Source organism: Babylonia areolata, chromosome 27 (genome assembly GCF_041734735.1).
Source record: "Babylonia areolata isolate BAREFJ2019XMU chromosome 27, ASM4173473v1, whole genome shotgun sequence".
NCBI lineage: Eukaryota > Metazoa > Mollusca > Gastropoda > Neogastropoda > Buccinidae > Babylonia > Babylonia areolata.
Window position 1 is genome coordinate 1,641,178 of NC_134902.1, and position 72,089 is coordinate 1,713,266.

A 72,089-nucleotide genomic window follows, 5' to 3' on the forward strand; every position below is an offset into this window, starting at 1 on the left:
GGGAATAAATCAATACATAAATACCCTGTGAACAAAAAAACAAAGTCCTTGTAAGCAAGCGTACAGTAATATCTATCAAAGTTCATTCACTCACTCACCCCAAACATCACTTTACCAAATCTTACACATGAATCTACAATTGTTACAAATGAATGTGTGACAAGACTAAAACATCCCATTAATTGAATTGTGCAACTGCTTTCAACCATCTGGACTCCCAATTCAAAACAGTCTAATTTCTTAAAGATGATCATAAATTCTAGAAACTTCTAAACGAGAGTTGAGGTTACATTTCAGAAAAGATTATTTGAAATAAGCAAAAATCTGTCCAAATGCATTGCATCTAAACACTAACAGAACAGTGCGAATAAGGAAATACACATTGCATTTACATTTAGGATTCCATTTCTCAATGCTAGAAATGTTTACTTTAAAGTACAATATATTTCACTCACACTATCAAGTTGACAGAGGCCCACACAAGATGTTGTTGCCTTTTCCCTTTTCTAGCAAACTGGGAACTGACCAAATTACAGCTACTGGTTCTACAAGGAAAGGTGGAGAACTCACTTTGTAAAAAACATCAAGATGTTTCCCTTTTCTAGCAAACTGGGAACTGACCAAATTACAGCTACTGGTTCTACAAGGAAAGGTGGAGAACTCACTTTGTAAAAAAACATCAAGATGTTTCCCTTTTCTAGCAAACTGGGAACTGACCAAATTACAGCTACTGGTTCTACAAGGAAAGGTGGAGAACTCACTTTGTAAAAAACATCAAGATGTTTCCCTTTTCTAGCAAACTGGGAACTGACCAAATTACAGCTACTGGTTCTACAAGGAAAGGTGGAGAACTCACTTTGTAAAAAACATCAAGATGTTTCCCTTTTCTAGCAAACTGGGAACTGACCAAATTACAGCTACTGGTTCTACAAGGAAAGGTGGAGAACTCACTTTGTAAAAAAACATCAAGATGCAGCAAATTCATTCTACATGAATAATATTTTGCATGTGAAATAATCATGCTAAAGAATGAACTGTTGTGACTGCTAACAGGGACATGAACATGTACACACAATCTCTCTCTCTCTCTCTAAGCTGGGCAAAGATTACAATTTCACGCTGTTACAATGATAACAACTTTGTTGTTTTTACCTTTCTTGTCATGGAAGTTCTGTGAGTGCGGAAGAGGAGACAGATACATGGGTCTTCTAGTGGTGAGGTATTTCCCAGTCAATGGGCCAAACCCTGGTGGGCTTCTTTTATCCAGGGGGGCGCGTTTCAGGGAGTAGGCAGTGTCATTCAGCACCAACAGACTGCCGTCTTTCTGCAATGTCAGCCAAAAAGAAAAAAAGTGATGAAAGTTACCACGATAACCATACCTTTCCCCTGTCGTGACCCAGTGGTGTGCAACACACTGCCATTGTCAGTCCCTCACCAGGATTCCACACTTCACTTCAAATGTCTCTCAAAACACCTCTTCTCTTCTGCCTGCCATCTTGCTGACTGACGTGCTTCTTGGGCTGTTGCTCTGTGTGTGTGTGTGTGTGTGTGTGTGTGTGTGTGTGTGTGTGTGTGTGTGTGTGTGTGTGTGTGTGTGTGTGTGTGTGTGTGTGTGTGTGTGTGTGTGTGTGTGTGTGTGTGTGTGTGTGCTGTGTGTTGTGTGTGCTGTGTGTGTGTGTGTGTGTGTGCTGTGTGTGTGTGTGTGTGTGTGTTGTGTGTATGTGTTGTGTGGTGTGGTGTGTGTGTGTGTGTGTGTGTGTGTGTGTGTGTGTGTGTGTGTGTGTGTTGTGTGTATGTGTTGTGTGTGTATGTGTTGTGTGTATGAGTTGTGTGCGTGTGTGTGTGTGTGTGTGTGTGTGTGTGTGTGTATGTGTGTACGCTTGTTGGTGCATGGTATGTCACACCTTGTGCATGTATATTGACATATCATACGTATAACTTATTGTATTCACTGAATGCCAGTCCATGTTTGGAAGGTATGAGTGTAAATCTGCATTATTATTATCATTATCATCATCATCATTGTCATGATTATAATCATTATTATTATCAACAACAACAAAACAAGCTCTCTCTCTGTCTCTCTCTCTCTCTCTCACCCTGTGACTGTGTGTGTGTGTGAGTGTGTGTGCACGTGCGCGTGTGCGTGCATGCGTGCGTGCTTGTGTGTGTGTGAGAGAGAGTGTGTGTGTGCTGTGTGCATTTTGTGTGGGCATCACCTACATGTGGCACCTCTGCAATCTTCAGAATCAAAATCTATCAAGGAAAAGAAAAAATTCTGATTGTGTTTAACACTTGGCTAATCCGCTGCCTTGCAGTTCCTTTCAATAAAATTCATGACGGTGGAATTTGGGTGTCCTGTTTTTTCCAGCAGGCAATCAATAACATAATTAATTTCACCGTATAATATTCATGGGGATTTGTGAAGCTTTGATTTTTACTGCCTGTGCATCTGTTGTTTCATCACCATGACAGCTAACATCCCACGCTGGGTCTTTTTTCACACCTTCTCTCTGTCTCCCTCTATCATCACAGCTAACATCCCACGCTGGGTCTTTTTTCACACCTTCTCTGTCTCCCTCTATCATCACCATCACAGCTAACATCCCACGCTGGGTCTTTTTTCACACCTTCTCTCTGTCTCCCTCTATCATCACCATCACAGCTAACATCCCACGCTGGGTCTTTTTTCACACCTTCTCTGTCTCCCTCTACCATCACAGCTAACATCCCACGCTGGGTCTTTTTTCACACCTTCTCTGGCTCCCTCTATCATCACAGCTAACATCCCACGCTGGGTCTTTTTTCACACCTTCTCTGTTTCCCTCTATCATCACCATCACAGCTAACATCCCACGCTGGGTCTTTTTTCACACCTTCTCTGTCTCCCTCTATCATCACAGCTAACATCCCACGCTGGGTCTTTTTTCACACCTTCTCTGGCTCCCTCTATCATCACAGCTAACATCCCACGCTGGGTCTTTTTTCACACCTTCTCTGTCTCCCTCTATCATCACCATCACAGCTAACATCCCACGCTGGGTCTTTTTTCACACCTTCTCTGTCTCCCTCTATCATCACCATCACAGCTAACATCCCACGCTGGGTCTTTTTTCACACCTTCTCTGTCTCCCTCTATCATCACAGCTAACATCCCACGCTGGGTCTTTTTTCACACCTTCTCTGTCTCCCTCTATCATCACAGCTAACATCCCACGCTGGGTCTTTTTTCACACCTTCTCTGTCTCCCTCTATCATCACCATGACAGCTAACATCCCACGCTGGGTCTTTTTTCACACCTTCTCTGTCTCCCTCTATCATCACCATCACAGCTAACATCCCACGCTGGGTCTTTTTTCACACCTTCTCTGTCTCCCTCTATCATCACCATCACAGCTAACATCCCACGCTGGGTCTTTTTTCACACCTTCTCTCTGTCTCCCTCTATCATCACCATCACAGCTAACATCCCACGCTGGGTCTTTTTTCACACCTTCTCTGTCTCCCTCTATCATCACCATCACAGCTAACATCCTACGCTGGGTCTTTTTTCACACCTTCTCTGTCTCCCTCTATCATCACCATCACAGCTAACATCCCACGCTGGGTCTTTTTTCACACCTTCTCTGTCTCCCTCTATCATCACCATCCCAACTAACATCCCACGTTGGGTCTTTTTTCACACCTTCTCTGTCTCCCTCTATCATCACCATCCCAGCTAACATCCCACGTTGGGTCTTTTTTCACACCTTCTCTGTCTCCCTCTATCATCACCATCACAGCTAACATCCCACGCTGGGTCTTTTTTCACACCTTCTCTCTGTCTCCCTCTATCATCACCATCCCAACTAACATCCCACGCTGGGTCTCCCTCACTGACAGACTCACCAGACGAACAGACAGGTCAGCGTGTCCCAGCCCTTCCCGCACAATGCAGGCTGCCAGCTGAGGGTCGGTGCTGTGCCCTGTGGTGTACCACGTCAAGTCCTGTCACCCAGACAAGTCTGGCATTTAGCTTTTGTGTTTCGTTTGATCGTTTCTAAATAGTTATCACACCCGCACACACAAACACACAGATACACACATGCACGCGCGCACACACACACGCACACATTTAATATCACATAACTATGTGGAAAAACAAATACATGCCTGACAAATACCAGCAAAGAATCTCACACTGGGCTTAGTAGGTGGTGTCCTAAGTACGTTAAAACAGAACAGGCACCACTGAACACCACCGAAGTGACTCAGCAGCAGTGCAGGGTCTCCTCTGGTGTGTGGCCTCCTGGCAACCTAACATCAATGGTTCTCTGTGGACTGCCGACACTGGAACTGCGACGGACGAACCTGGGTGTGGCCGTGTGTGGGGGAATCTAAATGAGCGGCGTGGGAGTAATGCCACTGAAACGGTGCAGATGAATGGGGCATGGGGCAGCAAAAAAAAAAAAGAAAAAAAAAAAAAAGAATCTCACACTTCAGAAACCACACCAGGAGACATCTCTGTGACTTGGTGTAACATCAGGATCAATCGGCACCAGTTCCAGTCTTCACTCAAGTTACACATACTTGGCATTCATAGACTGCAGTTCTTTCAAGTATTCCTTTCCGTGTTCAGACATCTGACCGTGCGTGAGGACAACTTTTGTTTTCGTTGTTGTCAAGGCATCACACTCGGTTTACTTCAGCAGCCAATGCTGAATATGTCTACATTTTTGTTTAAGTAAACAAATATATACACTGACAAGACTTACAGAATGTTTAATGTGAGTGTTCATTAATATTGAGCTCACTTTATATTGATACATGTACACATATACACAAAGGTTCAGAAAATAGAAATAAAAGTTTTAAGAATAACAAATCTGCTAAAGTTGAAGTTAACATCTGTGGTGGGAATGATTATCATCATGGAAACCCAACACTGTAACCACCCCATACCAACCCTGGCTCTTTACAACAAAGCACAGCAACTTTCGCTGTTTTGGGTGAGGTAAATTAAAACAAGCAACCTCAAACCATCTCTGATAAATGATTCCTGCTGGACTGCAAACACACTGTTCAACAGATTCTACAAAGGAACACAGCCTGGCAGGACATTCCCCTCTGTGTGTGTTCCTCCCCACCTCCTTCCCTTTTTCTCCCTCAGCTCTGTGAAGTCACTGGGGCGTGGACCAGAATCTTTACCAGATTTCCCCAGGTCTGTCCGTTGTGTGTCAAACCTGGGTCTCTGTGTCAAACCTGGGTCTCTGTGTCAAACCTGGGTCTGTTGTGTGTCAAACCTGGGTCTGTTGTGTGTCAAACCTGGGTCTCTGTGTCAAACCTGGGTCTGTTGTGTGTCAAACCTGGGTCTGTTGTGTGTCAAACCTGGGTCTCTGTGTCAAACCTGGGTCTGTTGTGTGTCAAACCTGGGTCTGTTGTGTGTCAAACCTGGGTCTCTGTGTCAAAGCTGGGTCTGTTGTGTGTCAAACCTGGGTCTGTTGTGTGTCAAACCTGGGTCTGTTGTGTGTCAAACCTGGGTCTGTTGTGTGTCAAACCTGGGTCTGTGTGTCAAACCTGGGTCTGTTGTGTGTCAAACCTGGGTCTATTGTGTGTCAAACCTGGGTCTGTTGTGTGTCAAACCTGGGTCTGTTGTGTGTCAAACCTGGGTCTCTGTGTCAAACCTGGGTCTGTTGTGTGTCAAACCTGGGTCTCTGTGTCAAACCTGGGTCTGTTGTGTGTCAAACCTGGGTCTGTTGTGTGTCAAACCTGGGTCTGTTGTGTGTCAAACCTGGGTCTCTGTGTCAAACCTGGGTCTGTTGTGTGTCAAACCTGGGTCTCTGTGTCAAACCTGGGTCTGTTGTGTGTCAAACCTGGGTCTGTTGTGTGTCAAACCTGGGTCTCTGTGTCAAACCTGGGTCTGTTGTGTGTCAAACCTGGGTCTGTTGTGTGTCAAACCTGGGTCTCTGTGTCAAACCTGGGTCTGTTGTGTGTCAAACCTGGGTCTCTGTGTCAAACCTGGGTCTGTTGTGTGTCAAACCTGGGTCTGTTGTGTGTCAAACCTGGGTCTCTGTGTCAAACCTGGGTCTCTGTGTCAAACCTGGGTCTGTTGTGTGTCAAACCTGGGTCTGTTGTGTGTCAAACCTGGGTCTGTTGTGTGTCAAACCTGGGTCTCTGTGTCAAACCTGGGTCTGTTGTGTGTCAAACCTGGGTCTCTGTGTCAAACCTGGGTCTGTTGTGTGTCAAACCTGGGTCTGTTGTGTGTCAAACCTGGGTCTCTGTGTCAAACCTGGGTCTGTTGTGTGTCAAACCTGGGTCTATTGTGTGTCAAACCTGGGTCTGTTGTGTGTCAAACCTGGGTCTGTTGTGTGTCAAACCTGAGTCTCTGTGTCAAACCTGGGTCTGTTGTGTGTCAAACCTGGGTCTGTTGTGTGTCAAACCTGGGTCTCTGTGTCAAACCTGGGTCTCTGTGTCAAACCTGGGTCTGTTGTGTGTCAAACCTGGGTCTGTTGTGTGTCAAACCTGGGTCTCTGTGTCAAACCTGGGTCTGTTGTGTGTCAAACCTGGGTCTGTTGTGTGTCAAACCTGGGTCTGTTGTGTGTCAAACCTGGGTCTCTGTGTCAAACCTGGGTCTGTTGTGTGTCAAACCTGGGTCTGTTGTGTGTCAAACCTGGGTCTGTTGTGTGTCAAACCTGGGTCTCTGTGTCAAACCTGGGTCTCTGTGTCAAACCTGGGTCTGTTGTGTGTCAAACCTGGGTCTGTTGTGTGTCAAACCTGGGTCTCTGTGTCAAACCTGGGTCTGTTGTGTGTCAAACCTGGGTCTGTTGTGTGTCAAACCTGGGTCTGTTGTGTGTCAAACCTGGGTCTCTGTGTCAAACCTGGGTCTCTGTGTCAAACCTGGGTCTGTTGTGTGTCAAACCTGGGTCTGTTGTGTGTCAAACCTGGGTCTCTGTGTCAAACCTGGGTCTGTTGTGTGTCAAACCTGGGTCTGTTGTGTGTCAAACCTGGGTCTCTGTGTCAAACCTGGGTCTCTGTGTCAAACCTGGGTCTGTTGTGTGTCAAACCTGGGTCTGTTGTGTGTCAAACCTGGGTCTGTTGTGTGTCAAACCTGGGTCTCTGTGTCAAACCTGGGTCTGTTGTGTGTCAAACCTGGGTCTCTGTGTCAAACCTGGGTCTGTTGTGTGTCAAACCTGGGTCTGTTGTGTGTCAAACCTGGGTCTGTTGTGTGTCAAACCTGGGTCTCTGTGTCAAACCTGGGTCTGTTGTGTGTCAAACCTGGGTCTATTGTGTGTCAAACCTGGGTCTGTTGTGTGTCAAACCTGGGTCTGTTGTGTGTCAAACCTGGGTCTCTGTGTCAAACCTGGGTCTGTTGTGTGTCAAACCTGGGTCTCTGTGTCAAACCTGGGTCTGTTGTGTGTCAAACCTGGGTCTGTTGTGTGTCAAACCTGGGTCTCTGTGTCAAACCTGGGTCTGTTGTGTGTCAAACCTGGGTCTATTGTGTGTCAAACCTGGGTCTGTTGTGTGTCAAACCTGGGTCTCTGTGTCAAACCTGGGTCTGTTGTGTGTCAAACCTGGGTCTGTTGTGTGTCAAACCTGGGTCTCTGTGTCAAACCTGGGTCTATTGTGTGTCAAACCTGGGTCTGTTGTGTGTCAAACCTGGGTCTCTGTGTCAAACCTGGGTCTCTGTGTCAAACCTGGGTCTGTTGTGTGTCAAACCTGGGTCTGTTGTGTGTCAAACCTGGGTCTCTGTGTCAAACCTGGGTCTGTTGTGTGTCAAACTTGGGTCTGTTGTGTGTCAAACCTGGGTCTCTGTGTCAAACCTGGGTCTGTTGTGTGTCAAACCTGGGTCTCTGTGTCAAACCTGGGTCTCTGTGTCAAACCTGGGTCTGTTGTGTGTCAAACCTGGGTCTATTGTGTGTCAAACCTGGGTCTCTGTGTCAAACCTGGGTCTCTGTGTCAAACCTGGGTCTCTGTGTCAAACCTGGGTCTGTTGTGTGTCAAACCTGGGTCTGTTGTGTGTCAAACCTGGGTCTCTGTGTCAAACCTGGGTCTGTTGTGTGTCAAACCTGGGTCTCTGTGTCAAACCTGGGTCTCTGTGTCAAACCTGGGTCTGTTGTGTGTCAAACCTGGGTCTGTTGTGTGTCAAACCTGGGTCTCTGTGTCAAACCTGGGTCTCTGTGTCAAACCTGGGTCTGTTGTGTGTCAAACCTGGGTCTGTTGTGTGTCAAACCTGGGTCTCTGTGTCAAACCTGGGTCTGTTGTGTGTCAAACCTGGGTCTGTTGTGTGTCAAACCTGGGTCTCTGTGTCAAACCTGGGTCTGTTGTGTGTCAAACCTGGGTCTGTTGTGTGTCAAACCTGGGTCTCTGTGTCAAACCTGGGTCTGTTGTGTGTCAAACCTGGGTCTGTGTGTGTCAAACCTGGGTCTGTTGTGTGTCAAACCTGGGTCTCTGTGTCAAACCTGGGTCTGTTGTGTGTCAAACCTGGGTCTGTTGTGTGTCAAACCTGGGTCTGTTGTGTGTCAAACCTGGGTCTGTGTGTCAAACCTGGGTCTGTTGTGTGTCAAACCTGGGTCTATTGTGTGTCAAACCTGGGTCTGTTGTGTGTCAAACCTGGGTCTGTTGTGTGTCAAACCTGGGTCTCTGTGTCAAACCTGGGTCTGTTGTGTGTCAAACCTGGGTCTCTGTGTCAAACCTGGGTCTGTTGTGTGTCAAACCTGGGTCTGTTGTGTGTCAAACCTGGGTCTGTTGTGTGTCAAACCTGGGTCTCTGTGTCAAACCTGGGTCTCTGTGTCAAACCTGGGTCTGTTGTGTGTCAAACCTGGGTCTGTTGTGTGTCAAACCTGGGTCTGTTGTGTGTCAAACCTGGGTCTCTGTGTCAAACCTGGGTCTGTTGTGTGTCAAACCTGGGTCTATTGTGTGTCAAACCTGGGTCTGTTGTGTGTCAAACCTGGGTCTCTGTGTCAAACCTGGGTCTCTGTGTCAAACCTGGGTCTGTTGTGTGTCAAACCTGGGTCTGTTGTGTGTCAAACCTGGGTCTGTTGTGTGTCAAACCTGGGTCTGTTGTGTGTCAAACCTGGGTCTCTGTGTCAAACCTGGGTCTGTTGTGTGTCAAACCTGGGTCTCTGTGTCAAACCTGGGTCTGTTGTGTGTCAAACCTGGGTCTGTTGTGTGTCAAACCTGGGTTGTTGTGTGTCAAACCTGGGTCTCTGTGTCAAACCTGGGTCTGTTGTGTGTCAAACCTGGGTCTCTGTGTCAAACCTGGGTCTGTTGTGTGTCAAACCTGGGTCTGTTGTGTGTCAAACCTGGGTCTCTGTGTCAAACCTGGGTCTCTGTGTCAAACCTGGGTCTGTTGTGTGTCAAACCTGGGTCTGTTGTGTGTCAAACTGGGTCTGTTGTGTGTCAAACCTGGGTCTCTGTGTCAAACCTGGGTCTGTTGTGTGTCAAACCTGGGTCTCTGTGTCAAACCTGAGGTCTGTTGTGTGTCAAACCTGGGTTCTGTTGTGTGTCAAACCTGGGTCTCTGTGTCAAACCTGGGTCTGTTGTGTGTCAAACTGGGTCTATTGTGTGTCAAACCTGGGTCTGTTGTGTGTCAAACCTGGGTCTGTTGTGTGTCAAACCTGGGTCTCTGTGTCAAACCTGGGTCTGTTGTGTGTCAAACTGGGTCTGTTGTGTGTCAAACCTGGGTCTCTGTCTCTGTGTCAAACCTGGGTCTGTTGTGTGTCAAACCTGGGTCTGTTGTGTGTCAAACCTGGGTCTGTTGTGTGTCAAACCTGGGTCTCTGTGTCAAACCTGGGTCTCTGTGTCAAACCTGGGTCTGTTGTGTGTCAAACCTGGGTCTGTGTGTGTCAAACCTGGGTCTCTGTGTCAAAACCTGGGTCTGTTGTGTGTCAAACCTGGGTCTGTTGTGTGTCAAACCTGGGTCTTGTGTGTCAAACCTGGGTCTCTGTGTCAAAACCTGGGTCTCTGTGTCAAACCAGGGTCTGTTGTGTGTCAAACCTGGGTCTGTTGTGTGTCAAACCTGGGTCTCTGTGTCAAACCTGGGTCTGTTGTGTGTCAAACCTGGGTCTGTTGTGTGTCAAACCTGGGTCTCTGTGTCAAACCTGGGTCTCTGTGTCAAACCTGAGTCTGTTGTGTGTCAAACCTGGGTCTGTTGTGTGTCAAACCTGGGTCTGTTGTGTGTCAAACCTGGGTCTCTGTGTCAAACCTGGGTCTGTTGTGTGTCCAAACCTGGGTCTGTTGTGTGTCAAACCTGGGTCTGTTGTGTGTCAAACCTGGGTCTCTGTGTCAAACCTGGGTCTGTTGTGTGTCAAACCTGGGTCTGTTGTGTGTCAAACCTGGGTCTCTGTGTCAAACCTGGGTCTGTTGTGTGTCAAACCTGGGTCTGTTGTGTGTCAAACCTGGGTCTCTGTGTCAAACCTGGGTCTCTGTGTCAAACCTGGGTCTGTTGTGTGTCAAACCTGGGTCTGTTGTGTGTCAAACCTGGGTCTCTGTGTCAAACCTGGGTCTGTTGTGTGTCAAACCTGGGTCTGTTGTGTGTCAAACCTGGGTCTCTGTGTCAAACCTGGGGTCTCTGTGTCAAACCTGGGTCTGTTGTGTGTCAAACCTGGGTCTGTTGTGTGTCAAACCTGGGTCTGTTGTGTGTCAAACCTGGGTCTCTGTGTCAAACCTGGGTCTGTTGTGTGTCAAACCTGGGTCTCTGTGTCAAACCTGGGTCTGTTGTGTGTCAAACCTGGGTCTGTTGTGTGTCAAACCTGGGTCTGTTGTGTGTCAAACCTGGGTCTCTGTGTGTCAAACCTGGGTCTGTTGTGTGTCAAACCTGGGTCTATTGTGTGTCAAACCTGGGTCTGTTGTGTGTCAAACCTGGGTCTGTTGTGTGTCAAACCTGGGTCTCTGTGTCAAACCTGGGTCTGTTGTGTGTCAAACCTGGGTCTCTGTGTCAAACCTGGGTCTGTTGTGTGTCAAAACCTGGGTCTGTTGTGTGTCAAACCTGGGTCTCTGTGTCAAAACCTGGGTCTGTTGTGTGTCAAACCTGGGTCTATTGTGTGTCAACCTGGGTCTGTTGTGTGTCAAACCTGGGTCTCTGTGTGTCAAACCTGGGTCTGTTGTGTGTCAAACCTGGGTCTGTTGTGTGTCAAACCTGGGTCTCTGTGGTCACCTGGGTCTATTGTGTGTCAAACCTGGGTCTGTTGTGTGTCAAACCTGGGTCTCTGTGGTCAAACCTGGGTCTCTGTGTCAAACCTGGGTCTGTTGTGTGTCAAACCTGGGTCTGTTGTGTGTCAAACCTGGGTCTCTGTTTCAAACCTGGGTATGTTGTGTGTCAAACCTGGGTCTGTTGTGTGTCAAACCTGGGTCTCAGTGTCAAACCTGGGTCTGTTGTGTGTCAACCTGGGTCTCTGTGTCAAACCTGGGTCTGTGTGTCAACCTGGGTCTGTTGTGTGTCAAACCTGGGTCTATTGTGTGTCAAACCTGGGTCTCTGTGTCAAACCTGGGTCTCTGTGTCAAACCTGGGTCTCTGTGTCAAACCTGGGTCTGTTGTGTGTCAACCTGGGTCTGTTGTGTGTCAAACTGGGTCTCTGTGTCAAACCTGGGTCTGTTGTGTGTCAAACCTGGGTCTCTGTGTCAAACCTGGGTCTCTGTGTCAAACCTGGGTCTGTTGTGTGTCAAACCTGGGTTGTTGTGTGTCAAACCTGGGTCTCTGTGTCAAACCTGGGTCTGTTGTGTGTCAAACTGGGTCTCTGTGTCAAACCTGGGTCTGTTGTGTGTCAACCTGGGTTGTTGTGTGTCAAACCTGGGTCTGTTGTGTGTCAAACCTGGGTCTCTTGTGTGTCAAACCTGGGTCTGTTGTGTGTCAAACCTGGGTCTATTGTGTGTCAAACCTGGGTCTGTTGTGTGTCAAACCTGGGTCTGTTGTGTGTCAAACCTGGGTCTCTGTGTCAAACCTGGGTCTGTTGTGTGTCAAACCTGGGTCTCTGTGTCAAACCTGGGTCTGTTGTGTGTCAAACCTGGGTCTGTTGTGTGTCAAACCTGGGTCTCTGTGTCAAACCTGGGTCTGTTGTGTGTCAAACCTGGGTCTATTGTGTGTCAAACCTGGGTCTGTTGTGTGTCAAACCTGGGTCTCTGTGTCAAACCTGGGTCTGTTGTGTGTCAAACCTGGGTCTGTTGTGTGTCAACCTGGGTCTCTGTGTCAAACCTGGGTCTATTGTGTGTCAAACCTGGGTCTGTTGTGTGTCAAACCTGGGTCTCTGTGTCAAACCTGGGTCTCTGTGTCAAACCTGGGTCTGTTGTGTGTCAAACCTGGGTCTGTTGTGTGTCAAACCTGGGTCTCTGTGTCAAACCTGGGTCTGTTGTGTGTCAAACCTGGGTCTGTTGTGTGTCAAACCTGGGTCTCTGTGTCAAACCTGGGTCTGTTGTGTGTCAAACCTGGGTCTCTGTGTCAAACCTGGGTCTCTGTGTCAAACCTGGGTCTGTTGTGTGTCAAACCTGGGTCTATTGTGTGTCAAACCTGGGTCTCTGTGTCAAACCTGGGTCTCTGTGTCAAACCTGGGTCTCTGTGTCAAACCTGGGTCTGTTGTGTGTCAAACCTGGGTCTGTTGTGTGTCAAACCTGGGTCTCTGTGTCAAACCTGGGTCTGTTGTGTGTCAAACCTGGGTCTCTGTGTCAAACCTGGGTCTCTGTGTCAAACCTGGGTCTGTTGTGTGTCAAACCTGGGTCTGTTGTGTGTCAAACCTGGGTCTCTGTGTCAAACCTGGGTCTCTGTGTCAAACCTGGGTCTGTTGTGTGTCAAACCTGGGTCTGTTGTGTGTCAAACCTGGGTCTCTGTGTCAAACCTGGGTCTGTTGTGTGTCAAACCTGGGTCTCTGTGTCAAACCTGGGTCTGTTGTGTGTCAAACCTGGGTCTGTTGTGTGTCAAACCTGGGTCTCTGTGTCAAACCTGGGTCTGTTGTGTGTCAAACCTGGGTCTCTGTGTCAAACCTGGGTCTGTTGTGTGTCAAACCTGGGTCTCTGTGTCAAACCTGGGTCTGTTGTGTGTCAAACCTGGGTCTGTTGTGTGTCAAACCTGGGTCTGTTGTGTGTCAAACCTGGGTCTCTGTGTCAAACCTGGGTCTGTTGTGTGTCAAACCTGGGTCTGTTGTGTGTCAAACCTGGGTCTGTTGTGTGTCAAACCTGGGTCTCTGTGTCAAACCTGGGTCTGTTGTGTGTCAAACCTGGGTCTCTGTGTCAAACCTGGGTCTGTTGTGTGTCAAACCTGGGTCTGTTGTGTGTCAAACCTGGGTCTGTTGTGTGTCAAACCTGGGTCTCTGTGTCAAACCTGGGTCTCTGTGTCAAACCTGGGTCTGTTGTGTGTCAAACCTGGGTCTGTTGTGTGTCAAACCTGGGTCTGTTGTGTGTCAAACCTGGGTCTCTGTGTCAAACCTGGGTCTCTGTGTCAAACCTGGGTCTGTTGTGTGTCAAACCTGGGTCTGTTGTGTGTCAAACCTGGGTCTGTTGTGTGTCAAACCTGGGTCTGTTGTGTGTCAAACCTGGGTCTCTGTGTCAAACCTGGGTCTGTTGTGTGTCAAACCTGGGTCTCTGTGTCAAACCTGGGTCTGTTGTGTGTCAAACCTGGGTCTGTTGTGTGTCAAACCTGGGTCTGTTGTGTGTCAAACCTGGGTCTGTTGTGTGTCAAACTATTACTATTCATACTGTTACTATTCATCTGAGGCAGAGGTAGAGGGCCCAGAGTGATCGCGAATCGACTGCAATCGTGCCTTAATTTTAGCCCGATCTCCCAATCAAGCCACATAATTTTGCGACCTGTTTGAAGACATAATTGGACACAAAACAGAAACGCCAAAGAATCGATAGACCGATAGAAAATGTGAAAAAACTTAGCCTGTATGAAGTGCACAGGAGCAGGTGTCGAGATGGCTGCCGGAAAAAGAGGACGCTAGGCAGGGGGACAAAGGGGAGGTTACCTACTTCAGGGAGGTTATCAGCCGTAGTACTTTCGTTTTCTCTGCATAGGCGGATAGTAGTTTGCACAGGACAGGAATGTCAGACCCCTGCCAGAGTCTGCACTAGTTGGGTCACGGTTAAGTATGTGTAATTAAATCATCTTTTTTGACTCCTGTACAGCTCCTGCCACTGACCTGTCCATGGATCAAGGGTTCAGGATCGTCGTCGAGGTGCATGTGGTGACTGTGGCTGTCAAACACGTAGACAGGCACTCTCTGGAAGCTGGCCGGCCGTTTGAACAAAGTGACGCATCGTGTGACGTCACTGCCCCCTGGTGTCGTCACATTCAGCCGAATGACGTCAGGCATGTCAGGTTGGGTGAAGTGGCCAAGCTCCGTGACGAACGATATGGTGACATGCTGCATGACGTCAGCTTGCTTGTCTGCAACATGTGCCATTAAAGCAATGTGCTGCAATGATAAAATTATAGTGTCATCCTCAGGCTTTCCTTTCCTTTTTCTTTTACTCCTCTGTCTACAAACCTTGTCTACAATCACAACACTCCTGTGTCTACAAACCTTGTCTACAATCACAACACTCCTCTGTCTACAAACCTTGTCTACAATCACAACACTCCTCTGTCTACAAACCTTGTCTACAATCACAACACTCCTGTGTCTACAAACCTTGTCTACAATCACAACACTCCTCTGTCTACAAACCTTGTCTACAATCACAACACTCCTCTGTCTACAAACCTTGTCTACAATCACAACACTCATGCGTCTACAAACCTTGTCTACAGTCACAACACTCCTGTGTCTACAAATCTTGTCTACAATCACAACACTCATGCGTCTACAATCACAACACTCCTCTGTCTACAAACCTTGTCTACAATCACAACACTCCTGTGCCTACAAATCTTGTCTACAATCACAACACTCATGCGTCTACAATCACAGTGTCTACAAACCTTGTCTACAATCACAACAATCCTCTGTCTACAAACCTTGTCTACAATCACAACACTCCTGTGTCTACAAATCTTGTCTACAATCACAACACTCATGCGTCTACAATCACAACACTCCTCTGTCTACAAACCTTGTCTACAATCACAACACTCCTGTGCCTACAAACCTTGTCTACAATCACAACACTCCTGTGTCTACAAACTGTGTCTACAATCACAACACTCCAGTGTCTACAAACTGTGTCTACAATCACAACACTCCAGTGTCTACAAACCTTGTCTACAATCACAACACTCCAGTGTCTACAAACCTTGTCTACAATCACAACACTCCTGTGTCTACAATCACAACACTCCAGTGTCTACAATCACAACACTCCTGTGTCTACAATCACAACACTCCAGTGTCTACAAACCTTGTCTACAATCACAACACTCCTGTGTCTACAAACCTTGTCTACAATCACAACACTCCAGTGTCTACAATCAAAACACTCCAGTGTCTACAAACCATGTCTACAATCACAACACTCCTGTGTCTACAATCAAAACACTCCAGTGTCTACAAACCATGTCTACAATCACAACACTCCTGTGTCTACAATCACAACACTCCAGTGTCTACAATCAAAACACTCCTGTGTCTACAATCACAACACTCCAGTGTCTACAAACCATGTCTACAATCACAACAATCCTGTGTCTACAATCACAACACTCTAAACCTTGTCTACAATCACAACACTCTAAACCTTGTCTACAATCACAACACTCTAAACCTTGTCCACAATCACAACACTCTAAACCTTGTCTACAGTCACAACACTCCTGTGTCTACAATCAGATACCCCTTTGACTTCCAGAACTATTTGTGATTTTTGCAAAATAACCAGCAGCCTTGAAAAAAATATCACAAAGATTAAGATTATGCTCAAAAGTATGTAAAAGTATATGCATGTTTTCTTGATGGAAAATGAATGTAGAATATAATCATCATAACTTCAATGTTGACAGGATGAGATAACTCCTAATCATTGAAATGGTGCAAAGAAGAGTAGCACGTTATGTACACAACGACTACGGGTGGACCAGCAGCGTAACACACATGCTGCAAGAACTAGGATGGGAATCCCTCGAATCACGGCGGAACAGACAAAGGCTGACCCTGATGTATAAAATGGTCAATGGCATTGTAGACATCCCTCCAGACAAATTTCTCAAGAAAGGATCCAGCAAAACAAGATCAAATCATTGACACAAATTTGTCCATCTTAACTCCTCCTCTGACTCTTATAAATACAGTTTTTTCCCATCAACCATCCCCGTCTGGAACTCCCTGCCTGCAACAGCAGCAGAGGCTCCCTCCTTGGTAGCTTTCGAGAGGGAGCTGAACAAGATCACAGTTTAGTCTCCCCCCCCCCCCCCACCCCCCTTTTTTTTTTTTTTTTTCACTCTGGAGGGACGCTGCGAGTGACGGTGGGAGGGAGTATGTATACATGTTCTTTCTCATTGTCACCCCCTCCGGAGGGAAGATAGGTCTACTTAGGTTATGACTAGGTATTTACGCCTCTGCGCACACAGGTCATTAATAGTCAGTAATGACGGCTGACCTTCCAATTTGAAGATTGAACATGGGAAATTAACTCGGATTTTTTGAAAAAAACAAAACAACAAATACACAGAACATTTTGAAAAAAAAAGAAGAAAATTCAAGTTTGTTCATTTTGGGGGTGGAAACAGTGCTAAAATATTAGCAAATGTATTAGACAGAACAGCCAAGTGCAATTCTGTTGTTTCCTGCACTGTCATGTGGTTTTGAATACAAAAACTATACATACTACTCACATACTCCCACCCTCCCACACAAACACCTACAAATACTATCACACAATATTACAACACAAAAAACACTCAACAATATTTTGGTTTGATGGAAACCCCAAAATGAAGGTTTCAATCTAAAATATTGGGTTTTTTCTATACCCACTTCAAACACGACCCCGCCCCCTTCCTGTTGATGTATCTTGAATCATGTCACCATCATCAGGATAACCAGAATCACTTCAACAACATTACTTTCGTTTTCTATCACGTTTTTGTAGTGCTATTGTCGAAGTTGTGCGGAAATTCAAACACAATTCTAGCCACCTCCTCTGTATTGTATGTTCTGGCAGCCATGTTGACACGCTCAACAACTTTTTCCTTTATAAAAACGCAAAAAACAGCATCAAAATTGAGCCAAAACATGCTGAGAAATTGCTTTGAACACTCATAACGGTAGTCGCCATTTGCAAGGGAGGTAAGCGATGCAAATCTTCAATCTTCAAATTGGAAGGTCAGCCGTCATTACTGACTATTAATGACCTGTGTGCGCAGAGGCGTAAATACCTAACTAAAACCTAATTAGACCTATCTTTTCCTCCGGAGGGGGTGACAATGAGAAAGAGCATGTATACATACTCTCACCCACCGTCACTCGCAGCGTCCCTCCGGGGGGGGGGAAAGGGGGGGGGACTAAACTGTGATCTTGTTCAGCTCCCTCTTGAAAGCTGCCAAGGAGGGAGCCTCTGCTGCTGTTGCAGGCAGGGAGTTCCAGACGGGGATGGTTGATGGGAAAAAACTGTATTTATAAGGGTCAGAGGAGGAGCTAAGATGGACAAATTTGTGTCGATGATTTGATCTTGTTCTGCCGGATCCTTTCTTGAGAAATTTGTCTGGAGGGATGTCTACAATGCCGTTGACCATTTTATACATCTGGGTCAGCCTTTGTCTGTTCCGCCGTGATTCGAGGGATTCTCATCTTAGTTCTTGCAGCATGTGTGTTACGCTGCTGGTCCGCCCGTAGTCACTGTGTACATAACGTGCTGCTCTTCTTTGCACCATTTCAATCTTGTTCTTTTGACCTTCTTTGTACGGGCTCCAGACTGATGAACAATACTCCAGGTGAGGGCGTACAAGAGTTTGGTAGGCCTTGGCTTTGGTGGTTTTATTGGATGTTTTTAGATTCCTTTCTAGGAAGCCTACCATGCTATTGGCTTTGTTGGTGACTCTTGTAACATGTTCTTTCCAGTTTAGATTATTTCTTATGTCGACGCCGAGATATTTTTTGCGCTGTCAACATGCTCGAGGGTGTGTCCTTTTAATTTGTAGTTGTAGCTGATGGGGTTCCTTGATGTTGTACAGGTAAGGACATTACATTTTTCTGGGTGGAATTCCATTCCCCAACGCTGTTCCCAGTCAGACAGGGTGTTGAGGTCTCGTTGGAGCATTTTACAGTCTTGGATTGTCTTGATGATGGAGTAGACTATACAGTCATCAGCGAACAATCTAATATTGGCCTTGATGTTCTGAGGCAGATCGTTGATGTAAATCAGAAATAGGATGGGGCCTAGAACTGTCCCCTGTGGGACTCCGCTGATGTGGCTGAACACCTGATTATGCAGTTACCCCTAAACCGCGGCTATATCTGCGGTCGGAAGTGAAAGGCATACTGTGTCAAAAGATAGTGTGTCTACAACTTTGCCTACAATCAGATATTGTGTCTACAAACCTTGTCTACAATCGCAACACTCCTGTGTCTACAAACCTTGTCTACAATCAGATACTGTGTCTACAAACCTTGTCTACAATCACAACACTCCTGTGTTTACAAACCTTGTCTACAATCGCAACACTCCAGTGTCTACAAACCTTGTCTACAATCGCAACACTCCTGTGTCTACAAACCTTGTCTACAATCAGATACTGTGTCTACAAACCTTGTCTACAATCGCAACACTCCTGTGTCTACAAACCTTGTCTACAATCAGATACTGTGTCTACAAACCTTGTCTACAATCGCAACACTCCTGTGTTTACAATACTTGTCTGCAATCAAATACTGTGTCTACAAACCTTGTCTACATTCAGATACTGTGTCTACAAACCTTGTCTACAATCACATCACTCCTGTGTCTACAAACCTTGTCTATAATCAAATACTGTGTCTTCAAACCCTGTCTACAAGCAAATACCAACAAAAAAAGGAGAAAAAAGATCAACATAATTTGAAGGGAAAAACTGACAATGATAAAATCACAAATATATTTTTACTCTGATTATTGTCTCTGTTACTTCTGTTTGTATGCACTGCTGCTGTCACTTCTATTACTACATTTAAATCGCAACACCATCATCAATACTACTACTTCAAATCAGTTCTAGGTAACCAAGCAACGTCGAGAAATTAATTATCAAATGATCCTTTCAAGTAAACTGGAAATCTTGCTGAAATCTAATATGGTTATTTCTGTTACTTCTTCAACTAACATTTAATTAACTTCACAAAAGACTAATCTGTAAATGGGTTCCCATTACAAATAGAGAAACCATTGATCATACGGCTCTCACTTTGCTGTTCGCCCAACTGTAAGCTTATGTCAACATGTGAAATAAGCTAAGCGTTGGGCCAATAAATATCTATAAATAAACAAACGAATGAATGAATAGAATACATAAACTATTAAACCCAAACTGGCGACAGTGACCGTGCTTCCCCTGGAGGTGGTGAGTGGCGACAAGGCAGAGGGGAGACAACAGCAGCAGCAGCAGCAGGCACAGGAACATCCTGATTCAGCTCGTCCACCAGTCACTTTTGTCTGTGTGTGTGTGTGTGTGTGTGCTTCTTCCAACCACAAACTGTTTTATAAATCAATCTGATCGGTCATAATGAAAATTGTCACCAACCCCCCCTGTCAGATCTGTTTTATAAATCAATCTGATCGGTCATAATGAAAATTGTCACCAACCCCCCCTGTCAGGTCTGGGTATCGTCATTGCCTCTCTGCCTTCACTATCCCCCCTCCTCTCCCCCTCTCCCCATCACACACACACAAACACACATAAATGGATGTGCACACCCACACACACTGCTGCACAGATGTGCACAAACACCCACAGAAAAAAATCCAACCCATTTACCAGCAAATAGACAACGCAGATCAAACACCTTGGCTGATGCCATGATTTAGGCACCAAAGTGATTTTCTTTTACGGTGTGTAACGCCATTTCTTTTAAAGAGAGAAAAGAGAGAGAGAAAGAAGATAGGGAGAGAGAGAGGGAGAGAGAGAGGGGGGAGAGGGAGAGAGAGAGAGGGAGGGAGAGAGAGAGGGAGAGAGAGAGGGAGAGAGTGGGAGAGAGAGAGGGAGAGAGAGAGGGGGGAGAGGGAGAGAGAGAGAGGGAGGGAGAGAGAGAGGGAGAGAGAGTGGGATGGGTGGGGTGAGAATGGTGGTAAGGGGGGGGGGGAGTCAGGTGGGGGGAAAAGATTGAGAGAGGAGTGTGGAGGGTAGGGTAGGGCACAGACAGACCGACAGAATGGTTTATTCACATTTAGAGCCACAGCACTAAGTGTAGGCGTGTATGTAAACACAATATTACTCAATGGAACAGAATAAACAAATAAACCTTAACAGCACATCAAATATTTCAATTTCAAAAGTAGCTATTTCTCTCATTTTTTATGCCTTATACAAAAACAAGAACAATTGTGTTTGTCATTATTTGATATTACTTGACAACATAAACATGCATACACAGAGAGGTGCTTGTAATATTTAGGTTTTGTAAACAACTTACTACATTTCTTAGTGCTGGGCAGCAAAGAACAAGTGTACCTCATTTTGGAAAACAAACATGGATGCTAGAAATTCCATATCTGTACCTACATCATTTGGTGTTATGTTTAATTTCAATTTATAAGAACTAGTTTTAAGACAGCGCACTTCAACAAAGCACAGTTTGGTGTGGTTGGAGTATGGATGTGCATATATTTTTTGTAGTTATTTTTTCCTCTTTTCTATATATGTGTTCTGTGGCATGTCTTTAGCAGTCTAGTGTTTTTAACAGTGATCCTGAAGAATTTCAACTTTTAAATGAGATTAAAATAAAATAAATTATCTTAACTTTCTGAACACCTTTTTAAATCCAAGCCAACTGACAAATAAAACCTTTAAAAATCACCATCTGACCCTTTCCTCGTCTTGACCAAACCCCAGAGCCACAGTGAGACTGAGGCATGGCGGAGAAAGATCTGTTGACCAGGGGGGCTGTATGTATCCACTGGCATTTATTTTTCTGAGACTTTGTTGAACGTTTGGTTCCTGGTATTGGATTTTGTGACTAACACACTGCCCCCCCCCCCCCCCTCCCCCCATCCTCTCTATGGGATTGTTTTTGACACAAGAACATGAAGTGAAACTAGCATTGACTGTTAAGAGTCAGGATTTATATGTGCAAGATAGGTAGTTGTATACATTTACTTCTTGGTAGACTTGGGTATATTTAACAGTTGTGGAGAAGTGTTGGGATTTCTTGCTCTCGGAAAATGATCCAGTTACTAAATCGACACTTGTTTCCCTACTTCTGTTTCTGATGTTCTCCTTTAGACCAAAAGACGAATTACAACCATGACTTAGTCTACAGTCATGGGGCTGTGAATGGAAAGACTTTTGAAAAATAGATTTGAAGAATAGGCGAGTTAAAAGGGCACGACCCGTGTTAGTGGTCAGTCAGGAAGACTCAGAGTCAGTCTTGTGGGCAAAGAAGTCAACACCTGTGTTGGCTATGAATCAGAAGTGTGTACAGTCAGTTTCGTTCATGTATACCCCTGAAAGCGGAGTACGGCTGCCTACATGGTGGGGTAGAAACGGTCATACACGTAAAAGCCCACTCGTGTACATACGAGTGAACGTGGGAGTTGCAGCCCACAAACGAAGAAGTTGTTCATGTATTCCTTAAGGTGGTGAAGTGTGTTATATGCTTCACTTTTCTTGACTGGCTTTATTTCTTGTTGGGATCGGACACTTGGATGTTCTCAGCACTTTAATACCCTCTACTTTGGGTGGTTCTTGAACTGATGTGATTCGTCTCCATCACTATTCCAATTTGTATTTCTTGGATGTTATAGAGTCTGTTCTACTGAAACCCCCTTGACATTTAATAAATCTATCAAAATGGACGACTTATAAAGCTTATTTGGGGAGTCGTGTAAAGTGGTTCAGTTCTGTGAGAAGACATGTTTTTCCTGTTTATACCTTGTAAAAGACTTGCCGCAGTACTGGTTAATGGTGTCAGTTTATACTCAGCAAAATTAACTGAAACTGACTAGCTTGGGTTTAAGGACAATTTGTTTTTATTCTGGATGCTTTACAAATTTATTGGCAACTCAGTTTCTGATTGCTGGAGACACAATTTGTTATCAGCTGAATTGTGATTTATCAAGAACTTTAAGGTCATTTAAAAAAAATAGCTGATGGGGGTATTGTACACGTAATTGTAACAAACATGTTTGATTCAGAAACCTTAAGGTGTCCAGTACAGCCAGCATGTGTGACTTGCTGACACAAAGAAAAGTGGTTCACCGTTAAAGTATAAAATATAACCACAACTTGACTAAATGTAAGAATTGGTTTTGGTCTTTGAGTAACAGCCCCCCCCCCATCCCCCTCCCTTTCTCATACTATTTTGCTACAGGTATTATGTTTGGATATCATGTCTGGGTTGAAATGGTGTATCTTGTCTTGCATAAATGACAATGTTCGGTGACATGTCAGCTGATATACTGTGGGAACAATGAACACACACAACACACACACAACACACACACACACAAAACACACACACAAAACACACAACACACACACACAAAACACACAACACACACACACACACAAAACACACAACACACACACACACACACACACACACACACACACTGAAGCAACACTTCCAAGATAAACAATTTATTCAGAAGGCACAACAACTAACAGGAACAAAATCCATCAGCGGAAGACATCATAGTTATATTTGAGAACAAAAATATCCGAAAACAATGAAATCTTTTGTAATGGAGTAAGTCATGTGGTCATGTGTAAAAGCACTATCAATGACTGTTCTAATAAAAGAAGATGATATAAACAATAATCACCATTGATCACAACGCCAGAGGTAGCCAGCCAGACTCACACACACAAACATCAACAGCAGATCAGTTTCAACAGTAAATATGTCTTACATGCATAGCCCGCCCCCCACCCCCTTTATTTTTTAGTTCAGAAAAAAAAGTAAAAGGTTCCCTTGGTATCTGTATAAACACTTATTCAGTGTAAGTCAATAATGGTTATTCCACAACTCCACAACCTTGTTCTGAATTACCTTTGAAGCAAGAAACATATTTGAAGACAGTAAATGTTACCACAGCTAAATATATATGTCGGTGTATTGTTCGTCATACTACAGCACTGTCAAGTTCAGATTATCATCAAAACCATAAATATACATTTACATGCATACATACATGAAGACATGCAAACACATACATTGATGGTGTCTTGTCTTCTTCACAAATGCTGTGTTTTACTTGAGATTAACAGCTTGTACAATATATGACCACAGACACACAACAGTTTGAAGCTGATTTGTAAGGAGAGACAGACAGACAGGCAAAGAACCAGACAGAAAAGAGAGAGAGAGAGAGAGAGAGAGAGAGAGAGAGAGAGAGAGAATGACAAAGTGGATAAACAGACAAAAAAAGGGAGAATGATCTAAAGAATGAACAGAATCTTTATATTTCTGATGATTCTCCTGAAATGTTCTGGACTGAGACACTGACAGCCAAAGCGCAACAAGAATAAAGCAATCAAGTATATTGAACAATTATACAAAGTACAACACATACAGAATACTTATCTGCAGTGGTTTGCCTGAGGTGAGAACTGACTGGTAATGATTCAATACAGAACAAGATATACAGAACACTTGTGCAACAGTGGTTTGCCCGAGTCAGATGAGACATACAGGCAGCCATACTGTTCCCACACCACAATGCTCCCAGTTCTTTCCTCTCTGTGTTCATGGGCAACAACTCCCGTCTTCATTCACTGGGATCTGGGTGGATAATCATGGCTGTTTTTACCCTGCCATACAGGCAGCCATACTGTTTTCTGGGATGCTGCTACTGACGTGGAAGGTGGGAAAAATCTCCAACTTTAACCCACCAGGCAGTTATACCGGGATTGAACTCAGGACTCTCAGACTGGAAGTCTTGATGCTCCAACCATTCTGCTGTGTAGCCCCTCACATTTCTAAAACATGACAGATTCAGGACTGGGACTGACCAAGAGACATCCACAAATACTGATTCTCCTCAAAATATCTCAACTGGCACATATGCAGTGTCGACTCTAATGAACACTAATGTTAATAAACGAATGATTGAAGACTACAGTTTGTACATTGGTTAGTGAATCAAAAACAGCTGGCATATATTTTTCTTACAAAGTGTGACTAGATTTTAGATGATTGTCACACAATCATTGTCAACAATCATCACCAACAACCTCAGTAAAATCAAGGATTTTATCACACAAGACAATCTACCTTTGGTATCAAAATATGACATACAGATGCAACACAATTTCCCCCAGAAGTCTCAGGTACTACGTCTGATGGTATTTAAAAAAAACAACAACCAAAAAACAAAAACAAAAAAATGAAGATAATGTCTATACAAAAAAAACCCCCAAAACAAAGAAAGTACTTTGTGGGTTTAGCAAATGTTAAGGTTATAAAGAGATTTTTTCCCAAGCAAAGGTTAAGAACGTAGAGATATTTTCCCCAATGTCAATACACCATCAACAATTTCCAACACAAGGCAGAAATGTACACAGTATAGCTATGGTTGAAAGGCAACAGGGAGTTTGGGTAAACCGTTCTTGTTCTTGCTCTTGTTGCTTATAGTCCAACCGACTGCACAGGGCCATATCAGGACTGTCAAACCATACAAATGCTCAACCGTGTCAACACAAAACTGTCACATCAAAAAAGACACACACACAAAAACAAAACAAAACAAAAATACAACCTAAGACAAATCCAGAAAACACAGTTCATGACACAGTATCCCAACCATTTAGTTCCTTATGGCAAATAAGACTTGGCCATGCTGAGGACACCAGCCATTCCGCTTAATTTATTATTCCCAGATTACAAAAAGTTGTAAAAAAGGAAAAAACAATATTTCAAAGCCATACAAAAAATACATAAAAAAAGGCGATATAGGCAAATAACACTGCAGAATGGGCAGCTAGTGCCCATCCAGTGTTTACATCACGCTAACTTATCACCAAAGCAAAACAGCACAGATAGTACATCACAGACTGAGGAAAAGAGAAAAAAAGTGTCAAGGCTTGCTTGAAAAAAGAAAGGGGAATGGACTGGGAAGGCAGAAAAAGGAGACAACAGTGAAGATAGAAAAAAAAAAAGGGAAGAAACAAAGAGAGTGACAGAAAAGTGGACATTTCTAGCACAGAATTTCCAGAAGGCGGGGGTGCTGTTTCTACTGAAAGACCCCCGGCATCCCCACAGGGGACAATCAGAGAGTCCTCACTCACAGAAAAGACATTAAAATAACAGAAACAGTAAGTAGCTAACTGTGGGATGAATTCACCCCAATGATCAGAGTTGAAGGAGATCAGTTCTGTAGAAAGACAGTGTGTGAGGCATTCTGGTCATGTTTGATACAGCAACTAGGAAGAGAAGCAACACAAATATTCATCCACAAGTTGAAAAATGAAGAATTAAGGTGAAAGGCTAAAGGTACCTTAACCCTTTGGCCATTGAGGCAGTGAATACACATCCACTGTGTCCAGGGCTGGGCATAGGAAGGCAGTGAATTCATACCCACTGTGTCCAGGGCTGGGCACAGGAAGGCAGTGAATACACATCCACTGTGTCCAGGGCTGGGCATAGGAAGGCAGTGAATTCATACCCACTGTGTCCAGGGCTGGGCACAGGAAGGCAGTGAATTCATACCCACTGTGTCCAGGGCTGGGCATAGGAAGGCAGTGAATTCACATCCACTGTGTCCAGGGCTGGGCATAGGAAGGCAGTGAATACACATCCACTGTGTCCAGGGCTGGCACAGGAAGGCAGTGAATTCACATCCACTGTGTCCAGGGCTGGCACAGGAAGGCAGTGAATTCACATCCACTGTGTCCAGGGCTGGCACAGGAAGGCAGTGAATTCACATCCACTGTGTCCAGGGCTGGCACAGGAAGGCAGTGAATTCACATCCACTGTGTCCAGGGCTGGGCACAGGAAGGCAGTGAATACACATCCACTTAACCAACCTTTTATGCAGTGCCAATGCTAATTTCTTGCATACTTGCTATTGCATACGGCTTTCTGGGCCACTTTTATCTCCAAATTTATGTCTTTTACATTGTAAAGCAGCTGTCACACTGATGTATTTCACTAATGTTCAGCAGTCATAGGGTTAAACATGTGCCAACGCCCATCAGTCCTTGTAAATGGATATAAAAATAATCACAATGAAATCCTACCACGCTGTCTGTCAGTTAACAGGGCACTGCAGATACATCCCTCTCCTGCTACGTCCCTAATATCAATACACAGGGCTAAGGAGTACAGGAAATCTTGCATGTTTTACTGTATTTCAACATTATTTTGTCATCACAACCATCAACAGTCTTTGTTACTGGATACCAAAATAAACAAAATACGACTACTATAACCAAAATAATCACAACATAACCCTATTATGCTGATTGTAAGTGCACAGGGAACAGCAACTGTTTCACTTCAAGAAAACCATAAGCACAGTAAAGTCAATGCACACCTGTCATTGTGGTCACTGACTGGAAAACACAAAGTTCACTGAACATTTGAAAGCAACGATACTAGAGATCAAAAACATCAATCATAATTAAGACTAGATGGTTTACATACATTTGTGCATAAAACAGACATGATATACAACAGATGTGATCACAGTTATCAGACATGATATACAACAGATATGATCACAGTTATAATTAACATTGCTGCTTATCCCTTGGCAGAAAATTATTACCCCCCCACCCACCCCCAAACAAATCAGACGCCAACACACAGCCTCAGAAGATCAAAAAAACACAACAATAATTTCAGATCTGACTGAATTCATGACATCCAAACTGGACAGAAAAAAATAGTGTCATTCCAGTTGCTCAGGTAAGTCATCAGAATGGTCAGTTTCAAGCTGTTTGGGATCTTGCTGCAATCCTTTCCAGCACAACTATTACCTGCCTTACATAAATAATTTGTATTCTGAAACCAGTAAATATGTCCTTTAAGCATTCTCACACTATTCTGCATCTTTTTACAAATGACCATCTTTGTTCTGGACCAGTCAATGATAAAAATTAACCAGTTAAGGAAAAAAATGTGGCACTATATTGGAACTGGTGAGAAATGGTAAAATCTGCAGTTCAGCGGGTTAAAAGGTCTTCAAAAAAAATAACTGAGGTTTCAAAGATCAGAAAAACAAAATGTACAGTCAACTAAAAAAAAAAATCAATGTTTTACTGGGTAGAAAAACAACATGAACAGTTGACTAAAAAATAATCACAATATTTCACAGTGTTGTTATAACAGGTATAGTTGACTAAAAATTAACGATGTTTCACAGGGTAGAAAAACAATAGACACAGACATGTAAAAGTATTTACATGACAGAAAAAACAACAGGTTTAGACGACCAAAACAAGAATCACACTGTTTCATGTGACAGAAATCCACAGGTTCAGACGACCAAAACAAGAATCACACCGTTTCATGTGACAGAAATCCACAGGTTCAGACGACCAAAACAAGAATCACACCGTTTCATGTGACAGAAATCCACAGGTTCAGACGACCAAAACAAGAATCACACCGTTTCATGTGACAGAAATCCACAGGTTCAGACGACCAAAACAAGAATCACACCGTTTCATGTGACAGAAATCCACAGGTTCAGACGACCAAAACAAGAATCACACTGTTTCATGTGACAGAAATCCACAGGTAGTAAATGTTTTAAAAAATAATCACAATATTTCACAGGGTAGATAAAACAATAGGTAGAGAGGATTAATAGAGACAATAATATAAAAAAAAATCACAATATTTCACAGGGTAAAAAAAAAAACCAGGTAGAGAGAATCAACAGAGACATTTAAATAATGATCACAATGTCTGACGTGGTACAAAAACAACAGACACAGACAACTGAACAAAAATCACCATGTTTCACACAGCACAAAAACAACACAGACAACTGACCAAAAATCACCATGTTTCACACAGCACAAAAACAACACAGACAGACAACTGAACAAAAATCACCATGTTTCACACAGCACAAAAACAACACAGACACAGACAACTGAACAAAAATCACCATGTTTCACACAGCACAAAAACAACACAGACAACTGAACAAAAATCACCATGTTTCACACAGCACAAAAACAACACAGACAACTGAACAAAAATCACCATGTTTCACACAGCACAAAAACAACACAGACAACTGAACAAAAATCACCATGTTTCACACAGCACAAAAACAACACAGACAACTGAACAAAAATCACCATGTTTCACACAGCACAAAAACAACACAGACAACTGAACAAAAATCACCATGTTTCACACAACACAAAAACAACACAGATAACTGAACAAAAATCACCATGTTTCACACAGCACAAAAACAACACAGATAACTGAACAAAAATCACCATGTTTCACACAACACAAAAACAACACAGACAACTGAACAAAAATCACCATGTTTCACACAGCACAAAAACAACACAGACAACTGAACAAAAATCACCATGTTTCACACAGCACAAAAACAACACAGACAACTGAACAAAAATCACCATGTTTCACACAGCACAAAAACAACACAGACAACTGAACAAAAATCACCATGTTTCACACAGCACAAAAACAACACAGACAACTGAACAAAAATCACCATGTTTCACACAGCACAAAAACAACACAGACACAGACAACTGAACAAAAATCACCATGTTTCACACAGCACAAAAACAACAGACAGAGACAACTGAACAAAAATCACCATGTTTCACACAGCACAAAAACAACACAGACAACTGAACAAAAATCACCATGTTTCACACAGCACAAAAACAACACAGACAACTGAACAAAAATCACCATGTTTCACACAGCACAAAAACAACACAGACAACTGAACAAAAATCACCATGTTTCACACAGCACAAAAACAACACAGACAAGTGAACAAAAATCACCATGTTTCACACAGCACAAAAACAAGAAGTACAGCCTAATACATTTGACTAACAACATTTTAAAACATGTTCCCATCAGCTGAAAAATTTCATCAAAGACAGAAAGCAATTAAGATACTATGCTAATGATGCACAAAAGAAGAATTTTTCACCAGTATTCAGTTTGTTTCAAATCACTCCTTACAGCAAACCACATTTGTGTAGAATCACATATGTATTTTTCTTTGAAGAAGACAATGAAAAAAAAAGAAAGAAATATAAACAAAAGGAAATAAAAGTAAAGATTTTTTTAAAAAGGTAATAAACATGGATGATAAATATCATATCTTCACAAGAATCTGTAGCAACGACAGAAATCTTTACGACAAGCAGACAACAAAGAACATAAACGTGTTTGTTTCCAACGTAAACCATGTGTTCCTGTCAATAAAACAGCATGCAAAACAAGTCTAGCCTTCAAACCACTGTTCAATTCTCAATCAACAAAACATTGCAATCAGAAAGGTCAAACGTTTGTGCCATCAAGAGCTGACATCTGAACACATTTTACTGAACAGAACTGGAGCTAAACTTTGTGGCACCCAGCGCTGATCATAAAATCAGCATCATATCTTTACCACTTTCCACCAAGGGAATTTAAGGTGGTCAACATGGAAAACTATTGAAATAATAATAATAATAGTAATTATAATAAAAAAGATACCATGTTCAGCAGAATGGGCTGAAGGCGAATAGAAAAGTCAGTGAAAAAAACAACAACATCTGGGACCAAGCCCAGTTTAAAAGATCAGTTTCCAGTTCCTGAGTAATTGTAGAATGACATGCTTCCCTAAAAATACTTGACAGCAACTCATTTACACAAGCAGTAAACTAGTCTTCAAAGACTTTTTATTCTTATCACAAACACACACACACACATACGCAAAATAAATAATTGAATACATTAAAAAATAATTCAAAGACACACTGAAGGCAAATGATTGAAATATGAACCAAAAAATGATCCCAACTTCAGCAAATTTGTGCACACAACCCCACCACACACACACACAGGCATACTCAAAAACAAGTGTGCGCACACACACACACAGAGAAGAAAACCACCACCAAACACACTTCCTGTCCAACCAGACGTCCAACAAATCCCAAGACAGACCCAGACTCAATCCACACTGACCTTCCCAACCACCAGCTCACAGGAGAACGGTTCCAGACCGTTGCTATCCCCCCCTCCCCCATCGTGAGAACAAGCGTCAGCTTTTTCACAATCAGCACTGAGTGGCTCCCCTCTGGTCTCCGACAACTCCACCTCTCCACTGGTGATGGTGGCGCTGGTGTTGGTGTCTTCGTGTGAGGCGTCCATGGGGAAGATCATCACCTTGGTTCTCACCACTTTCCACTCCCCCACAAACGTCAGGAAGTACGCCGACGACAGGAACGCCATGACCCACTCTGCAAAGGTGGCGAACAGGTGTTCTGTGTAGCCCTGAAACACACAGTTCAACACTTTTTGGTGTTTACTGTAGGTTCTGTGTAGCCCTGAAACACACAGTTCAACACTTTTTGGTGTTTACTGTAGGTTCTGTACAGCCCTGAAACACACAGTTCAACACTTTTTGGTGTTTACTGTAGGTTCTGTATAGCCCTGAAACACACAGTTCAACACTTTTTGGTGTTTACTGTAGGTTCTGTATAGCCCTGAAACACACAGTTCAACACTTTTTGGTGTTTACTGTAGGTTCTGTGTAGCCCTGAAACACACAGTTCAACACTTTTTGGTGTTTACTGTAGGTTCTGTATAGCCCTGAAACACACAGTTCAACACCTTTTTGTGGTTACTGTAGGTTCTGTATAGCCCTGAAACACACAGTTCAACACTTTTTGGTGTTTACTGTAGGTTCTGTGTAGCCCTGAAACACACAGTTCAACACTTTTTGGTGTTTACTGTAGGTTCTGTACAGCCCTGAAACACACAGTTCAACACTTTTTGGTGTTTACTGTAGGTTCTGTACAGCCCTGAAACACACAGTTCAACACTTTTTGGTGTTTACTGTAGGTTTTGTGTAGCCCTGAAACACACAGTTCAACACTTTTTGGTGTTTACTGTAGGTTTCATGTAGCCCTGAAACACACAGTTCAACACTAGGTTTCATGTAGCCCTGAAACACACAGTTCAACACTTTTTGGTGTTTACTGTAGGTTCTGTATAGCCCTGAAACACACAGTTCAACACTTTTTGGTGTTTACTGTAGGTTCTGTGTAGCCCTGAAACACACAGTTCAACACTTTTTGGTGTTTACTGTAGGTTCTGTGTAGCCCTGAAACACACAGTTCAACACTTTTTGGTGTTTACTGTAGGTTCTGTACAGCCCTGAAACACACAGTTCAACACTTTTTGGTGGTTACTGTAGGTTCTGTGTAGCCCTGAAACACACAGTTCAACACTTTTTGGTGTTTACTGTAGGTTCTGTACAGCCCTGAAACACACAGTTCAACACTTTTTGGTGGTTACTGTAGGTTCTGTGTAGCCCTGAAACACACAGTTCAACACTTTTTGGTGTTTACTGTAGGTTCCATGTAGCCCTGAAACACACAGTTCAACACTTTTTGGTGGTTACTGTAGGTTCTGTATAGCCCTGAAACACACAGTTCAACACTTTTTGATGTTTACTGTAGGTTCTGTACAGCCCTGAAACACACAGTTCAACACTTTTTGGTGGTTACTGTAGGTTCTGTACAGCCCTGAAACACACAGTTCAACACTTTTTGGTGGTTACTGTAGGTTCTGTATAGCCCTGAAACACACAGTTCAACACTTTTTGGTGTTTACTGTAGGTTCTGTATAGCCCTGAAACACACAGTTCAACACTTTTTGGTGGTTACTGTAGGTTCTGTATAGCCTTGAAACACACAGTTCAACACTTTTTGGTGGTTACTGTAGGTTCTGAATAGCCCTGAAACACACAGTTCAACACTTTTTGGTGGTTACTGTAGGTTCTGTATAGCCCTGAAACACACAGTTCAACACTTTTTGGTGTTTACTGTAGGTTCTGTGTAGCCCTGAAACACACAGTTCAACACTTTTGGTGTTTACTGTAGGTTCTGTATAGCCCTGAAACACACAGTTCAACACTTTTTGATGTTTACTGTAGGTTCTGTATAGCCCTGAAACACACAGTTCAACACTTTTTGGTGGTTACTGTAGGTGCTGTATAGCCCTGAAACACACAGTTCAACACTTTTTGGTGGTTACTGTAGGTTCTGTGTAGCCCTGAAACACACAGTTCAACACTTTTGGTGTTTACTGTAGGTTCTGTATAGCCCTGAAACACACAGTTCCAACACTTTTTGGTGTTTACTGTAGGTTCTGTGTAGCCCTGAAACACACAGTTCAACACTTTTTGGTGTTTACTGTAGCATTTGTCAACTGATTTTTAAGTGTGGTACTCTAATTGAAAATTCAACTTATGCTGCTCATAATATTGTATATTACAAAGATGGCTTAAAAAATACACAATAAATAAAACACTAAAACAGCGGTCAACCTGTGTAAAATGCAGGATCATAAAGCCAACAAGAATCTGATGCATTGCTGCAACAGTAAATTAAATAAAAACAAAAACAAACAACCAACTAAACACCAAAGTCCAGAATATGATTTTAAAATCCATGAATATTTTGCTGTTAACATGCGTGCATGTGAGTGTGTGTGTGTGTGTGTGTGTGTGTGTGTGTGTGTGTGTGTGTGTGTGTGTGTGTGTACGTGTGTGTGTATGTGTGTTTCTGTGTGTGTGTGTTTCTTTCTGTGTGTGTGTGTTTCTGTGTGCACGTGTGTGTGTGTGTGTGCGCACGTGTGTGTGTGTACACGTGTGTTTGTGTGTGTAAGCGCAGCAATAAGCATGTGAGTATTTGTATAAGTGGATGTGTATGTGTACTTTTACATATATGTGTTAAATAGTGGATGTAAATTTCTGTCCATCAGTACAAGACCATGTGTATATGTATGTGTGTGCACACTTGCAGCAGATGATGAGAGAGGAGAGACAGCACTACAACCCCATACATGTCTGCATCAGGAGAGACAGCACCAGAACCCCATACGTCTGCATCAGGAGAGACAGCACCAGAACCCCATACGTCTGCATCAGGAGAGACAGCACTACAACCCCATACATGTCTGCATCAGGAGAGACAGCACTACAACCCCATACATGTCTGCATCAGGAGAGACAGCACTACAACCCCATACATGTCTGCATCAGGAGAGACAGCACCACAACCCCATACATGTCTGCATCAGGAGAGACAGCACTACAACCCCATACATGTCTGCATCAGGAGAGACAGCACTACAACCCCATACATGTCTGCATCAGGAGAGACAGCACTACAACCCCATACATGTCTGCATCAGCACACAAGCACACATGAGTTCAACAACACTCAGTGTCTGCACACACAGCACTCAACGGTGACGTGGCAATCAAGTACGTACTGGCTGCGAGGGTTTCCACTTCTTGATCATTTTGAGGGACAGGGGGAACTTGTCTATGGACAGCTTGGTGGTGATCAGCACTGCACAGGGTCAAGGTCTCTTTCAGGTCACCAAGGGTCAACAACTGACCCCCTTGTCTCACACACAACAAAGTACAACCTCAGCACTCTATGAACAAAGCTGCCCCTTCCTGTCGCTGTGGCTGCCTTCACCTCTACGCCCCACCCCGCTCTCTACAGTCAGCTTCAGATCCACTGTTTCTGAGTTCCCAGGTTCGAACACCCCACAATCAGCCAGCACTCTTTCTCTGGAACAAGATCTCTGGTTTCATTAACCCCCTGCACTAAGTTCTTTGAAGCCCGCCTCTTTCCAAAATAGGTCCCCCCTCACCCCTCGCCTCCAACCTCCCTGTCCATACTTTCCCTGGCTTTCTGTTTACATGAGTTGTTTGTTGAACTTTGGTCTTCCATCCCTGTGTGTCAGAGTTACACATGTGTCAATGACGGTGTGAGCCTGTTTTCATTTGTCCAGGAGAAGATAAAGCACAATACAAATATCATCCTATCGTTATTCTTTTAATCATCATTATCAGTTCACAACACTACACAGCTCCCGTCAGCCCCCAACACAGTACCCAGACCACAAGTACAGGACCTGTCAGCCCCCAACACAGTACCCACACCACAAGTACAGGACCTGTCAGCCCCTAACACAGTACCCACACCACAAGTACAGGACCTGTCAGCCCCCAACACAGTACCCACACCACAAGTACAGGACCTGTCAGCCCTCAACACAGTACCCACACCACAAGTACAGGACCTGTCAGCCCCCAACACAGTACCCAGACCACAAGTACAGGACCTGTCAGCCCCTAACACAGTACCCACACCACAAGTACAGGACCTGTCAGCCCCCAACACAGTACCCAGACCACAAGTACAGGACCTGTCAGCCCTCAACACAGTACCCACACCACAAGTACAGGACCTGTCAGCCCCCAACACAGTACCCACACCACAAGTACAGGACCTGTCAGCCCTCAACACAGTACCCACACCACAAGTACAGGACCTGTCAGCCCCCAACACAGTACCCAGACCACAAGTACAGGACCCGTCAGCCCCCAACACAGTACCCACACCACAAGTACAGGACCTGTCAGCCCTCAACACAGTACCCAGACCACAAGTACAGGACCTGTCAGCCCCTAACACAGTACCCAGACCACAAGTACAGGACCTGTCAGCCCCTAACACAGTACCCAGACCACAAGTACAGGACCTGTCAGCCCCCAACACAGTACCCAGACCACAAGTACAGGACCTGTCAGCCCCTAACACAGTACCCACACCACAAGTACAGGACCTGTCAGCCCCCAACACAGTACCCAGACCACAAGTACAGGACCTGTCAGCCCTCAACACAGTACCCACACCACAAGTACAGGACCTGTCAGCCCCTAACACAGTACCCAGACCACAAGTACAGGACCTGTCAGCCCCTAACACAGTACCCACACCACAAGTACAGGACCTGTCAGCCCTCAACACAGTACCCAGACCACAAGTACAGGACCCGTCAGCCCCCAACACAGTACCCAGACCACAAGTACAGGACCTGTCAGCCCCCAACACAGTACCCAGACCACAAGTACAGGACCTGTCAGCCCTCAACACAGTACCCACACCACAAGTACAGGACCTGTCAGCCCTCAACACAGTACCCAGACCACAAGTACAGGACCTGTCAGCCCCTAACACAGTACCCACACCACAAGTACAGGACCTGTCAGCCCCTAACACAGTACCCAGACCACAAGTACAGGACCTGTCAGCCCTCAACACAGTACCCACACCACAAGTACAGGACCTGTCAGCCCTCAACACAGTACCCACACCACAAGTACAGGACCTGTCAGCCCTCAACACAGTACCCACACCACAAGTACAGGACCTGTCAGCCCCTAACACAGTACCCACACCACAAGTACAGGACCTGTCAGCCCTCAACACAGTACCCACACCACAAGTACAGGACCTGTCAGCCCTCAACACAGTACCCAGACCACAAGTACAGGACCTGTCAGCCCTCAACACAGTACCCACACCACAAGTACAGGACCTGTCAGCCCCCAACACAGTACCCACACCACAAGTACAGGACCTGTCAGCCCTCAACACAGTACCCACACCACAAGTACAGGACCTGTCAGCCCCTAACACAGTACCCAGACCACAAGTACAGGACCTGTCAGCCCTCAACACAGTACCCACACCACAAGTACAGGACCTGTCAGCCCTCAACACAGTACCCACACCACAAGTACAGGACCTGTCAGCCCCCAACACAGTACCCAGACCACAAGTACAGGACCTGTCAGCCCTCAACACAGTACCCACACCACAAGTACAGGACCTGTCAGCCCTCAACACAGTACCCACACCACAAGTACAGGACCTGTCAGCCCTCAACACAGTACCCAGACCACAAGTACAGGACCTGTCAGCCCTCAACACAGTACCCACACCACAAGTACAGGACCTGTCAGCCCCCAACACAGTACCCAGACCACAAGTACAGGACCTGTCAGCCCTCAACACAGTACCCACACCACAAGTACAGGACCCGTCAGCCCTCAACACAGTACCCACACCACAAGTACAGGACCTGTCAGCCCTCAACACAGTACCCACACCACAAGTACAGGACCTGTCAGCCCTCAACACAGTACCCAGACCACAAGTACAGGACCTGTCAGCCCTCAACACAGTACCCACACCACAAGTACAGGACCTGTCAGCCCCCAACACAGTACCCAGACCACAAGTACAGGACCTGTCAGCCCTCAACACAGTACCCACACCACAAGTACAGGACCTGTCAGCCCTCAACACAGTACCCACACCACAAGTACAGGACCTGTCAGCCCTCAACACAGTACCCAGACCACAAGTACAGGACCTGTCAGCCCTCAACACAGTACCCAGACCACAAGTACAGGACCTGTCAGCCCTCAACACAGTACCCACACCACAAGTACAGGACCTGTCAGCCCTCAACACAGTACCCACACCACAAGTACAGGACCTGTCAGCCCCTAACACAGTACCCAGACCAAAAGTACAGGACCTGCTAGACAGCACCATGAAGGCTGATGACTGTTGATGTGATGGACACCATTCATATCACCACACCGCACTCATCAACACTGCTCACAACACCATTCATATCACCACACCACACTGCTCACAACACCAATCACCACACCACACTCACCAACATTGCTCACAACGCCCACAAATACTGTTCACGGCCTCACACACAGTAAACACGGTGAAACCATTGTTGACACCAAGACAAGACTGACACGTACAGGATGTCAGTGAGGGACTGTGACAGCCTGAAAAATGCAGGGAGTTCAAGGTCTGTACAGCTGAACAACTAGTCCCCTGTCAACTTCTCTGTGTTGAATGGGGAATCGACGGGCACAATAGCCGAGTGGTTAAAGCGTTGGACTTTCAATCTGAGGGTCCCGGGTTCGAATGACGGTGACGGCGCCTGGTGGGTAAAGGGTGGAGATTTTTACGATCCCCCAGGTCAACACATGTGCAGACCTGCTAGTGCCTGAACCCCCTTCATGTGTATATGCAAGCAGAAGATCAAATACGCACGTTAAAGATCCTGTAATCCATGTAAGCGTTCGGTGGGTTATGGAAACAAGAACATACCCAGCATGCACACCCCCGAAAGCGGAGTATGGCTGCCTACATGGCGGGGTAAAAACGGTCATACACGTAAAAGCCCACTTGTGTGCATACAAGTGAATGTGGGAGTTGCAGCCCACGAACGCAGAAGAAGAAGAAAAAGAAGAAGAATGGGGAATGCAAAAGACTGTGACATCAGCACAAGAGTAGAGAGAGAGACCGTGAAGGGTTAGAACTGTCAGAAATATAATGCGGTGCAAAGGAAAGCTGATACAAGGGATGGTGCAGTGCAGTGTGTGTGTAGCCCTGCCGGCTGTTTGAGGAAAGGATACTGATGAGGATGGCCATGGAGTAGAGCACGCTGAGGACCAGCCTGGCATGGCGGCACCACTGGCGGGAGCTGGGCAGGTTGGCCATCTTGTAGGAGATGAGGGACTGCAGCCAGCAGTACAGACCCGCCCCGCCAAATGCCATCCCCGCCCCCAGCAGGTGGACTGACAACAGGTTGTCCTCCTGTGTTCACACACATTTTAATTCACCATCAGGGAAGGCAGGGGATTACAAGTACCTACATAAAGATCCAGGTCACATTTTAATTCACCATCAGGGAAGGCAGGGGATTATATGTACCTACATAAAGATCCAGGTCACATTTTAATTCACCATCAGGGAAGGGAGGGGATTACAAGTACCTACATAAAGATCCAGGTCACATTTTAATTCACCATCAGGGAAGGAAGGGATTACAAGTACCTACATAAAGATCCAGGTCACATTTTAATTCACCATCAGGGAAGGTCGTAATTCACCATCAGGGAAGGGAGGGGATTAGAAGTACCTACATAAAGATCCAGGTCACATTTTAATTCACCATCAGGGAAGGCAAGGGATTACAAGTACCTACATAAAGATCCAGGTCACATTTTAATTCACCATCAGGGAAGGCAGGGGATTACAAGTACCTACATAAAGATCCAGGTCACATTTTAATTCACCATCAGGGAAGGGAGGGGATTACAAGTACACTCTACATCAACCACTGCTCTGTTTCCCTGTTCCCAGACACACACACTCTACATTGACCACTGCTCTGTTTCCCTGTTCCCAGACACACACACTCTACATTGACCACTGCTCTGTTTCCCTGTTCCCAGACACACACTCTACATCACCCACTGCTCTGTTTCCCTGTTCCCAGATACACACACTCTACATCAACCACTGCTCTGTTTCCCTGTTCCCAGATACACACACTCTACATCACCCACTGCTCTGTTTCCCTGTTCCCAGACACACACACTCTACATCACACACTGCTCTGTTTCCCTGTTCCCAGACACACACACTCTACATCAACCACTGCTCTGTTTCCCTGTTCCCAGATACACACACTCTACATTGACCACTGCTCTGTTTCCCTGTTCCCAGACACACACACTCTACATCAACCACTGCTCTGTTTCCCTGTTCCCAGATACACACACTCTACATCACCCACTGCTCTGTTTCCCTGTTCACAGACACACACACTCTACATTGACCACTGCTCTGTTTCCCTGTTCCCAGATACACACACTCTACATTGACCACTGCTCTGTTTCCCTGTTCCCAGACACACACACTCTACATTGACCACTGCTCTGTTTCCCTGTTCCCAGACACACACTCTCTACATCACCCACTGCTCTGTTTCCCTGTTCCCAGACACACACACTCTACATTGACCACTGCTCTGTTTCCCTGTTCCCAGACACACACTCTCTACATCACCCACTGCTCTGTTTCCCTGTTCCCAGACACACACACTCTACACTGACCACTGCTCTGTTTCCCTGTTCCCAGACACACACTCTCTACATCACCCACTGCTCTGTTTCCCTGTTCCCAGACACACACACTCTACATTGACCACTGCTCTGTTTCCCTGTTCCCAGACACACACACTCTACATTGACCACTGCTCTGTTTCCCTGTTCCCAGACACACACACTCTACATCACCCACTGCTCTGTTTCCCTGTTCCCAGACACACACACTCTACACTGACCACTGCTCTGTTTCCCTGTTCCCAGACACACACACTCTACATCACCCACTGCTCTGTTTCCCTGTTCCCAGACACACACACTCTACATCACCCACTGCTCTGTTTCCCTGTTCCCAGACACACACACTCTACATCACCCACTGCTCTGTTTCCCTGTTCCCAGATACACACACTCTACATCACCCACTGCTCTGTTTCCCTGTTCCCAGACACACACACTCTACATCGACCACTGCTCTGTTTCCCTGTTCCCAGACACACACACTCTACATCACCCACTGCTCTGTTTCCCTGTTCCCAGGCACACACACTCTACATTGACCACTGCTCTGTTTCCCTGTTCCCAGACACACACACTCTACATCACACACTGCTCTGTTTCCCTGTTCCCAGACACACACACTCTACATCACCCACTGCTCTGTTTCCCTGTTCCCAGACACACACACTCTACATTGACCACTGCTCTGTTTCCCTGTTCCCAGATACACACACTCTACATCACCCACTGCTCTGTTTCCCTGTTCCCAGACACACACACTCTACACTGACCACTGCTCTGTTTCCCTGTTCCCAGACACACACACTCTACATCACCCACTGCTCTGTTTCCCTGTTCCCAGACACACACACTCTACATTGACCACTGCTCTGTTTCCCTGTTCCCAGACACACACTCTACATCACCCACTGCTCTGTTTCCCTGTTCCCAGACACACACTCTCTACATCACCCACTGCTCTGTTTCCCTGTTCCCAGACACACACACTCTACATTGACCACTGCTCTGTTTCCCTGTTCCCAGACACACACACTCTACATCACCCACTGCTCTGTTTCCCTGTTCCCAGACACACACACTCTACATCACCCACTGCTCTGTTTCCCTGTTCCCAGACACACACACTCTACATCACCCACTGCTCTGTTTCCCTGTTCCCAGACACACACACTCTACATCGACCACTGCTCTGTTTCCCTGTTCCCAGATACACACACTCTACATTGACCACTGCTCTGTTTCCCTGTTCCCAGACACACACACTCTACACTGACCACTGCTCTGTTTCCCTGTTCCCAGACACACACACTCTACATCGCCCACTGCTCTGTTTCCCTGTTCCCAGACACACACACTCTACATTGACCACTGCTCTGTTTCCCTGTTCCCAGACACACACTCTACATCACCCACTGCTCTGTTTCCCTGTTCCCAGACACACACACTCTACATTGACCACTGCTCTGTTTCCCTGTTCCCAGACACACACTCTACATCACCCACTGCTCTGTTTCCCTGTTCCCAGATACACACACTCTACATTGACCACTGCTCTGTTTCCCTGTTCCCAGACACACACACTCTACATCGACCACTGCTCTGTTTCCCTGTTCCCAGACACACACACTCTACATTGACCACTGCTCTGTTTCCCTGTTCCCAGATACACACACTCTACATCACCCACTGCTCTGTTTCCCTGTTCCCAGATACACACACTCTACATTGACCACTGCTCTGTTTCCCTGTTCCCAGATACACACACTCTACATTGACCACTGCTCTGTTTCCCTGTTCCCAGACACACACACTCTACATCACCCACTGCTCTGTTTCCCTGTTCCCAGAACACACACTCTACACTGACCACTGCTCTGTTTCCCTGTTCCCAGACACACACACTCTACATCACCCACTGCTCTGTTTCCCTGTTCCCAGATACACACACTCTACATTGACCACTGCTCTGTTTCCCTGTTCCCAGACACACACACTCTACATCACCCACTGCTCTGTTTCCCTGTTCCCAGATACACACACTCTACACTGACCACTGCTCTGTTTCCCTGTTCCCAGACACACACACTCTACATCACCCACTGCTCTGTTTCCCTGTTCCCAGACACACACACTCTACACTGACCACTGCTCTGTTTCCCTGTTCCCAGACACACACACTCTACATCACCCACTGCTCTGTTTCCCTGTTCCCAGATACACACACTCTACATCACCCACTGCTCTGTTTCCCTGTTCCCAGATACACACACTCTACACTGACCACTGCTCTGTTTCCCTGTTCCCAGACACACACACTCTACATGACCACTGCTCTGTTTCCCTGTTCCCAGACACACACACTCTACATGACCACTGCTCTGTTTCCCTGTTCCCAGACACACACACTCTACATCACCCACTGCTCTGTTTCCCTGTTCCCAGACACACACACTCTACACTGACCACTGCTCTGTTTCCCTGTTCCCAGACACACACACTCTACATCACCCACTGCTCTGTTTCCCTGTTCCCAGACACACACACTCTACACTGACCACTGCTCTGTTTCCCTGTTCCCAGACACACACACTCTACATCGACCACTGCTCTGTTTCCCTGTTCCCAGACACACACACTCTACACTGACCACTGCTCTGTTTCCCTGTTCCCAGACTACACACACTCTACATTGACCACTGCTCTGTTTCCCTGTTCCCAGACACACACACTCTACACTGACCACTGCTCTGTTTCCCTGTTCCCAGATACACACACTCTACATCACCCACTGCTCTGTTTCCCTGTTCCCAGACACACACACTCTACACTGACCACTGCTCTGTTTCCCTGTTCCCAGATACACACACTCTACATCACCCACTGCTCTGTTTCCCTGTTCCCAGACACACACACTCTACATCGACCACTGCTCTGTTTCCCTGTTCCCAGACACACACACTCTACACTGACCACTGCTCTGTTTCCCTGTTCCCAGACACACACACTCTACATGACCACTGCTCTGTTTCCCTGTTCCCAGACACACACACTCTACATCACCCACTGCTCTGTTTCCCTGTTCCCAGACACACACACTCTACATGACCACTGCTCTGTTTCCCTGTTCCCAGAACACACACTCTACATGACCCACTGCTCTGTTTCCCTGTTCCCAGACACACACACTCTACACTGACCACTGCTCTGTTTCCCTGTTCCCAGACACACACACTCTACATCGACCACTGCTCTGTTTCCCTGTTCCCAGACACACACACTCTACATCACCCACTGCTCTGTTTCCCTGTTCCCAGACACACACACTCTACATCACCCACTGCTCTGTTTCCCTGTTCCCAGACACACACACTCTACATTGACCACTGCTCTGTTTCCCTGTTCCCAGACACACACACTCTACATCACCCACTGCTCTGTTTCCCTGTTCCCAGACACACACACTCTACATTGACCACTGCTCTGTTTCCCTGTTCCCAGATACACACACTCTACATCGACCCACTGCTCTGTTTCCCTGTTCCCAGACACACACACTCTACATCTGACCACTGCTCTGTTTCCCTGTTCCCAGACACACACACTCTACATCACCCACTGCTCTGTTTCCCTGTTCCCAGACACACACACTCTACATCTGACCACTGCTCTGTTTCCCTGTTCCCAGACACACACACTCTACACTGACCACTGCTCTGTTTCCCTGTTCCCAGACACACACACTCTACATCACCACTGCTCTGTTTCCCTGTTCCCAGATACACACACTCTACACTGACCACTGCTCTGTTTCCCTGTTCCCAGACACACACACTCTACACTGACCACTGCTCTGTTTCCCTGTTCCCAGACACACACACTCTACATCACCCACTGCTCTGTTTCCCTGTTCCCAGACACACACACTCTACATCACCCACTGCTCTGTTTCCCTGTTCCCAGACACACACACTCTACATTGACCACTGCTCTGTTTCCCTGTTCCCAGACACACACACTCTACATCGACCACTGCTCTGTTTCCCTGTTCCCAGACACACACACTCTACATTGACCACTGCTCTGTTTCCCTGTTCCCAGACACACACACTCTACACTGACCACTGCTCTGTTTCCCTGTTCCCAGATACACACACTCTACATCACCCACTGCTCTGTTTCCCTGTTCCCAGATACACACACTCTACATGACCACTGCTCTGTTTCCCTGTTCCCAGATACACACACTCTACATCACCCACTGCTCTGTTTCCCTGTTCCCAGACACACACACTCTACATCACCCACTGCTCTGTTTCCCTGTTCCCAGACACACACACTCTACATTGACCACTGCTCTGTTTCCCTGTTCCCAGACACACACACTCTACATCACCCACTGCTCTGTTTCCCTGTTCCCAGACACACACACTCTACATTGACCACTGCTCTGTTTCCCTGTTCCCAGACACACACACTCTACATCACCCACTGCTCTGTTTCCCTGTTCCCAGACACACACACTCTACATTGACCACTGCTCTGTTTCCCTGTTCCCAGACACACACACTCTACATCACCCACTGCTCTGTTTCCCTGTTCCCAGACACACACACTCTACACTGACCACTGCTCTGTTTCCCTGTTCCCAGACACACACACTCTACATCGACCACTGCTCTGTTTCCCTGTTCCCAGACACACACACTCTACATTGACCACTGCTCTGTTTCCCTGTTCCCAGACACACACACTCTACATCACCCACTGCTCTGTTTCCCTGTTCCCAGACACACACACTCTACATCTGACCACTGCTCTGTTTCCTGTTCCCAGACACACACACTCTACATCGACCACTGCTCTGTTTCCCTGTTCCCAGACACACACACTCTACATCGACCACTGCTCTGTTTCCCTGTTCCCAGACACACACACTCTACATCACCCACTGCTCTGTTTCCCTGTTCCCAGACACACACACTCTACATCGACCACTGCTCTGTTTCCCTGTTCCCAGATACACACACTCTACATCACCCACTGCTCTGTTTCCCTGTTCCCAGACACACACACTCTACATTGACCACTGCTCTGTTTCCCTGTTCCCAGACACACACACTCTACATTGACCACTGCTCTGTTTCCCTGTTCCCAGATACACACACTCTACATCACCCACTGCTCTGTTTCCCTGTTCCCAGACACACACACTCTACACTGACCACTGCTCTGTTTCCCTGTTCCCAGACACACACACTCTACATCACCCACTGCTCTGTTTCCCTGTTCCCAGACACACACACTCTACATCGACCCACTGCTCTGTTTCCCTGTTCCCAGACACACACACTCTACATCACCCACTGCTCTGTTTCCCTGTTCCCAGACACACACACTCTACACTGACCACTGCTCTGTTTCCCTGTTCCCAGACACACACACTCTACATCGACCCACTGCTCTGTTTCCCTGTTCCCAGACACACACACTCTACATCACCCACTGCTCTGTTTCCCTGTTCCCAGACACACACACTCTACATTGACCACTGCTCTGTTTCCCTGTTCCCAGACACACACACTCTACACTGACCACTGCTCTGTTTCCCTGTTCCCAGACACACACACTCTACATCACCCACTGCTCTGTTTCCCTGTTCCCAGACACACACACTCTACATTGACCACTGCTCTGTTTCCCTGTTCCCAGACACACACACTCTACATCACCCACTGCTCTGTTTCCCTGTTCCCAGATACACACACTCTACATTGACCACTGCTCTGTTTCCCTGTTCCCAGATACACACACTCTACATCAACCACTGCTCTGTTTCCCTGTTCCCAGACACACACACTCTACATCACCCACTGCTCTGTTTCCCTGTTCCCAGACACACACACTCTACATCACCCACTGCTCTGTTTCCCTGTTCCCAGACACACACACTCTACATCACCCACTGCTCTGTTTCCCTGTTCCCAGACACACACACTCTACATTGACCACTGCTCTGTTTCCCTGTTCCCAGACACACACACTCTACATCACCCACTGCTCTGTTTCCCTGTTCCCAGACACACACACTCTACATTGACCACTGCTCTGTTTCCCTGTTCCCAGACACACACACTCTACACTGACCACTGCTCTGTTTCCCTGTTCCCAGACACACACACTCTACATCACCACTGCTCTGTTTCCCTGTTCCCAGACACACACACTCTACATTGACCACTGCTCTGTTTCCCTGTTCCCAGACACACACACTCTACATTGACCACTGCTCTGTTTCCCTGTTCCCAGACACACACACTCTACATCACCCACTGCTCTGTTTCCCTGTTCCCAGACACACACACTCTACATGACCCACTGCTCTGTTTCCCTGTTCCCAGACACACACACTCTACATTGACCACTGCTCTGTTTCCCTGTTCCCAGACACACACACTCTACATCACCCACTGCTCTGTTTCCCTGTTCCCAGACACACACACTCTACATCACCCACTGCTCTGTTTCCCTGTTCCCAGACACACACACTCTACATCACCACTGCTCTGTTTCCCTGTTCCCAGACACACACACTCTACATTGACCACTGCTCTGTTTCCCTGTTCCCAGACACACACACTCTACATTGACCACTGCTCTGTTTCCCTGTTCCCAGACACACACACTCTACATTGACCCACTGCTCTGTTTCCCTGTTCCCAGACACACACACTCTACATTGACCACTGCTCTGTTTCCCTGTTCCCAGACACACACACTCTACATTGACCACTGCTCTGTTTCCCTGTTCCCAGACACACACACTCTACATTGACCACTGCTCTGTTTCCCTGTTCCCAGACTACACACACTCTACATCACCCACTGCTCTGTTTCCCTGTTCCCAGATACACACACTCTACATTGACCACTGCTCTGTTTCCCTGTTCCCAGACACACACACTCTACACTGACCACTGCTCTGTTTCCCTGTTCCCAGAACACACACTCTACATCACCCACTGCTCTGTTTCCCTGTTCCCAGACACACACACTCTACATCACCCACTGCTCTGTTTCCCTGTTCCCAGACACACACACTCTACATCACCCACTGCTCTGTTTCCCTGTTCCCAGACACACACACTCTACATTGACCACTGCTCTGTTTCCCTGTTCCCAGACACACACACTCTACATCACCCACTGCTCTGTTTCCCTGTTCCCAGACACACACACTCTACATCACCCACTGCTCTGTTTCCCTGTTCCCAGACACACACACTCTACATTGACCACTGCTCTGTTTCCCTGTTCCCAGACACACACACTCTACATGACCACTGCTCTGTTTCCCTGTTCCCAGACACACACACTCTACATCACCCACTGCTCTGTTTCCCTGTTCCCAGACACACACACTCTACATTGACCACTGCTCTGTTTCCCTGTTCCCAGATACACACACTCTACATTGACCACTGCTCTGTTTCCCTGTTCCCAGATACACACACTCTACATTGACCACTGCTCTGTTTCCCTGTTCCCAGACACACACACTCTACATTGACCACTGCTCTGTTTCCCTGTTCCCAGATACACACACTCTACATCACCCACTGCTCTGTTTCCCTGTTCCCAGACACACACACTCTACATTGACCACTGCTCTGTTTCCCTGTTCCCAGACACACACACTCTACATTGACCACTGCTCTGTTTCCCTGTTCCCAGACACACACACTCTACATCACCACTGCTCTGTTTCCCTGTTCCCAGACACACACACTCTACATCACCCACTGCTCTGTTTCCCTGTTCCCAGACACACACACTCTACATCTGACCACTGCTCTGTTTCCCTGTTCCCAGACACACACACTCTACATCACCCACTGCTCTGTTTCCCTGTTCCCAGACACACACACTCTACATTGACCACTGCTCTGTTTCCCTGTTCCCAGATACACACACTCTACATGACCACTGCTCTGTTTCCCTGTTCCCAGACACACACTCTACATCACCACTGCTCTGTTTCCCTGTTCCCAGACACACACACTCTACATCTGACCCACTGCTCTGTTTCCCTGTTCCCAGACACACACTCTACATGACCACTGCTCTGTTTCCCTGTTCCCAGACACACACACTACATAGACCACTGCTCTGTTTCCCTGTTCCCAGACACACACCACTCACATCGACCACTGCTCTGTTTCCCTGTTCCCAGACACACACCTCTGCATCACCCACTGCTCTGTTTCCCTGTTCCCAGACACACACACTCTACATTGACCACTGCTCTGTTTCCCTGTTCCCAGATACACACACTCTACATCACCCACTGCTCTGTTTCCATGTTCCCAGACACACACACTCTACATTGACCACTGCTCTGTTTCCCTGTTCCCAGACACACACACTCTACATCACCCACTGCTCTGTTTCCCTGTTCCCAGACACACACACTCTACATCGCCCACTGCTCTGTTTCCAAACACACGCTGCACATAGAGGCTAAAACATCCCACAACCCACATGACGTACACCACCGGCCTCCTCTGACTGCCCACCTGAAAGTTAGCCACCACACTGATGCCCAGGGAAGCCACCAGGCCGATGACCAGACACAGCCGGTTGATGATGTGTTTCCGCCGCACACTCTTCTGGCGAGCAGACCCGGGTTCCAGTCCCTGGCTCTCGATGCAGCGGTAGTACCGACGCACCTGCTTGTAGCGCAGGTACATGCACCACGCCGCTGTACACACACGCCACAAACCCCGGTCATGTTTCATACGTTGTACTGTACTGTTGACTCACTTGTGTAAACAAAGTGAGTCTATGTTTTAACCTGGTGTTCGGTTGTCTCTGTGTGTGTGTGTGTGTCCGTGGTAAACTTTAACATTGACATTTTCTCTGCAAATACTTTGGGCAAAAAAAATTAAAAAAGAAGCCTAATTATATGCAAACTGCATTTACTGTTATATTTATATTTTTTGTATGCTCTTAACTTGGCACTTTGATCTGATATTTTGACACAACAACAAGAGGAGTCATTATTATCATTTTTTGTTCAAACAGGAACTTCTTTTGCTGAGCATGGAATTTCTATTTACTTTGCAAACGTTTTGGTGCAGATAGTAAAAAAGGGAAATTACTCTGTATTTAATGCTAGGGGACTTAATTTCTCACAAGTGAGTCTTGAAGGCCTTGCCTCTCTTGTTCTTTTGTGTACTGAATGTACTGTAGTGTACTGCACTGTGCTGCACTGTACAACTCTTTGTCACAATGGAAGAAACGTGGCGATTGCCTTGAGATGGCCCTAGTGGTCAGGGAGGATGTAAGCACCATCATTTTGTCACAACAGGTTTGTCTGTGAGAAATTCAGGCTGCTCTCCCCAGGAAGAAAGCATCACTTCAAAGCAGGGCAACCCTTTTAGTGTATGCGTATGCATATGCATATGTGTGTGTGTGTGTGTGTGTGTGTGTGTGTGTGTGTTTTCCTATCAAAAGTGGATTTTGCTACATAATTAAGCCAGGGACTACCCCTCTGTTGCCGGGTTTTTTTCCCTTCTTTTTTTAAAATGTGTACTTTAAGTAACCTTTCAGCTCACGTTACGCAATGGACCTGAGTTTAACGTCTCATCCAAATGACTAGCATACAGACCACCACCCAAGGTTTAGTGGAGAGGGAGACAATACTGCCGTGCTTTAGGATTCTCTTGCTTCCTTGGTGGACGCAGTATCACTAGGCCACCACACCACATGATGAACACATGGTGAATAAGACAGCGAAGAAACACATACCCAAACAGAAACTGTGTTTCTGACATGAGCCCCCTTACTGTTGGTGACCAGTATGCTTGTCATTGAAGGCTTTTGTCTTACTGTACTGGGACTGACTATATAGGTCACCATGTTGGTGACCAGTATGCTTGTCACTGAAGGCTTTCGTCTCACTGTACTAGAACTGACTATATAGGTCACCATGTTGGTGACCAGTATGCTTGTCATTGAAGGCTTTCGTCTCACTGTACTAGAACTGACTATATAGGTCACCATGTTGGTGACCAGTATGCTTGTCACTGAAGGCTTTCGTCTCACTGTACTAGAACTGACTATATAGGTCACCATGTTGGTGACCAGTATGCTTGTCATTGAAGGCTTTTGTCTCACTGGATAGGAAAATTTTTTATTTGACCTTCTTCCCTTTCACATGCAAGCCACTGCAAGTGAACACATATTTCACATGCAAGCCACTGCAAGTGAACACATATTTCACATGCTAGCCACTGCAAGTGAACACATATTTCACATGCTAGCCACTGCAAGTGAACACATATTTCACATGCTAGCCACTGCAAGTGAACACATATTTCACATGCAAGCCACTGCAAGTGAACACATATATGGAAACATACACACACATACAAACACTGACACACATTAATGATCAAAATCAAACAAAAAATCCAGCCTCCATAAGTCTCACTAACCAATCATCCTTAAAGTAAACTACTAACTACAAACTGTAGTCAGTACACCAAGCAGAGGCACTTCACTTCACAGCCATGCCAAACTCTGCATGTAATGATGTATGCAAACTCCACAAATATGTTGCTATTTTCCACACAATAATTTGCCTCCCTTGTCCCTGTTACCGTCTGTTGAACGGAAGCTACCCAAACTGAAAAAACAAAACAAAAACAAAACAAAAAACAAATATAAAAAATATACTGGAGTTAGCAGAAAAGTGAACTTATCTACAATGTCGATGATTCAGGTTTCAGTGACAAACAATGAAGCAAGTATGTGTAATTAAATGAAGCTTTCATGATCCTGATGATGATTTCTGTTTCAGAAAGGGGGGGGGGGGTAGGAGGGTTGGGGGGGGGGGGGGAGAGAGGAGGCCATGGGAATAAGGAGAGTGGGTAAGTTAAGTACTGACAGTACTCACTGAGAGCAGCGTAGATGTTGAGCAGCTGTCCAAAGACGCAGCTTTCTGGGGCGATGGTCCCTGTATCACTGTGGACACGTTTCAGTGTCATGTCTTGTGTCACAACAATGTCAGTACTGCTGGTGTGACATGTGTGATCAACATTAACTGTGTCACACAACATTTGCAACGTGAGGTATCCATGAGAATATTACAACATGCAACACATGTCGACACACATAGAGAACTCGGGAACACTTTGACGGGCGCAATAGCCGAGTGGTTAAAGCGTTGGACTGTCAATCTGAGGGTCCCGGGTTCAAATCATGGTGACGGCGCCTGGTGGGTAAAGGGTGGAGATTTTTACGATCTCCCAGGTCAACATATGTTCAGACCTGCTAGTGCCTGAACCCCCTTCATGTGTATATGCAAGCAGAAGATCAAATACGCACGTTAAAGATCCTGTAATCCATGTCAGCGTTCGGTGGGTTATGGAAACAAGAACATACCCAGCATGCACACCCCCAAAAATGGAGTATGGCTGCCTACATGGCGGGGTAAAAACGGTCATACACGTAAAAGCCCACTCGTGTGCATACGAGTGAACGCAGAAGAAGAAGAAGAAGGTAGCACTTTTATGGGGATGATGTATTTTATTGATAAGCACTTTCTGCCTTGTTCCATCTGTCTTTCTTTGTGTGTCTAAATACAAGCCTTATGAGAACTGATCATTCCTGCACAAACTGTTTCTACTTTCCATGTGGCTGTTTATTCCAAACATGGTGACCTGTGTTCATTTGTCAGCTCTGTGAAACACATAGCCATGTTCTCTGTGTTCATTTGTCAACTCTGTCAAACACATAGCCATGTTCTCTGTGTTCATTTGTCAGCTCTGTCAAACACATAACCATGTTCTCTGTGTTCATTTGTCAACTCTGTCAAACACATAGCCATGTTCTCTGTGTTCATTTGTCAGCTCTGTGAAACACATAGCCATGTTCTCTGTGTTCATTTGTCAACTCTGTGAAACACATAGCCATGTTCTCTTTGTTCATTTGTCAGCTCTGTGAAACACATAGCCATGTTCTCTGTGTTCATTTGTCAGCTCTGTGAAACACATAGCCATGTTCTCTTTGTTCATTTGTCAGCTCTGTGAAACACATAGCCATGTTCTCTGTGTTCATTTGTCAGCTCTGTGAAACACATAGCCATGTTCTCTGTGTTCATTTGTCAACTCTGTGAAACACATAGCCATGTTCTCTTTGTTCATTTGTCAGCTCTGTCAAACACATAGCCATGTTCTCTTTGTTCATTTGTCAACTCTGTGAAACACATAGCCATGTTCTCTTTGTTCATTTGTCAGCTCTGTGAAACACATAGCCATGTTCTCTTTGTTCATTTGTCAACTCTGTGAAACACATAGCCATGTTCTCTTTGTTCATTTGTCAGCTCTGCACAAACACATAACCATATCCTCTGTGTTCATTTGTCAGCTCTGTGAACCATATTACCACATTTTCTGTATTTATTGGTCAGCTCTGTGAAACAAATAATCATGGTTTAGTGTGTGTGTGTGTGTGTGTGTGTGTGTGTGTGTGTGTGTACTTTGCATAGGTGTATTCACAGTGTATGTTTGTGAGCATGTTTTTATTCACAGAAGTTCAAGTAAAAAAAAAAAAAAAAAAATCAATCCTCTTGCAGATGTATACTGGAACAATATCTTCATCAAAGATTCTTCACTGACAGACATCATAAATAATTCCTAGACTGTATCCATCCATATCTTAAACATCACTAAATGGCACAGAAGTACAAGAGACACCTTTCATCATGACCTCAAAAGGCATTCCCACATGTCAGCAATCACAGTGACACATCCATCAAATATATAGCAAAATCAAAAATTATGCTCAGACATACATGACTGCACAAACACACACATACACATGCATGTGCACGCGCACATACACACACAACCCCTTATATCAACCAGTTGAGTGCCAGATAATTTTGTAAAAAGAGCTCTCCCCTTACCAGGGAGTTTTTAGGATTCAGGGGTAAAAAAAAAAAAAAAATTCCAGTACAAAAACTATGCGAGATACAGAAAGAAGGTAAACGTTTTTTGTGAAGGAAAATGATTGTAGATTCTGAATCTGGGCTGGTTTCCGAAGCAGTTTGATTGCAGATAACTGTTCAGGCATTCAAAGTGAAGACTCTAATTTCTGTGCCATAAAAAGGAAATTTTCACCTTCATAGAAAGGCTTCCATAAAGAAAACAAACAATATACAGCTGGAAATAGCATACATATTGTCAGATTATACCTGTATAAGAAATGAAAACTGGCTACAAGTTTATGAAAACAAATCACACCTCATGTAGACATGTAAGTGAATCACTATTCAAACAATGACCAACATGTTTAGCCGACATAAAAAGTCAATCCTGTTCTCAGAAATTGAGCATGCAAGCTTTCCCCAGTCAGAGGGTGCAGTTCTTTGATGACATTCACACCCTCCAAGTTGCACAGGGGGGCCGATAAAAGTGTCTGCTTTACATCCAGCTTGCCTCTTCTTCAAACAAGTCAACCATCGGATTCAGTGACAAACAGTTAAAAATAAAAAGCATGTGTTTCATGTCCAGTACACATCCAACCCTGTGTTTCATGAACATTGTGGAGTACTGACTGTTGTCTATTTCCTGCAGTGTGCATTGAAATGTGAGTACATCAGCATCCAACTGCCACGCCCAATCCAAACCCTCTGGCTGACATTCGACCCATTGTCTCACACCACTCCCCTCCCTCTCCTCCCCCTCTTCCAATGCTTGCTGCACCTATTCTGTCAGTCACAGCCACTTGCTCAAAACCGCTGTATGACTGGATGGACGGACTGAATTACCATTAAATGGGCTGTCACTTTCATCATTGTCATTGTCAGTCACCTTCAGGTTCAAACCAATCATCAGACAAGAGAGATCCTTCTCCATCACTGTCATTGTCAGTCACCTTCATGTTCAAACCAGTCATCAGACAAGAGAGATCCTTCTCCATCACTGTCGTTGTCAGTCACCTTCAGGTTCAAACCAGTCATCAGACATGAGAGATCCTTCTCCATCACTGTCATTGTCAGTCACCTTCAGGTTCAAACCAATCATCAGACATGAGAGATCCTTCTCCATCACTGTCATTGTCAGTCACCTTCATGTTCAAACCAGTCATCAGACAAGAGAGATCCTTCTCCATCACTGTGGTTGTCAGTCACCTTCATGTTCAAACCAATCATCACACATGAGAGATCCTTCTCCATCACTGTCATTGTCAGTCACCTTCAGGTTCAAACCAATCATCAGACATGAGAGATCCTTCTCCATCACTGTCATTGTCAGTCACCTTCATGTTCAAACCAATCATCAGACATGAGAGATCCTTCTCCATCACTGTCGTTGTCAGTCACCTTCATGTTCAAACCAATCATCAGACATGAGAGATCCTTCTCCATCACTGTCGTTGTCAGTCACCTTCATGTTCAAACCAATCATCAGACAAGAGAGATCCTTCTCCATCACTGTCATTGTCAATCACCTTCAGGTTCAAACCAATCATCACACATGAGAGATCCTTCTCCATCACTGTCGTTGTCAGTCACCTTCATGTTCAAACCAATCATCAGACAAGAGAGATCCTTCTCCATCACTGTGGTTGTCAGTCACCTTCATGTTCAAACCAATCATCAGACATGAGAGATCCTTCTCCATCACTGTCGTTGTCAGTCACCTTCATGTTCAAACCAATCATCACACATGACAGATCCTTCTCCATCACTGTCGTTGTCAGTCACCTTCATGTTCAAACCAATCATCACACATGACAGATCCTTCTCCATCACTGTGGTTGTCAGTCACCTTCATGTTCAAACCAATCATCACACATGACAGATCCTTCTCCATCACTGTGGTTGTCAGTCACCTTCAGGTTCAAACCAATCATCAGACAAGAGAGATCCTTCTCCATCACTGTCATTGTCAGTCACCTTCATGTTCAAACCAATCATCACACATGACAGATCCTTCTCCATCACTGTGGTTGTCAGTCACCTTCAGGTTCAAACCAATCATCAGACAAGAGAGATCCTTCTCCATCACTGTCGTTGTCAGTCACCTTCATGTTCAAACCAATCATCAGACATGAGAGATCCTTCTCCATCACTGTCGTTGTCAGTCACCTTCATGTTCAAACCAATCATCAGACATGAGAGATCCTTCTCCATCACTGTCGTTGTCAGTCACCTTCAGGTTCAAACCAGTCATCAGACATGAGAGATCCTTCTCCATCACTGTCGTTGTCAGTCACCTTCAGGTTCAAACCAGTCATCAGACATGACAGATCCTTCTTCATCACTGTGGTTGTCAGTCACCTTCAGGTTCAAACCAATCATCAGACAAGAGAGATCCTTCTCCATCACTGTCGTTGTCAGTCACCTTCATGTTCAAACCAATCATCAGACATGAGAGATCCTTCTCCATCACTGTCGTTGTCAGTCACCTTCATGTTCAAACCAATCATCAGACAAGAGAGATCCTTCTCCATCACTGTCGTTGTCAGTCACCTTCATGTTCAAACCAATCATCAGACATGAGAGATCCTTCTCCATCACTGTCGTTGTCAGTCACCTTCAGGTTCAAACCAGTCATCAGACATGAGAGATCCTTCTCCATCACTGTCGTTGTCAGTCACCTTCAGGTTCAAACCAGTCATCAGACATGACAGATCCTTCTTCATCACTGTGGTTGTCAGTCACCTTCAGGTTCAAACCAGTCATCAGACATGAGAGATCCTTCTCCATCACTGTCATTGTCAGTCACCTTCAGGTTCAAACCAATCATCAGACATGAGAGATCCTTCTCCATCACTGTCATTGTCAGTCACCTTCAGGTTCAAACCAATCATCAGACATGAGAGATCCTTCTCCATCACTGTCATTGTCAATCACCTTCAGGTTCAAACCAGTCATCAGACATGAGAGATCCTTCTCCATCACTGTCATTGTCAATCACCTTCAGGTTCAAACCAATCATCAGACATGAGAGATCCTTCTCCATCACTGTCATTGTCAGTCACCTTCATGTTCAAACCAATCATCACACATGAGAGATCCTTCTCCATCACTGTCGTTGTCAGTCACCTTCAGGTTCAAACCAATCATCAGACATGAGAGATCCTTCTCCATCACTGTCGTTGTCAGTCACCTTCATGTTCAAACCAGTCATCAGACAAGAGAGATCCTTCTCCATCACTGTCGTTGTCAGTCACCTTCAGGTTCAAACCAATCATCAGACATGAGAGATCCTTCTCCATCACTGTCGTTGTCAGTCACCTTCATGTTCAAACCAATCATCACACATGACAGATCCTTCTCCATCACTGTCGTTGTCAGTCACCTTCAGGTTCAAACCAATCATCACACATGACAGATCCTTCTCCATCACTGTCGTTGTCAGTCACCTTCATGTTCAAACCAGTCATCACACATGACAGATCCTTCTCCATCACTGTCATTGTCAGTCACCTTCATGTTCAAACCAGTCATCACACATGAGAGATCCTCCACTGCTGTAGCTGTCCATAATCACAAGCACAGCTTTCAGAATGGTGTAAATCGCCTGACTGGGACCACTCCATTTACCGGACAAAGTTTTCAACGCCCTCCTGACTGGGACCACTCCATTTACCGGACAAAGTTTTCAACGCCCTCCTGACTGGGACCACTCCATTTACCGGACAAAGTTTTCAACGCCCTCCTGACTGGGACCACTCCATTTACCGGACAAAGTTTTCAACGCCCTCCTGACTGGGACCACTCCATTTACCGGACAAAGTTTTCAACGCCCTCCTGACTGGGACCACTCCATTTACCGGACAAAGTTTTCAACGCCCTCCTGACTGGGACCACTCCATTTACTGGACAAAGTTTTCAACGCCCTCCTGACTGGGACCACTCCATTTACCGGACAAAGTTTTCAACGCCCTTTTTCTTTTGGGTATGATGCAACCCCCTTTCCACAAGTGTTCCACATGGTCCAGTTAGCAGATCATTATCGAGTAGAAAGGGGTCTTCTACCTCATGTATGCTCATTTAACTTTTTTTCTTTTTTTTTTTAAATCTAGACACATCAAACTAACCGTTCAGAGTCTGTATGTTTGTGTGAATTGAGCCAAACTCCAATGAAGGAAAAATCAGAATATATGCAGGATGTCAGTGGACGTCTTATAGGCACTATGGTAATACTTTTTGTAGGATGTCAGCTGATGTCTTGTAGGCACTCTACTGATTAATGTTGACAGATGTATCGACAGAAGGATTACCTGATATAAGGAAACAATGGCTCCACATGGTCGTTATGCACTGCCATCCCATATCTGCAAAGGAAAGTTCAAACCTTAACAAGTGGGACATCACTAAAAGTATCATCAGTGTCACTGCAAACTGTGTTGCAGTGAAACAACTGTCATGAAAGGAGACACTTCTTGTACTTTGCATTCTTTTTTTCTTTTTCCACTTTCTCCCCCTGTCTTTCATCTTTTTGTTCCTAATGAAATCTCCATGTGTGTGTGTGTGTGTGTGTGTGTGTGTGTGTGTGTGTGTGTGTGTGTGTGTGTGTGTGTGTGTGTGTGTGTGTGTGTGTGTGTGTGTGTGTGTGTGTGTGTGTGTGTGTGTGTGTGTGTGAGTGTGTGTGTGTGTGTGTGTGTGTGTGTGTGCGTGCTTTAAAACAAACGAACTTTGTTCGTATCAGTCTTATCAATATTTTGACATCTTTCAGAACTTGATAGTTTGATGCAATAAATACTCAAACGCTTATTGTCATAATCATTATTATCAACTGCGTGTTTTTACTGATTAAAAACATTCATATTTATAAAAGAAGATATATATACACACCAGATACATTCTTTTCTGATTCAGTCATAACATATGCAGATTACATGGAATGAAAATCATTCAAGAAACACTTGCACATTTGGTATAGAAGCACACACACACATGCACACACACACACACACTGACACTGACACACCCGGACAACTGACTTACGTGACAAAGAAGGTGACAGGCAGGTAGAGAGCCATGATGACAGGGAAGATGTGAAGACGATGGCACAACATGTTGGCCACAATCCACCCTTGGTCCCCAGACACTGTCAGTTTCCTGTGGTCCCACGTTCTGTGACCCCAACGCACCTTTCACCTCTCCATAGTAACCACCTCTTGTTCTTATTCCTCACCCTTTCCCCACGTTTTGGAGATGGTCTCCTGGAGAAACACACCAGAAAGCCAAGTCTCAGAATGATGGCTCAGAAACAGCCACAGGTGGGACAGTGAGGCGAAGCTGAAGAGACAGCAGAACAAATGTACAGACACAAAAAAGACAACTATTTGTATTTGTATTTGTATTTCTTTTTATCACAGCAGATTTCTCTGTGTGAAATTCGGGCTGCTCTCCCCAGGGAGAGCGCGTCGCTATAATACAGCGCCACCAATTTTTTTGTATTTTTTCCTGCGTGCAGTTTCATTTGTTTTCCCTATCGAAGTGGATTCTTCTATAGAATTTTGCCAGGAACAACCCTCTTGTTGCCGTGGGTTCTTTTACGTGCACTAAGTGCATGCTGCACACAGGACCTCGGTTTATCGTCTCATCCGAATGACTAGCGTCCAGACCACCACTCAAGGTCTAGTGGAGGGGAGAAAATATCAGCAGCCAAGCCGTGATTCGAACCAGCGTGCTCAGATTTTCTCGCTTCCTAGGCGGACGCGTTACCTCTAGGCTATCACTCCACATAACTAGGAGTCCAATCCATCAAAGAAGAGTCCTCCGTGGTCTGTACTCCTGTTGGGGGTGAAGAACCCAAGTACATTTCTGAACAGCTACAAGACAGCACACACACACAACTGTCAGTAACTCTGTGAAGAATCGAAGTACATTCTGAACAGCTACAAGACAGCACACACACAACTGTCAGTAACTCTGTGAAGAATCGAAGTACATTCTGAACAGCTACAAGACAGCACACACACAACTGTCAGTAACTCTGTGAAGAACCAAAGAACATTCTGAACAGCTACAAGACAGCACACACGCACAACTGTCAGTAACTCTGTGAAGAACCCAAGTACATTTCTGAACAGCTACAAGACAGCACACACACACAACTGTCAGTAACTCTGTGAAGAACCAAAGTACATTCTGAACAGCTACAAGACAGCACACACACAACTGTCAGTAACTCTGTGAAGAACCAAAGAACATTCTGAACAGCTACAAGACAGCACACACGCACAACTGTCAGTAACTCTGTGAAGAACCCAAGTACATTCTGAACAGCTACAAGACAGCACACACACAACTGTCAGTAACTCTGTGAAGAACCCAAGTACATTCTGAACAGCTACAAGACAGCACACACACAACTGTCAGTAACTCTGTGAAGAATTGAAGTACATTCTGAACAGCTACAAGACAGCACACACACACAACTGTCAGTAACTCTGTGAAGAATCGAAGTACATTCTGAACAGCTACAAGACAGCACACACGCACAACTGTCAGTAACTCTGTGAAGAATCGAAGTACATTCTGAACAGCTACAAGACAGCACACACGCATAACTGTCAGTAACTCTGTGAAGAATCGAAGTACATTCTGAACAGCTACAAGACAGCACACACGCACAACTGTCAGTAACTCTGTGAAGAACCGAAGTACATTCTGAACAGCTACAAGACAGCACACGCACAACTGTCAGTAACTCTATGAAGAATCGAAGTACATTCTGAACAGCTACAAGACAGCACACACACAACTGTCAGTAACTCTGTGAAGAACCAAAGAACATTCTGAACAGCTACAAGACAGCACATACGCACAACTGTCAGTAACTCTGTGAAGAACCCAAGTACATTCTGAACAGCTACAAGACAGCACACACGCACAACTGTCAGTAACTCTGTGAAGAATCCAAGTACATTCTGAACAGCTACAAGACAGCACACACACAACTGTCAGTAACTCTGTGAAGAATCGAAGTACATTCTGAACAGCTACAAGACAGCACACACGCACAACTGTCAGTAACTCTGTGAAGAATCGAAGTACATTCTGAACAGCTACAAGACAGCACACATACAACTGTCAGTAACTCTGTGAAAAATCGAAGTACATTCTGAACAGCTACAAGACAGCACACACACAACTGTCAGTAACTCTGTGAAGAACCTAAGTACATTCTGAACAGCTACAAGACAGCACACACACACAACTGTCAGTAACTCTGAAGTGCTAACATTGGGGAGCGCAGTCTTGTATTGTGAAATGACGATGATCATACAACAGATATTTATAATACTGTGTGGAAATCTCATGATGTTGGATACTGTGACAGTATTGCACAGACTTCGCTGCATACCTTGCAATACTGCAGTATATAGAGTTTCATCACCAAAGTCTATTTCAAAAGACTTAAAAGCCACAGCACAACCTTTAATGGGAGGAACAGAGATGAACAGAGAGTAGAAAAGTGACTAACCAGTCCATAAATTAAACCTTGTGGTGTGTGTGTGTGTGTGTGTGTGTGTGTGTGTGTGTGTGTGTGTGTGTGTGTGTGTTCCTTTAAGCACACTGGAGTCAGTGAATGACTGAAACTAAAATGGAAAGGGACCATGCACACCCACACCCACACAGACCATGGATCTCTTGACAAGTCCATGCAGAGACACACCCACCACCATCACCAAATGACCACCTTGTCAAACGGTGTTGGACTAAAACAAGTGTCCAACAATGTTACAATACCTCCTCTGTGTTGCAACTGGTGAGGAAGGAAAAGAGGTGGAGGGAGGGAAGGGGGGGGGGCATGTGGAGGAGTGACCTCCAACAAAGGGTAATCTTTCTGATTTATGCCTCAGTGCTGTCAAGGTTCCAGTTAAGAGTAAGGAGTCCATGGGTTGTAACTTGTGAGTGTAGGGAGTGGTCAGAGACCCTCTTTTCTTCACCTGTTACTGCCTGCTATAGAGCAACAAAGTCCAGCTCTCCTATTTATTTCAGCTGGTGACACATTCAAAACATGTTTACACTGATACTGATCAATATCAGAAAAAATAACAATGCATCATGTTTTATGTAACCCTTGTCATCACAATTTAATTTTCAAAAAAGGCAATGAGCCACTGTGCATGGTGCAGCCTTGAAATGAACCCTGCATCTACTGATTAACTGAATATAAATTTCTGACAGCAGACATATGGCAGATTAAAAAAAAAAAATGAAATTCTAACACACAGAAAAAGTTGAATACATGCAACTGTAAAATGCAAATAACTACAATTACAAAATATTTTGACGTGTGGGTCATGTTTAAATTTCATTTCTATACAGAATGAAACATTACGATCTCTACCACAGCCAATGTCAGAATGTGTTTACCGCATGCGGTGTTCTGTGGAAACGAAAATGTTTGTTTTTTTCTTCTTTTTTCTAGAACCCGTAACCCTAGGCACTGAATAAACACTACAAAACATTCTGAGAAAAAGCGTGCCCTGCCCACCTAATTTTCACACGTATCCTGAGACGGATAGGTCTGCTGACAAAAACTAAAAAGTCATTACACAATTACACTGAACTTGTATTTTTAACACAAGTGGGTTGGTCTTGTTGGTTCGATTGTTCCATGCGAACAAGACTGATGAATGAAGATAACAGCAGAAAATGAGCCAAAGCAGATTACCCAAACGATTAGTAAGTTTTACAGCATGAAATTATTTCGAAACACCCGTATTTTGTTGTTTATTTCATAATGTCAAACAACTCACCCGGGAGACGGAGAGTAGTGTTGAAGGATCTGTGACGTTGCTCTTCTGTTCGGAAGGCAAAAGAAATAGTGATTCAGGAAAGATAACCAGTTTATTTTGTGACGCGTCAAATCTTCGTGAAGTTATACCCCTTTGTGTGAAGACAGGTGGGGGACTATGTGCGCGCGTTTGTGTACATCCCCGTGTTTGTGTGTGTGTTTGACAGTGTGTGCGTGCGTGCGTGTGTGTGTGTGTGTGTGTGTGTGTGTGTGTGTGTGTGTGTGTGTGTTGAAATGGGGATGGAGAGGGGGTGTATAAACATCCTGTATCTCTGTGGATGCATTCATAACTACTTTTGCAAAAAATGAGATATCTAACCAATTTTCACAGGCTGTAATACTCGTAAGTGTATGATGGGGTAGACGATAGCAACCATGAGGCATTCATTCAGAACTATGTATCCTTGTGTGCGTGAGTGTGTGTGTGTGTTTCTGTGTGTGTGTGTGTGTTTCTGTGTGTGTGTGTGTGTGTGTATTTGTATTTCTTTTTATCACAACAGATTTCTCTGTGTGAAATTCGTGTTGCTTTCCCAAGGGAGAGCGTATCGTACACTACAGCACCACCCATTTTTTTGTATTTTTTCCTGCGTGCATTTTTTTAAAATTTGTTTTTCCTATCAAAGTGGAATTTTCTACAGAATTTTGCCAGGAACAACCCTTTTGTTGCCGTGGGTTCTTTTACGTGCATTAAATGCATGCTGCACACGGGACCTCGGTTTATCGTCTCATCCAAATGACTAGCGTCCATACCACCACTGAAGGCCTACTGGAGGGGGAGAAAATATCGGCAGCTGAACCATGATTCGAACCAGCATGCTCGGATTCTCTCGCTTCCTAGGCGGACGCGTTACCTCCAGTCCATCACTCCACTGCATGAACTGTTTATATGTGCATTTGTGTACTTATGAGTATCTGTGTGTGTGTGTGTGTGTGTGTGTGTGTGTGTGTGTGTGTGTGTGTGTGTGTGTGTGTGTGTGTGTGTGTGTGTGTGTGTGTGTGTGTGTGCAATTTTGATTATAATTCAGCAAACAAGTCACACACACACACACAGAATACAAACTGAACCACATCACTGGAGCCAAACAATTCCAATGTCCATAGCTTTAATGTACAGTAAGCAGAAACATTCAGGAGAAATGGAACCAGAATGCATAACAGGACAGAGGGAGAGGGAATTCACACATATATCAAACAGCTGCTCAAAACAACACTGACATGTCCAGCATTCAGTTTTCACCATTCTCAAACACAGAAAATGAGCTCATATGTCTCACACAGCTTACAAATAAATACAAGTCTCCATGTTTGCAATATACAGCCACCTAAAAAGTAGGAACATAGTTTGTGCAACCACTATCTAAATTTTAGATACACATAGAGAAAAATGAATGTGTGCTTATGAATAATTATAATAAATAATTGTAAAAGAGTTATGTGTGTGTGTGTGTGTGTGTGTGTGTGTGTGTGTGCGCGCGCGCGCATGTGCATGCATGTGGGTGCATCCATGCATGTGTGTATTGTTGCTTTCTTTAACATGATAATTTACATATATCCATGATCAATTTTCCAATCAGACGAACAATCACAGCTGCTGAATAGAAACAGACACATACTTCACCTCAATACCAAAGGAGAAAGACATGTATACTGGAAACAATTATCACTTAAAATCTATCTCTGCACATAAGTACCTCAAAACTAATATCATTCAAAACAAAACAAAACAAAAAATAACGTAACAGAAATGAGCACACACACACACACATCCAAACAAGTTTAGCCAAATTAACATCCTGATCAGATCAAATGAAAAAGTACTGATACAGACAGAGAGAGCGACCATCTCACTGCTTGTGAAGCAAATAGTTACGATTTGTCCATCCCAACTGTACACGCAGCCGCAACTTTCTTCTTCCACAGTCAGCTCCATCAGATTAGCATATTTTTCTTATGTTGAAAAACCTGAACAATACAGGTATTTGGTTGCAGACGATGATTATGATGACTAGGAAAACTTATAATGACAAACATTCTGTTCATTTCTTTCTTTCTTTCAACATTCATTGATGTTATGAATCAACGTTTCTGAGTGTTACACGTCAATGGAGTCTGTGTTGTTCACCTTTTTGTTTTGTATTATGTGTATGCATTTGTTGTTGTTGTTGTTGTTGTTGTTGTTGTGTGTGTTTTCTCTTAGGTATTTGAAAATCAATAAAAATAAAAAAACCCACACAAAAACTCTACTTTCTCCCTGCAAGAAATACTTTCAATGTGAAGCTTTTGGCTCTTCATATGGTTTATCAACGTAAAACCAAGGAATTTCTGGGCTATGCAGTGTGTATTGTCTGTTCTTCAAGGGAAAATGGGGCTTGAACTGGAAAACCACTGCTGGTTATTTTTTTGGTTATTTTTTTCATTTTAATAGTTTTCATCTTCATTTTTAGGCAATTGTTTTTCTCATGTGTGTGTGTGTGTGTGTGTGTGTGCACGCGCGCACATGCATGTGTTTGTGTGTGTGTCTGTTTCTGTGTATGCGACTGTAAGTGATGTGTGGCTTGGGTGTACCTTTTTTTTATTTTTATTTTTATTTTTTTAATATAAAATCCAAAAATTGACAGAAAAATCTGTCTTTGTACATTACTTGAGAATGAATATGCCAAACAGAATGATTTCTCCTGATGCTATGACAATATCATAACCCAAAGACAAAATTTAACCCTTTCGCTGCCAGGAAAATAAGATTTAAGTGAAATCTATTTGCCAGGGTTTTTTCACAAAAAACGGGTATAAATTTTCAAAAAATTCTGTGCTCTTTGTTATTGGAGAAAGACCCATAAAAGTATATATTTTCTGAAAGGTAAATGAATAAAGAATACAAAACACATGCTGTTTTCCCATTTTATATATTTTTAGTGACATGCTGTTGTTTTGAAATCAGTGTTTTGTTTTTTGTCACATTTTCAACTTGTTCATTACAAACATTAGTCAGGTAATTTGCACAAAAACATCATATTTTCTGGACAAATGGATATCTGCAAACACAAAATCATACTAGAACAACCACAATATCTATATATATTTTTAAGAGATAGATACACAATACATTGTGACTTCTCCAAGCGATACGATGGATGTGAGGCCACGCCCCCTCAGTCTGCACCCCCCTCCTCCTCACCCCTCTCACACGGTCACTTGATTCAGTTCTCATCAGACCGCGTTGGCTGCGTGCCAAGAATATCGCTCTGCTGCTAATTCGGTCATCTGTCGTCTGCTAACACCTGTACAGCCGGTATCACTCACTGACAGTCGCATCTTGGCCACTCTCTTGATTACTCCCTTTATTTTCTATCAGATCGTCCTATAAATGTTCATCACTATCTTCTCCTTCGAATTTACGCTTCAATTCCTTCTGAGCATCAGCTAAAGGAAGAAATCTTGGTTGATTTAGTTCGTCACGATCGCATGTCTTGAGCACGGCGTCAGTCCGACATTTTGTTGAGCGAGCGAGGAGAGAAGTCAGGCAAACACTTGGACAGTGACCCAACCAAAACGTTCAAATAAAGGACTGCTTCATGACGTAGATGGGGTTTCTAGCTATGAATAGAATCTAGAGAGATTCCCCAGGCTAAAGCTACCACTATTTTTGCCAAGGAAGTGAATGCAAACCAGGGAAAAGTCAGAATATTTCGATGACGAGTTATCTCGTCATGCAGGCAGCGAAGCATACATGCTTGCCATGACGAGTTATCTCGTCATGCAGGCAGCCTAGGGGTTAAAGAATCTAAAATCCAAAAACAATTTTAAGCTTCCTTGATTGTGCTTGAGGCTTAAAACGTCCAAGGTCCCACCCCCTTTACAGCCATTGGGACAGTGAATTCATATCCACTGTGTCCAGGGCTGGGCACAGGAAGGCAGTGAATTCATACCCACTGTGTCCAGGGCTTGGCACAGGAAGGCAGTGAATTCATACCCACTGTGTCCAGGGCTTGGCACAGGAAGGCAGTGAATTCATACCCACTGTGTCCAGGGCTCGGCATAGAAAGGCAGTGAATTCATACCCACTGTGTCCAGGGCTCGGCACAGGAAGGCAGTGAATTCATACCCACTGTGTCCAGGGCTCGGCATAGAAAGGCAGTGAATTCATACCCACTGTGTCCAGGGCTCGGCACAGGAAGGCAGTGAATTCATACCCAGTGTATCCAGGGCTGGGCACAGGAAGGCAGGGCCCACTCCTTCCCTCCCACTGTTCGAACCTTCCCTGACCCAAGTCTGGCACCCATTGACAACTGCGTGGTGTGAGGAAAATCAATATAAAAACCTTTCTCAAGGACACAGCACGCTGAAATGGCATGGAACCCTGAGCACTAGTCAGCACTGGATCATAGGTCCAGTGCCACACAATGCTGGATGTGATAATACTGACACCAACAGAGCAAACACTAAAGCTTAGCTGCGTCAAGGAAGACATACATCATACTATATCATATCATATCATATTCTGAATCCACTTCACAGCTTCTTCAGCCTCATGTCTCAACAATATGCCCTGATCTTTAGCAAAACTAGTCAATAGTTTATTAACATAAATGATATGTTTTTAACGACAATGGTGCAATATACTTTACCAGAAAAAGGACAAGTGTTTCCACGAAAGCAGTTACACTTAAGGCACGCAGTTTATACATGCAGTATTGAAAGGAAATCCAGTGCACACAAAATGAGTACAAGTGTTGAAAGAAAGGGGAAAAAACCAACAACACTTCAAACTCAGCTGTATCAGAAAAGGAAAATGTACAATAAAAAGCACAGACATTATTCTTATATAGGTATGCCTCTGTCCCTCATGTATAAGTACAAGTGGACAATCACTGAATGGTGTGACATTATTCTTATATGGGTATGCCTCTGTCCCTCATGCATAAGTACAACTGGACAATCATTGAATGGTGTGACATCAACAAATATAATAACCCAATACAATCATACAGAGAAAGACAAATAGACAGACAGACAGAAAGTGAGAGAGATAGAAAGTGAGAGAGAGAGAGAGAGGAATACAACAACCCATTCAAATGGAACAGAAAGAGAGAGAGACAGAGAGAGAGAGAGACAGAGAGAAAGAAAGAGAGACATAGAGAGAGGGGCGGGGGCGGGAGAGAAAGACACTTGACACTTGATAGTCACTGACATTGTACATGTCAAGGTGTCATAAAAAAGAAAGACTGTTAAATTCACCCAACTACACCTGTATCAATGGCTCAGTCTGCTGCAAGCAACACCCATGACCATTTTCTTCACTGGAGATGACTTCACAAACACTTCAAAGCTTCTTCACTGGAGATGACTTCACAAACACTTCAAAGCTCATGTGACATTTCAGTGGGTGTGACAGGCATGCAGTTTGATACTGCAGTTTCCTCAAACAGCTACTGACATTACACCCCAAGAGGAATGAGTGTTACATCACACCATTAAAAAGTACCAGTAACACAAAGAGGCCATGACATGTAACCCAACTGACAAGTTCCAACACCCAAAACTAGTGACAGTGCACTTCATCATCACGACAAAGCCAAATTTTGATTTCCGCAACACACATATATCAGGTTAAAATATGTTTTATTCTGAAAAATCATAGTTGAGGTTGTGTTAATAAATCGCCTAAATCATAAATCTGTGATTCCTGTGAGATTTTCCCACAGAGTCCAAAATCTATTTCTACATCATGCAAATATTCCCTTAGACCTAGGCATCAACAGCAGCACTGGGTGGTACATTAGCAAAATATCATCTTCACCACATGTATATTTAAAAAAATTCTTAACAACGGACAGTAAAGCACTTCATAAGCAAACTTACACACACACACACACACACACACACACACACACACTGAAGATTTAAGACAAAATCTCACTCACGCACGCACACATGCACGCATGCACACATGCAAGCACACACACATGTACGCACATGCAGCCACACACAGAGACAAGGTTTAAGAAGTGTGTACACTGACTGTCGACAGAGAAAGACAACAAACTCACTCCAGTTCAGTCACTGTCAGAAGCCACACAAGAAAGAAAAAAAACAAGAAATACAAAATTCATCAACCTGCCAAAACTAACAAACCAAAAAAACCCCAAAACAACATCAGCTTCAACAAAACACAAATAATTAAATTTGTTCTTCAATATTATGTACAGTCAGCAAATCCTACTTCACCAAGAAAAGTCATCTGCTATCTATATTAACCACATCTATGTGTGTGTGTGTGTGTGTGTTCTTGTGTTCTTTGGGATGTGTTATTGTAAAGCACATTGAGAGGTTTCAAAGCACCATATACATGAACTTACTATAATTACCATCACTAGTATGTATCATTACCACTGACCGGAAGCATCATGAGGATTCTGTGAAAGCAGCCATGTTACACACAATACTGAGAATACGACCTGTGTCACCTTACAACACCTGTGTCACCTTACAACACCTGTGTAACCCTAGAACACCTGTGTCACCTTACAACACCTGTGTCACCTTACAACACCTGTGTCACCTTACAACACCTGTGTAACCCTAGAACACCTGTGTCACCTTACAACACCTGTGTAACCCTAGAACACCTGTGTCACCTTACAACACCTGTGTAACCCTAGAACACCTGTGTCACCTTAGAACACCTGTGTCACCTTACAACACCTGTGTCACCTTACAACACCTGTGTCACCTTACAACACCTGTGTCACCTTACAACACCTGTGTCACCTTACAACACCTGTGTCACCTCAGACCCAGTCACGCTGTACTTCATGTTCACCAGTCTCCCACTGTGCCCCAGAAAGGACATCTCTTCACCCTAAAACTGTTCATCCATTTACCATGACCCACTGGTGCACACTGGGCAGGGATCTGATTCCCCCCAGTCCTGTGCAAAACACCATTCCTCTCAGGCGGAGAAATAGAAAGTAGCTGAAGCTAGTGGCCTCCCTTCTGTCTGCCTGTGCAGCGCCCTCTGTCATCAATTAACCAAACCTCTATTGTCAAACTGTTGTCTGTCATCAATTAACCAAACCTCTATTGTCAAACTGTTGTCTCTGTCATCAATTAACCAAACCTCTTTTGTCAAACTGTTGTCTGTCATCAATTAACCAAACCTCTTTTGTCAAACTGTTGTCTGTCATTAATTAACCAAACCTCTATTGTCAAACTGTTGTCTCTGTCATCAATTAACCAAACCTCTATTGTCAAACTGTTGTCTCTGTCATCAATTAACCAAACCTCTATTGTCAAACTGTTGTCTGTCATCAATTAACCAAACCTCTATTGTCAAACTGTTGTCTGTCATCAATTAACCAAACCTCTATTGTCAAACTGTTGTCTGTCATCAATTAACCAAACCTCTATTGTCAAACTGTTGTCTGTCATCAATTAACCAAACCTCTTTTGTCAAACAGTTGTCTCTGTCATCAATTAACCAAACCTCTATTGTCAAACTGTTGTCTCTGTCATCAATTAACCAAACCTCTATTGTCAAACTGTTGTCTGTCATCAATTAACCAAACCTCTTTTGTCAAACTGTTGTCTGTCATTAATTAACCAAACCTCTATTGTCAAACTGTTGTCTCTGTCATCAATTAACCAAACCTCTATTGTCAAACTGTTGTCTGTCATCAATTAACCAAACCTCTATTGTCAAACTGTTGTCTCTGTCATCAATTAATCAAACCTCTATTGTCAAACTGTTATCTCTACCACCTCTCCCTGAATATGCGTTGTTGACAAGAGGCAGTATTCCCCATATAACAGTTAAGTCACTTCATGTGAAAGAACCCGAAAACAAAGCAGCGATGTAAGTGTATACAAAAATATATGGTAGTATCACAGAGACCTGCTTCAGTTCAGCACAAGAAACTCTAAAACTGAGATGAAGAAATGCAGGAACACAAACACATAAAAATTAATCTTTGATAACATAAAAATATATACAACTTATATTTTACTGTATATTGAAAGCCATGCCCTAACAACGTTCCTTCAGCACACAGAGGATAGCAGATAACTGTAACATCGTTGACAGGTGAAGAGCTACAAACAGAGTGTTCCTAACAAACGTCTACACTCTCCCCACATGCAGCAGGCAGCATCTGGTGCCATGGTTACCTGAAGCAGGGGAGAACTCGGATCTGACCTGGGGGAAAAAACGATGGACTGACAACAATGCAGAACGGACAGGAAAACCATTCGCCGAGGCCCACAGCTGACAGACCAGGAGGAATCTGGTGAACAGCTCTTCAGTGCAGCGCCCCAGTGAATCACAGGAGAAGAAGGAGGAGGAGGTTCAGTACTTTTTAGGAAACGTACGGTACAGAGAAACAGAGCAGGAAGTGTTCACATTTCATGGCTGCTGCTTGCTGCCAGCCCTGCTGATAACAAAGGCCATGTCAGGACTGTAAAGCAGGTGTAAACCACTGTAAAGTAATGTAAACTCTGATATGTTTGTCATCCCAACAATGCAACATATACAAATGATGCACGTTAGCGTCGTGTCGTCTGCCAGTTTGCCTTCTTTAATTAGGGTCATTTGATTAGATAAACAGAGAGGGATACCAAATATGTCCACACACACACACACACACACACAACAAAAACACAACAAAAACAACACAAACAAACATACACTGTTGAAGCATTTTTCACAGGTCTGAGCAAAAAGCAAAACGCAGATAGTTTTCTGTGAGTTAAAAAAAGAGTTTCCACGACTGCTGCAATGTTGACATCATGGGACAGTTATGGGTTTTTACACTGAAAAAGGTAAAGCTCCAACATCAGCAGTAATATCTTCTTTCTATCTACACCCCCACACGACAGATCGTCATGACTGAATGTAGTTCTTCATTCTATCCTTTATCATTATATACTATAAATAATATAACGGTGACCATAATAATGATCAAGATAATGAGATAGTAATGATAATAACGCAGTCTGATGCAAAGACACCCCACACCAGGAGCTTGTTCCATTTACAATGAAAGTTATACATACAGAAGTATGCATGCATTCATGTATGACACACTCAAGCAAACATGCAAACACACAAACACAGAAAATCGCTCACAAACTGTCAGCAGAAGTTCAAGAAGATAGTGTGCAGCTTAGCAAAACATTAAAAAAAACAACTCAAAAACCAAACAGTGCGGAAGATAGTACAGATAAAATTTAAAAAAAGATTGTAAAATATTCACAACAGAAAAATCAGGTAAAAACAACAACACAAAACAGAAAAACTCAATGACTGTGTCAGAAAAAAAAAGAAGCTGTTTTCAAACAACAAATCCATACAAAGCACATCGAGCTTCAAGAATATGTGCTATAGCAAGATGTCTCAATAAATAAATACCTCCCTCAAAAAAAAACCTGTATCCCTTTTTCCCCAATAACCATCCCTTACACAACACCCCCCCCCCCCCCCCCCCGCCTCCCAAACAAATTGCCCTTAAACCACACCACGTCAATAGCCATATAGTCAATAGCTGTTCAGCAGATGGACACACTCCCCCCCCCCCCCTTCCCCACATCACCATACGCACACAATTCAGACGACAGTGGAGCTCAACTGCCGTGTGACGGTGCTCACATCTTGGCTTCTCTGCCCCCCACCAGCTGCGTCGTCCTCCGTCAGCTCCCCGTCAAAACCCTCCTCCTTCTTCTGGGCCCGTTTCCACTGGCCTAGCGCCCGGGCCTCCACCCCCCCTCCGTCACTCTCATCCCCCCTCAGCGCCGCCGCTTCCCTCTCCCGGCGGAGTTGTGCCTCCCTGCCGGCCGACTTGAAGGCGTCCACAGCAACCGCTGTGGTGCGGAACCTCTTCCGCAGACGCTTCCACCCGATGCGGAAGAAGTGGCGCTTCCGCTTCCTCAGCCGGCCACCGTAGGGGTCGTCCTTGGTGGGCTTGGGCAGTCGGCCGTACATCCAGACGAAGACGCCAAAGAGGATGAACACGGCGATGCTGGGGATGAAGGCAATGGCCTTGACCCCCAGGGCGTACTCATTGTAGCGAGCGTTCATCACCGTGTCCAGTTCAATGTAGCGTTTCGAGTCAGGGGGTCGATGGTGGCGTTGCGATAGGAGAAGGACAGCAGCGACTCGTTGAAGGTCTCCAGGCTGTAGTCATCGCGGACCGAATGGATGCGGCCCTCAGAGTCCACGTACTGGCCGTAGTCGTAGGGGGCGTAGAAGATCTGGTTCTTCCACATGTTGAGATCCAGCAGGATCACGATGAACAGGATGCCGTAGTTGAACCACTTCCCTGAACAACACACAGCACATTTCCCTGATCAACACACAGCACATTTCCCTGATCAACACACAGCACATTTCCCTCAACAACACACAGCACATTTCCCTCAACAACACAGCACATTTCCCTCAACAACACAGCACATTTCCCTGAACAACACACAGCACATTTCCCTCAACAACACACAGCACATTTCCCTCAACAACACAGCACATTTCCCTGAACAACACACAGCACATTTCCCTCAACAACACACAGCACATTTCCCTCAACAACACAGCACATTTCCCTGAACAACACACAGCACATTTCCCTCAACAACACACAGCACATTTCCCTGAACAACACACAGCACATTTCCCTGATCAACACACAGGACATTTCCCTGATCAACACACAGCACATTTCCCTGAACAACAACACACAGCACATTTCCCTGATCAACACACAGGACATTTCCCTGATCAACACACAGCACATTTCCCTGAACAACACACAGCACATTTCCCTGAACAACAACACACAGCACATTTCCCTCAACAACACAGCACATTTCCCTGAACAACAACACACAGCACATTTCCCTGAACAACACACAGCACATTTCCCTGAACAACAACAACACACAACACATTTCCCTGAACAACACAGCACATTTCCCTGATCAACACACAGGACATTTCCCTGATCAACACACAGCACATTTCCCTGAACAACACACAGCACATTTCCCTCAACAACACAGCACATTTCCCTGAACAACAACACACAGCACATTTCCCTGAACAACACACAGCACATTTCCCTGATCAACACACAGCACATTTCCCTGAACAACACACAGCACATTTCCCTGAACAACAACAACACACAACACATTTC

General features: G+C 44.8%; 3 protein-coding genes across 5 annotated transcripts in view; all 3 read right to left on the minus strand.

The window, feature by feature from the left end:
• Window positions 1–19,533, minus strand: part of LOC143301240 (uncharacterized) — a 45,974-nt gene extending 26,441 nt beyond the window's left edge. For 2 of the 3 annotated variants that reach the window (XM_076615375.1, XM_076615374.1), the window contains exons 1-4: window positions 19,418–19,533; window positions 14,110–14,357; window positions 3,890–3,988; window positions 1,153–1,324 (exon numbers count right to left, since the gene is read on the minus strand). In XM_076615375.1, coding sequence (XP_076471490.1) covers window positions 1,153–1,324; window positions 3,890–3,988; window positions 14,110–14,357; window positions 19,418–19,496 — 598 coding nt within the window. In that variant the 5' untranslated portion in view covers window positions 19,497–19,533. Of the gene's footprint in view, window positions 1–1,152; window positions 1,325–3,889; window positions 3,989–14,109; window positions 14,358–16,878; window positions 17,358–19,417 lie in introns of those variants that run through there. The other variant, XM_076615377.1, reaches the window with a different exon arrangement.
• An 8,908-nt stretch (window positions 19,534–28,441) lies between these two features.
• Window positions 28,442–57,314, minus strand: LOC143301274 (DNA damage-regulated autophagy modulator protein 1-like). The gene is made up of 7 exons (XM_076615448.1): window positions 57,099–57,314; window positions 56,372–56,425; window positions 50,031–50,098; window positions 47,647–47,831; window positions 37,577–37,757; window positions 33,538–33,617; window positions 28,442–30,528 (listed from the first exon to the last, which is right to left on the minus strand). Exons 1-7 carry the CDS (start codon window positions 57,167–57,169, stop codon window positions 30,205–30,207), a joined length of 963 nt encoding a protein of 320 aa, XP_076471563.1. The 5' UTR covers window positions 57,170–57,314; the 3' UTR covers window positions 28,442–30,204.
• Window positions 57,315–70,386: 13,072 nt separating this feature from the next.
• The window catches only part of LOC143301529 (transmembrane protein 117-like), a 40,328-nt gene continuing 38,625 nt past the window's right edge, over window positions 70,387–72,089 (minus strand). Inside the window, 2 exon segments of the mRNA XM_076615887.1 lie at window positions 70,387–70,998; window positions 71,001–71,216. Of these exon segments, the coding sequence (XP_076472002.1) occupies window positions 70,505–70,998; window positions 71,001–71,216 (710 nt within the window). The 3' untranslated portion in view covers window positions 70,387–70,504.

Bases quoted from the DNA above. Each gene is read 5' to 3' on its own strand.
- LOC143301274 (XM_076615448.1), bottom strand. From the start codon at position 57,169: ATGTTGTGCCATCGTCTTCACATCTTCCCTGTCATCATGGCTCTCTAC. The intron at 50,099-56,371 runs GTAATCCTTCTG...ACGTGTCCACAG, and splicing joins CCATTGTTTCCTTATATCAG to TGATACAGGGACCATCGCCC. The intron at 33,618-37,576 runs GTATCCTTTCCT...GACCCTGTGCAG, and splicing joins CTCCATGGCCATCCTCATCA to TGCTGATCACCACCAAGCTG.